General features: G+C 44.1%; 1 protein-coding gene and 1 non-coding gene across 3 annotated transcripts; both read right to left on the bottom strand.

Moving 5' to 3' along the window:
- Positions 1–14,817: 14,817 nt before the first annotated feature.
- Positions 14,818–54,239, bottom strand: Lonrf3 (LON peptidase N-terminal domain and ring finger 3). 2 transcript variants are annotated; one of them, XM_038316232.1, is made up of 12 exons: positions 53,250–54,239; positions 50,529–50,647; positions 47,336–47,458; positions 42,880–43,035; positions 40,729–40,972; positions 39,938–40,028; positions 31,583–31,697; positions 28,409–28,530; positions 26,091–26,249; positions 24,044–24,206; positions 23,015–23,164; positions 14,818–19,950 (listed from the first exon to the last, which is right to left on the bottom strand). In XM_038316232.1, exons 1-12 carry the CDS (start codon positions 54,052–54,054, stop codon positions 19,795–19,797), a joined length of 2,403 nt encoding a protein of 800 aa, XP_038172160.1. In that variant the 5' UTR covers positions 54,055–54,239; the 3' UTR covers positions 14,818–19,794. The 2 variants fall into 2 exon arrangements, with proteins under 2 accessions (XP_038172160.1, XP_038172161.1); XM_038316233.1 differs by lacking the exon at positions 42,880–43,035.
- On the bottom strand, positions 17,679–17,785 carry LOC119805616. Its single transcript, XR_005283935.1, has one exon. It is a non-coding gene; the product is annotated as a U6 spliceosomal RNA (small nuclear RNA).
- Positions 54,240–72,089: the final 17,850 nt, after the last annotated feature.

Genomic DNA, 72,089 nt, shown 5'->3' on the forward strand with positions numbered 1-72,089 from the left:
CATTATTTAAGATAACGCAAATGTCATGACCGTGGAAAGTAGCGTGCTGTCCTTGAAGATGCAAGGAAATTGTTGTCGGGATTCTTAAGGTTCTAGTTTGGATTTGGGGCACTAAATAGATATTATGGCCTTGGATAAGCAACAGAATCTTTCTGAATAGCAGTTTATTCCTGTATGTAAATGAAAACATTGGACTGCGGAAATTCTAAGAGCCCTTCCAAGTTTAAATAGCACCCCCAAACAATTCTGTAAATCCCTTATTGCAGAAAAGTCCACTTTCAAGGTGAGAAAACAAATGTGTTCATTGGATTTCACAAATTCAATAACTTTAGGTGACAGAACACACAGACATCTTAACTGCAAGGCATCCCAGTCTGGCCCACATCTGTAATCTGTTATTGGCATGCAGCCCAGCAGAAGTTCTGCAAAAAGCTGGGGGAAAAGGTAGCACAGACCTGAGTATGTCACCAGTGAGCTCCATGAGACCCACTGAAGCCACACCCTATGCTAGATGGTGTTTGCCTGCATCCATGTGATCGTCCTTTGACCACTGCATTGGGAACAATTATGACATTTTCACTAAGAGCCTTTGGCTTCGTGCATACAAACCACTACCAAAGCTTTGATTCTAGCTGTGGGTGTTTGTGTGTGTGTGTGTGTGCATGCACGTGGATGCACATGCTCTGGAGTCTGGCAGCCTTCCCATTTCCTATAACTACACTCTGGAAAGGAACGACTATGTGGCACAGTGGCCCTTATCAACTTCCAGAGATACTGAAAGCACACTCTGTGCTGAAAGCAGCTCTCTGAATCTATTGTGGGAAACTTTGGAAAATGACAGAGAGGCCTACTACAGACTTTGCATTCTTGGGAAGAAAAAGAAAAAATTAAGCATAAAGCAAAAGAAAAATATTGATGAGTGTGCTGTTTCTAGAGAAAAAGAAGATAGCAAATTAGTCTTTATTTTGAAAGCTACAGGATCAAGTATGTCAGGCACCAGGGAGACACTCAGTGTCCGAAGGTCAAGTTCTTCTGGTAGTGACAAGCAACTTCATCTTTTTACCTTGGCCAAACAAGCCATTCCATCAGCAAATTCCTGGTAAATGAATTTTTAAGACCCAAAGTCTAAGTTGGTAATTTATAATGGATGATAATCTCCCCCTGATTCCTATACAGCAATTATGGCCAGATGTTGAGATTTCACCAAGCAATCAAAGTTCTGGAATACGTTATTAATGATTCACATTCTTTGAGCCTTTACTATATGATAACAAGTAAGATATTCTTTTCTTTGCACTTGTGAGTTTGTGAACTACATATGCATGTTCATGTGTGTGGGCACACATGGGTATGTGTAAAAGTGTGTGTGTGTGTGTGTGTGTGTGTGCCAAAGGTTGATGTTGCATGTCTTTCTCAATTGTTCTCCACTTTATATATTGAGTTATGGCCTCTCACTTGGCCCCAGAGCCCACCGAATTGGATGGTCTGTCTAGGAATCTTTTCCCAGGGATGCGTAGTCTCTGCCTACCAAACATTTGATTTACAGTGGGGCATCACATCAACCTGGCATTTGCACAGGTGATGGAGATCTGAAGTCAGATCCTCAAGCTTACACAAGCAAGTGCTTGCCCACTGAACCATCTTGTGGTCTGTGGAAAAATTCTCGTACGACTTATTCCATCCAAATGCCCCAGTATTCTTGTGATATGCTATGAAGTACTATTTTATCTCACTTGTAGATGAGGAAATTAAGCCTCAGACAGAAGCAATCTACATATGGTAAGTGGCAAATCCATGACTCTAAATCCATAGAAGGCAATAATAATAATGATAATGATAATAATAATAACAGAAATCTCATTTCTTCCTCAATCAACTAGGAAGAATATGGGAAGTAGTCCCCTGAGCAGAAAGCTGCCTCTTCTACTGCTTGTGACTCAGCTGAAGCTGTGACTCATGGAGCACTGAATGTCACCCAGCAAGCTAGACTTACCCTGAACTTTAGTATTAGAGCCTGTGAGTGAGCACTGCAGCTTGGTGGCTGTCCCCAACTGACCCCTTTCCTCACCAGTCTCCTAAGGTTGTGCGTTCTTCAGTCCTTTGTTCCTACCGCCCTTTCTCACATGTGATCAAAAGGGCCAAGTAACGTCCTTCAGTGTGCTGTTTGGAGAATGTGGAGGAAAGAGAGGTTCGAAGACACCAAGGAGTTTACAGAATACATCATTTCCAGCGTCCAAGAATTGAGCATCATCCTAGATGTGTTTCGTAGCAGTTGCATAATTTATGAGGGTAGGGACTCTGGTCCCTGTGATAGGGCTGATGTTAAGCAGAAGACAGATTTTCCTCCCATGAGATGCTGAGAAAATAGAACACATCTCTGTCTCTCCTCTACTGTCTGAACTAGCCTGGAAACCAAGTTTCCTAAGTCAGAGCCTGTCTCTGCAGAAGGTACAAAATAAAATAGCTGCTTTATAACATGCTCTGAAATCCCCATAATGGGGTTAATGGGGCTGATTAATCTATTTCCATTTGGTTTGCAGAGGTGTTGTTGAAGGAAAGCCACCAATTCTCTTGTAGGAATAATGAGAATCTCTAGTTGCCTTAGTGGGTTAAGGGATGGGAAAAATGAGGACCTGAAGGAATGGAGTCCCTAAGCTCTAGTCTTCCCTTTCTCATCACTGAAGCAGAATAGCCAAGACAAACAACTTAAGCTTTGGAGGATGTCTTTTAGACCATAGAGTTTGGGGCATCAGTCCATCAAGGCCAGGAAGCAGCTGGGGTGGCTCCATGGAAACAGGATTTGTTTTTGTTTCAGTTTTTTTTTTTAGTTGAGGTCTCACTGTGTAGCCCTGTCTGGTCTAGAACTCACTCTGAGGCCAGGCTGGCCTCAAACTCACAGAGATCTGCCTCCCAAGTGCTGGGATTGTTTTTAAGATGTGAGCCACCACGTCTAGCACAATGGGAGCTTTTGACTCATCTTGGTAGACCAGGAATCAGGGACCCCTGTACAGAAGTGGGGTGGGAGCAGGCTATAACCCTTAAAGACCTATCTATGGTGACCCACCTCCACCCTCCATAACCTCTGCCTTGGGGGTCCCACAGCCTTCTAAACAGCACTACCAGCTAGAGCCCAGATGGTCAAATACATAAACCCATGGGGACATTCTACATTGTAACACAAGCATGAGATTTTGGCTCAGGTACCATGCTTCACTTGGTTTACCTGCATTTTTTTAATACTCATGTATCACTTACTCCCAAAGCTTAGTTGGCTTTGAAGGCATAAGAATGGACTCCCCCATTCCCCAACAAAGAGGCCTATGTCCTCTTGCCAAGGTAGCAGATCAGAAGAGGATCACCAGGTCTGGGTAGCACCCCAGTTTTCTAGCTTCAACATTCCTTTCTGTTTTCTCTTGTTTGGTCCTTTGACTTCTTGAGGCATCCACTGGCCCTCATCCTGGGAACACTGAGGTGAAGGTCCTCTTGACAGTAGGGTACCGTGATGCGGCCTTGGACCTTTGCCAGTCCTGCCTCTGTCTTCCTGGAGGGGTGGGCCGTGTGAGCTTCTTTTGTCTTGATTATGTAACCATTGGTCAGCCAGTTCCCATCATGCTCTTCTCTGTCCTAGTTGTACCTCTCAACTTAATGATTTCATAGGTTACATGAGGTATGGCTGCTAGGTTGCTATAGAAACCTTTGCTCTATTGACTCTTTTATCCCTCTAATGAAAAGTAAAATAATAATAATAAAAAAACTTAAACCAGCAATTCAACTAGGACTTGAGTACATTTTAAGTGTAATGTTCTTTTCCACTCTGAGGAATGTTTGAAAGCCTGTACTTCCAATTCAATTTGTTTTCTTGAGCTTTTTGCTGTGTTTTGTATTTTAATACTTCCAGCCAAATATTTTTAATTGATTTTTATTGAACTCTACATTTTTCTCTGCTCCCCTCCCTGCCTCTCCCCCTCCCCTCCAAGTCTTTTCCAAGGTCCCCATGCTCCCAATTTACTCAGATCTTGTCTTTTTCTACTACCCATGTAGATTATATCTATGTAAGTATCTCTTAGGGTCTTCATTGTTGTCTAGTTTCTCTGGAATTGTGATTTGTAGGCTGGTTTTCTTTGCTTTGTGTCTAAAAGCCACTTATGAGTGAGTACATATAATGATTGCCTTTCTTGGTCTGGCTTACCTCACTCAAAATGATGTTTTCTAGCTCTATCCATTTGCCTGCAAATTTCAAGATGTCATTATTTTTTTTTCTGTGTAGTACTCCATTGTGTAAATGTACCACATCTTTATCCATCTTTGGTTGAGGGGCATTTAGGTTTTTTTCCAAGTTCTGGCTATGACAAACAATGCTGCTATGAACATAGTTGAGCACATGTCCTTGTGGCACAATTGAGCATCCTTTGGATACATACCCAAAAGTGGTATTGCTGAATCTTGAGGTAGGTTGCTTGCTAATTTTCTGAGAAATCGCCACACTGACATCCAAAGGGTCTATACTAGCTTGCATTCCCACCAGCAATGCAGGAGTGTTCCCTTTTCCCTACATTCTCTCCAGCATAAGCTGTCATCAGTGTTTTTGATCTTGTCCATCCTTACAGGTGTAAGATGGAATCTCAGAGTTGTTTTGATTTGCATTTCTCTGATGACTAAGGATGTTGGGCATTTCCGTAAGTGTCTTTCAGCCATTTTAGATTTCTCTGTTGAGAGTTCTCTGTTTAGGTCTGTACTCCATTTTTTATTGGATTATTTGTTATTTTGATGACCAATTTCTTGAGGTTTTTTTTTTGTATATTTTGGAGATCAAAAAAGATCTGTCTGATGTCCACCCAAATATTTTAATTAAGTTCTCCAAAATAAAAACTTGGCATTCTCCTGTGTTAGTATGTGGCATTACTAAAGGACTTTCTTCATTGTTGTGCCTACATTTTCTAGTTGACAGAAAACACCAGAAACAATTGACAATGCATGCATAGGAGAGTTGGAAGTTGGCAGGTCTGAAGTCACATGTTAACAAGAATAGCCACTGGGTATGGTGCATGCCTGTAACGTCAGCCCTCTGGAGGTTGAGAGGCCGTGTGATCACAAGTCCAATGTCTGCCTGTGCTAAAAGGGAAGACCTTAGCTAAACACAGACAAATAAATAAACAAAACCAAAATGCAAACACACATGCATACATACATGCATCCAAACAAATCAGCTAAGAGCTAGAATCCAGGCCCAAGAGAGGAGGACTCAAAAATCCTGCACAATGAGGTTGCTAGGCAACTGAATGTAAGACCCCAAGTAAGTAACCAAGGAACAGCATAAATCTCTTCTGAGATAAGATTGGGCAGCAACCCCAGGAGTGGTAATATTGAGGAGCTGTTTGGGGGAATATATAGATATTATTATTTCTCTAAGTCTCTGAACACAATCTGTAAATGAAGATAATAAACCTGTCTTGCCAGGTTTAATGGCACAGAAATATAATCTAAACAGCTCTGGAAGTTAAGATAAGATCACAAGTTCAAGGCTTGCCTAAGCTACAAAGTCATTTCAAAGCTACTCTGGACTACATAATGAGTCCCTGTCTCAAAGCAACAAAAAGAAGTCAAAAGAGGGCTAGGCATGTAATTTGTGGTAGAAATGTTTGTTTAGCATGCAGGAGGCCCTAGGTTCAGTCTCCAGCCCCCGCTGACACATACCACTGTGTGGAGCACAGACTTCTATTTCTGTTCCTCTGTTAAATACCATCTAAATAGAAATCGTGTATTCTTTGTGTAAACTCAGCCTCAAGATAGTCCCCTGACTGCCTCAGTGCCTGTCTCCTATTCAACACTCTCTCTACTTCTCACTGGTAACCATGTGCCCCTTTGCTCCTCTCAACATTCTCCCCGTATACTCTAGAGCTTCCACTGTGTCTTTCATTTCAAGTAATAGAGAATCATAGTTCACAAAGAAATAAAGTGGAGTTATTATTATCTTCTAGTCTTTATGGCTAAACGTGAGACTAAGGGGACTAACATGGGTCAAGAGGGACCCATTTTAAGCAGCTTTCGTTCCCAACAGAGCTCACCCCAAGCACAATCATAGCTTACTTAGTTCTAAAGGCCCCATGTAAAGCCAAATATGTCACCTTTGCCTTAGTCAAAATGTTAGCCAAGGAGGAGGAAAAAAGAAGAACAAAAGGAATGTGGAAGTAAACATTTTAAAAGTATCAGCCTTATTCACCTGTCACCATTACCAGCATCTCGGATGTGTGCAGCACTGCTCAAAGTAACCTAAGTCATGGGAACCCTGAGGTCATCACACATCCTGCTCTGGATGCCTTGACTTATATTTTTAATGTGGTCACTGCTAAGATGTGGATGTCGACCTGCAGCAAAGCCGCTGGCGCTGGACCTTAGCACTAAGGGATTTAGGGAGAAAACAAATCCATTTAAAGTTTCTCAGTAGCTCAAGAGTCCCTAGAAGAGCTTGAAACCAATATCAAGTTCATGCAAGAAAAAGGGCCAACCCACTACAAAAGCTGCCCGAGTTCACTGTTTCCACTCTCACCTTGTCTCGGTTTCAAATCACCTGGGAGACGGAGGAAGCGCTATGCATGTTAAGGTTTCCATCAAGGATTAAGTGAGGCGGTTTAGTGCACTGTGAGTACTGGTGGCACTATGCTACGGACTGGGGAGGGGGCTGGATGGCATAAAGGTCTAAAAGGGGAAAGACATTCCTATTTATTTGCCTTCTGACTCAGCATGATACAAATTGAAGTGCTTGGCTATGCCTTCCCCAGTCTGATGGACTGAGACCTCTGAAACCGTGAGACAGAATAAGCCCTTCCTCCAGTAAGCTATTTCTGTAAGGCCTTTTGCTGGAAAGGTGAAATCCTAACTGAACCCTAGTCCATTCGTGACACTACTGCAGTATCCACCACTGGGCACTACCATGAGAGCCCACCTCGTCACTATTCTCAGGGTTGAACCACAAGCTTCATCTTGACACATGGGGGCAGGTGCTGCTGCTGCTGCTGCTGCTGCTGCTGCTGCTGCTGTGCTCCTAGAGAGGCTCTGCCTTCCACAATTATGCATCTGTAGAAACTTCCCCAAATTTTGAAAGAGGCTTCAAATTCAGAGAAGGATATTACGCTAGCCTTGTCATAACAAAATGCAACAGACTGAGTGGGTTTAATAACAAAAATTTATGTTCTCACATTTCTGAAAGAAGTACAAAATCATGACGCCAGAAGATTTGGGTTGTCATTGGGGTCTCTCTCTCTCTCTCTCTCTCTCTCTCTCTCTCTCTCTCTCTCTCTCTCTCTCTCTCTCTCTCTCTCTCTTTCTCTCTCATTTGCTGTGTACTTACTCTGCCCCTTATCTTCACAGAGGGACATTAGTTGGATTGAATTGAATTAATACACACCCTAATAGCTTTATTTTAACTTAATATATTCTAAGAATTTATCTTTGAATTGTCACATTCTAACATACTAGGGGTTAATGACTTCAACTTTGAATCTGAGGATGGTGATGCAATTCAGCCTATAACATGGGCCACTGTTTAGTTCCTTGAGATTTCTGCCCTGCCTTGGGCACTGCTGGTTTGAAATGGCTCATTACTTCATTCTCTCCCAGTCTGCAAAAGGCAAACTAAGCTATCCACTCTCCTACATCTTATCCATTACTAGTCACACTTACCCAGAATATTTTGTGCCTGAATTTAACAAGATTAAAACATGTAGAATTCTTAAACATCTAGATATGACAGCTTTTTATATGATCTTCTGGACTTCAAATTGATCCATCAAATGGTGGTTCTTTCCTGTGTAAGTGTCAACTCAAGACCCAAGGACCAAGTGACTATCTTGCTCCTCCAAACAAGTTTTGGATGAAATGATCCCGAATGTGGTCCCATACTACACTGCCTTTGAAAAGTTCACTGTGTATATTCACCACTTTTGATCTAGGAAGGCCAAGCTCTATATAGGTGCCATGTTTTAAAGATCAGAAATGCATTTTTCAATATCCTTCTAGGTTACTAAGGAATGTTAACTCAACAGCTCCTATTTTGCAAATTTCCTAAATTTCTTTTGGTTAACTGATATTAATTTTTCCCAGTAGATGGCCATTGGTAGAAGTGGCCCTTCTAACAATATATTAAGGTGGTTTTATTTATGTGCCCCCCACACATATGTATATGTATACATATACGTATACGTATATGTATATGTATATGTATATATATGTATATGTATATGTATATATTTACATATTCATTCTGTCCTTAGCCAAATAGAATATTCTCCCCTTTAGCCCTGCAGCTAAGAGACTGGAGAGTAGGGAAGAGATATAGTGCTATCCCTGGAGAAGGGAGCCACTGGAAGACAGAGGCATCAAGTGGATTTGTAACACGTATTCACATGAGTTCCTGAGTTGTGGGAGTGTTTTTGTTTTTAGAGTATTTTATATTTGAAGTGGTTTTACAGAGCAGAAATCTTTGAGGATCAGGTCGGTAATGCAAATGTACATTGTGACATCATAGAAAACTTTCGAATTAGAAGGCAAAGCCTGTTCAAGGGCAATGTGGGGAGCCCCAAGCAACAACGGTCAGAGAGCAAGTGGACGTGTAACATTCAGAGATTGCCTGTGGGAGGAGGGACAGAGAGCAGAGGCAAAGTGTGATGCTGAAGACGTAGTCTATGACTGTGCACCCAAACGGCTGAGTCCAGCTGTGGAAAGGCAAGGGTAGCAAACTCCAGACTAGAGAGAGGGGGGGTATAGGGAGAGAATATCCAATCACTTTATTCGAGGCTCTAGAGAAGGAAAGACTTCCCCAAGGGGCACAGATCAGAAGCCAGAGAGCAAATGGAGCAGGTTGCTGAGTGAATGCATGGCAGCGGAAGGAAGAACACTCTGCTGGATCTGCTCATTTATATGGCGTTGTTTCTCAAAGGCAGAACAATCTATAATCAATGTTTTTATACAAAATGGCCCCAGGAAGATTCAATGAATATTTTATAATTTGATTGTTGCTAAGATTCTATGATGTCACCAAATAGCCAGCATGCTTAGTAGACTAAACCAGAAAGGGGGGAGGGTCAGTCTCAAACTTGTCAGACTGGAATAGGTGATTCTCTAAAGACAAATCCGGATTTAGCATAAAATTTTGATATGAAAGACCCCAGAAGATTTCTGAAATCTCAGGTTAATACAATCTGAACTGACTCAAACAATTGTGCCTTAGATACTTCCTATTATGTGTGCAGAAAGACTTAAATGGAATAGATGAATGGGATCATTGATTGAAAGTTCTGTAAACTTCAGGTAAGATACACACAGAGTCTGGTGTGTGTGTGTGTGTGTGTGTGTGTGTGTGTGTGTGTGTCTTTTAAGAGAAAAGATACAGCCAGGCAGTGGTGGCACACACCTTTAATCCCAGCACTCAGGAGGCAGAGGCAGGCAGATCTCTGTGAGTTCGAGGCCACCCTGGGCTATGAGAGCTAGTTCCAGGACAGGCTCCAAAGATACAGAGAAATTCTGTCTTGAAGAAAAAACCCAAAAAGAGAGAGAACAGATATATGTGTTCCACAAGTGTGTGGTGCTATCTGCTTAGATACCAATAGGTCAGGATGATGGAAGAAAGTTAAACCATATACTGAGATGACAGAAAAGCACTTAAGAGGAGACTGCCATCTCCTGGAAGGATTTTGGACTGGGAGGGTCTTGTTTGTTATATTTTGTTTTGTTTTGCAGAGTAGAAATGGAACCCAGGATTTTGCACATGCTAGGTGAGCGCTCTACCTCTGAGATTCAACTTTAACTAGCCTAGGTGCTTTCACTTTAAGTTGGCTCCATTCAGACAAGGCTGGGACCATGCCTTATGCAGCAGAAAAAAAGTTCAGGAGGGGTTAATATGAGCTAATATGAAGTTAGGGTCCATTGAGTAATGGTGAGTTAGAGCATACCCAGGCAAGCTTCTTAGGAGAGACAGATGGTCATGCCTAATTGGCTTAAATAATAGCTATATAGATTTTTGGTTTGGGCTTCAGAAGGTACATTGGTTAAAGGATGCAATTATAACCAGACTAAAAGCTTAAAAATTAGGCAAAGTTTTGAAATTAAGTAAAAAATTTTTAGTCTACTTACTTTTTCCATAAAAAATGTTCTTTTGTAGATGAAATCCCGAGTTGGTTTATTAGGTGCAATTACATTATTAAGATTTATGGATGCTAGAGAAGTGCGGTTCAGGTCAAAACTCAAAGGTCATATGTGTTTTGCTTTGGCAGGGCTTGCTCAGTGTTTTGATCCTCTTGTTTGTGATATGGCCCAGAAAAAGGAGTGTCATGTCTGCAAGCGATTTTTACAGCAGTGTTAATCTGGTCAGTGGTGTTGAAATGCCTAAGAAACACAACCTAGATCCTACAGGGGAGGGACTTTGTCTTCTCAAGCCTCCTTATTTTTTCCATTTTCCATTTTCAACTGACTTTTGTAGTTAACACTTTAACAGTGGACTGCATTACTATATCTCTGCATGTACTGTTGTGCCTTGCTCATGTTGACTCATTACCATCTCTTGCCTTTCTGCCACATCTACCAGTCCCCTTTGCTCCAGCCACAGAGTCTCCTTTTGTGTTAGAGATTGAGTCCACATTTCAGGAAAGTGTGATACTTCTTTCTTCCTTCCTGTCTCAGTGAGACAGTTGCTGTGGGACCACTGCTGTGTTGAAACACCATGACCAAAAGCAACCTGGGGAGAACAGGGTTGCTTTCACTCCCAGTTTCATATGACTGTTCATCATCATAATGCCGAGGGCTGGAGCTCAAGCAGGGCACGAACCTGGAGGCAGGAACTGATGCAGAGGCCAAGACGGGCTGCTGAGTACTGATCTGCTTTTTCTTATCTAACTCACAATAGGCTGGGGCCCTCTACATCAATCACTAACTAAGAAAATACCCTACAAGTCTACCTACAGCCTGATCTTATGATGGAGGCATTTTCTCAACTGAGGCTCCTTTCTCGGATGACTCTAGCTTGTGTCAAGTTGACATGAAACTAACTAGCCAGCACACCTACCATTACACTCTCTTGTTCACCGCCCCTTTATATACCTCTTCTTCCCTCCTCATAGTTTTCCTACTCTCATGTCATATAGGTATATCTGTATAGATGCATAAATATTAAATATTAAATCTAGATCATTTTCTCTGTCTGTCCTTCCTTGCATGCTTCAATGTGTCAATAGACATCCCAGTAGCCCAAAAGGGCAGTGACCTTGCCTCTTCCTGTGATTATTACTTAGAACTATACTGAACCTCTAGCATCCAAAAGAAGCCAGATATTTATAGAATCATTGGATTTAGAGCAAATGAGCTATTTTGAGGACTTAATTTTGCTGAACTTTAAGCATTCAGACATTGTTGATACTTACTTCCAAGAAGCACTATTTGCAATGAGGTACAATTTGGGGGTGGGGACTGCACTTCAGTAGATGTAGGAATTTTTTCCAGTGCTCTTCAATGCACCAGTGTCATGTGCTAGGACATAACATGTGTATACGTGGAAGGGAAACGAAGGTGGCCAATTGGTGTGACTATAGGTCGGAATGGGACAACTGGTAAGCAAAACCCAAGGGTTCTCTCCTCCTAGCCTCCCTCAAGCTTTCCTGGGTATGAAGAAATCAAAATGTAAGAAGGTGGTGTCATGGATTTGGGGAGCCCATGAGTCTAAAAGGCACATTTCTCCACTTCCTCGACTTTCATTTGGTTACTGGGAGAACTTTCTAGGGAACCATATTTGGCCCTGGAAGACTCGAAGGAGCCAGAATGGATCCCAGAGGAGAGGAAGCAGAAACTGACAGCTTTGTTTTTACTCGAGGCTCTGGAGCAACTCCAGATAGGAACTGGCTTTCTTTAAAGATAGCCCAATCCAGTTCTCTAGAGAGCAAGTTATGCAGCCAGGCTGGGGGCAAGAACTGACTTGGAAAGAGAGCTTGTGACTTTGGCTTAAGTGTAGTGTGTCTCCTGTGAGTAGAGATGGTCAGATTGGACACAGAATTGCAGCACAGTTCAACATAGACAACCATTCCTTCTGGGCCTTAACTGGCCAAGAATTCTGATTTTTCTCGATTACTCCATGGGTCTTGTTAGAACAAACAAGCTTGGACTCAAGTAGATAGAGTTTTCCCATCATTTTATTTCATCATTTCTAAGATTGGATCTATGTTGCCCTGGCTAGCCTTGAACCTATGATCCACATATTTCAGGCCTCCTGAGTAAGTGATATTATAGGTGTGTGCCAACATGCTTGGCTTTTTATTTTATGTCATTCTGTACTTCGTATTTATTGTTTTTGAGAGACGGGTTCTCCTATTGTCCAAAGTGGCCTTGAACTCAAAAAAAGTCATCCTTTTTGGGCCTTTCTAGTGGGCATTACAGGGGTGTTACAGTGAACCTGGATTATTAATAATTTTTTCTTTACTGGTAACTGTAATTGAACCCATGGCCTTGTACATGCTAAACAAACAACCTGTCACTAAACTATATCCCAGTCTTTCAGTTCAGTTTTTTAGTCTTTCCTTCCTTCCTTCCTTCCTTCCTTCCTTCCTTCCTTCCTTCCTTCCTTCCTTCTTTCTTTCTTTCTTTCGTCTTGAGAATCCTAGGCTTGTCTTGAAATAGTTATGTAAGGGAAATGACCTTAAACTTTTAATCCACCTTCTACCACCTCTCAGGCGCGCCATGCCGAAGTTATGTAGTCCTGTTGAGTGAACCTAGGCCTTCGTACAGGTTAGGCAAGCACTCCACCAACTGAGATACATCCCTGGCTTCTGCCAGTTTTTAAACTGTTTCACTCTTGTGTCCTTTTTCCAATGGTAAAATAGAAGTTTCATAAATGCTGTTCTTGCACAACACACAAATCAGCACCGCAGAGAAGATGGGATGCATTGCTGTAGCTCTCTTGCTGGGGCCAGTTTGGTTAATATCACACAATGACCCAGTGAGTTTTGTTTTCCTGTCATTCAGTTGGTGCTGGGCTGAGGCTGGAGCTCAGTGGGACAGCACTTGTTTGGGGCTTGTGAGATTCTGGTTCTATCCTCAGTGCCATAAAACTGCTTCATGATTTGGCTTCACCTTTAAGCTATTCTCCCACCCTCCCCAAGACAGGGTTTCTCTGTGTAACAACCCTGGTTGTCCTGGAACTTGCTCTGTAGACCAGACTGGCCTCAAACTCACAGAGATCTGCCTGACCCTGCCTCTTGAGTGCTGGTATTAAAGGTGGACACTACTACCACTAAGTTTAAGCTATTCTTTTTAAAATGATTGCCTTATTACTTCAAAAAATATCAATTCAAATTCTCACTCCCCCCTCCCACTCCCTCCACACACCTTCCCACCCCTCCCTAAGCTATTTTTTAAAAAAATCATTTTTATCTATTTAGCTAGTGCATGTGTGTGTGCGCGTGCATGCGTGTGCGTGCTTGCGTGTGTGTGTGTGTGTGTGTGTGTGTGTGTGTGTATGTGTGTGTGTGTGTTTCCCATGTACATTCCAGGGGCTGAACTCAGGTCATCAGACTTGGCAGCAAAGTGCCTTCACCCCCTCCGCCATCTCCTCAGCTCCCTTTAAGCTCTACTTGGTAAACCACTCAATGAAGATTTAAAAAGCTTAAACGTAAAAAAAAAATTAAAAAGATAAAAGTTTATCAAACATATTAGCCATTGGATGATAAGGTAACAAAAAGTCTTGCCTTCTTCCATGGCAGCGCTAGTAATGAAACAGCAGGTGAGTGATCTGCATGACTCAACCACGATACAGGAATGTTTCCTTTACAAGGAAGCTAGACAGATAATTGGAAAATGCTTAAACCCTTAGCTGAGGGGCTACTGACTACTAGAGGGAAAATATGCCTTTTTCTTTGGATGTGTGGTCCCTGGTATGCTCCCCATGTCTCTACACATCCAGGCAGCACTCATTCCACTCAGAGGGTTAGAGATGCTCAAAAGATCCTTCGGTAAATGCAGAAGCGGGGATGGCTGGAAAGGGAGAAAGAAAAAAAACTTCAAAAATGTTGTTAAATATAGGCAAACCTTTCCAGTGCTTTTGTTTTGTATTTAAAAGACACTCAATTCATAGCCAGTGTTTCAGAACATATTAGTCATGACAATCTGTTCACACCTGCCTCGTTGCCATATATGTGTTTGCTGCTGGGGTGCAGACTTGGTGCCATGAAGAAATGTTTTCATTTGTATGGCTGTGGGTTGAATTAACGGACCTGGCTCACGCTAGGCAAGTGAACTACCACAGAGCCACACACCCAGTTCTTTAAAGGGTCTCGTCATCATAATATGTTACTGCCAATAGAAAGACAGGGTACATGCCTCTTTTCCAGGGCTGCTAAAAGCAGCCAGTCATTGCTCTCTCTTTATGATATTTCCATGGGAATGGGAATGGAAACCAGGGCCTTCTGTATGCTAGGCAAGTGTTCTGCCTGAGCTGTATCTCCAATCCTTTCTTGTGGTATTTATATATTATTTATTTATTTATGAAACAAGAACTCATGGAATTGTTCGGGTTGGCCTTGAACTCACTCTGTAACCCGTGCAGGCCTTGGCGTTGCAACCATTCTGCTCCGCCCTCCACTGCAGCTGGGATTACAGGCCTGCACAACTAAGGCCAGTTTTTAGTTCTTGAGACAGGGCTTACATTCCCTAGGTTGGCGATGAACTTGCAATCCCCATGCCTCAGCTTCCCGTGTAACAGGGACTGCACTCCTGGACCACCAGGCCCATTCGGGCCAATTAATTATTTTTCTAGGAGAGAATACACTTTGACACCGAGGCAACAGCAAACTTTTGTTTAATGAACAAACAATTTTCACACAAACTGGCTACATCACATTGCGATTACAACATAGATGAGCTGAAGCTATGTGCGGATTTAGAAGAAGGGAACCCCTAAAATGAAACTAGGCATATAGAGGTAGTTGAATAGCATCGGTGGGGAGGGAGCGTTATCTTAATTTCCCTTCAACTCTGTGCAAAAATAAAACGGTTGCCTAACAAACAAATGGTAACCAAACACACACACACACACACTTGCCACTGTTTAAGTGGCCTTATGTTTTAATCCCGGCATCGCAGAGAACTGCATACAATAATGAGACACGTTTATGTCACAACGGCCGATGGTGGCACGATGGTGGCTCTTCTTTGTATCTCACGGGTTGTCTTCGTCACCTGAACAACGGATGAAAGTCAGCGGACTTTTCAGATAATGCACACAAGGTACAGTGTTGCCGTGTAAACTTCTGTTAATCACATTTGTGGCTGCGAACAGTTTTTAAATGCTACAAGGTTGTGAAGCCAAAGCTTGAAAGAGACACCAGGAACAGCGGTTCCAGGCACTTCTCTCCGGAGGTTAACTTAACATGGTTGGGCACACCCACTTCTAAGTGAAAAGTTCTTCGTTTCACCTGTGGATGAGTAAAGTCCAGAGCATCGAGTAGTTAAGCAATGAATGGGCGGGTTCTACCATCTAAATGGAACTGGATGTATACACTGTGCATGGCTCCTTTCCCTTCCTGCTCTCTGTACATGAGAGATGCCAGAAAGCAAAGCCCATGCCCTGGTTGCTTTGCAGAGCTGTCTTCCATCCAGAATCAAAATCTCATTCCTTAGGCCCTAGAATGGGCTTCCCGCCTGCCCACGTCTACTTTGATGAATAGTAATGGACACACAGTCAACAAGCTTGCAACCCAAGGAATGAATCGACGGTTCAAATTCACAAGGCGGAAATGGAGTTGGCACAGGAAATGCAGGCCCAGGTGGGTTGCAGTCCATCAACAGGACAGGACCTGTTGGCTGTAAGAGACCTCTGGGTGCAGTGACCCAGGCACTGAGGCTTCTGTGGCTAGTCACAGGGGATTCTCTGAACCCAGGTCAGCTCCATAGGCAGAGGTGGCAGTGCCACATGTGCTGTAACTCAACTCTGCTATTGAGGCAGCATTGAACTTGAAGCAGCTGACCTTCAGGAAGGCAAGCTATTGGAATAGTTCTTTGTCCCCAAAAGTGAGGAGCAAACACCCTTTTCTTCAAAGTATCTACGGAAAAGTAGTTTCTTCATTTTTCTCTTTCTACATTTTGCTGGTTTTTAGCTAGCAGCAGTGGTACGGTACAAAGCAGAAAGGCATAAGGTCTGCTTGCTACCTAGTGTATGTGTGTGTATATGCACACACACATATACACACACACATACATACACACACACACATACATACATACATACATACATACATACATACACACACACACAAAGTAAATAATCTATAAAGGACTGGGTCAGCCACTCTAGAAAGGAATACTAACCCAAGAAAGTGGCACTGTCTACAAGGGGGGAATCTTGTCCTTCCAGCTGAGACTTAGAAGCAGAACCAGTCTGCAAGTGCTAAAGATGGTCAAGTTCAACTGATTACCCCACTCATGCACATCACGAAGAAAGTTAAAGCCTACTCTCCTGCTTCCCTCCATCCCTGAAACAAAAGCTGGCTGGAGAACAAACCCAACATGGATTCAGGCTGCTCAGAGGAATGTGTTATGCAGCCAGGCTAAGATTTCCATGTGCTCAGATTGGGTACCCTCTTGCCAATTGGTACCTCAACTTAACTTCCATTAAGGAGCCAAACTTCCTCTTTCCCTTAGACTAACAAGAGATGTGTTGGGCACGTCTCACTTTGAGCTCATAAGGTGTTTCGTGATTTGACTGCCATGTCTATTGAATAAAATGTGTAACAAACTGTTCAAAACATTGAAAGATCTGCCATGTGATAGGCAAAGAATCAAGCTTGGCCACTCATTGAATGAACATGCTACATAGGCATATTCTTTAAAATTGCTGAGCCTCTGTTTCCTTCTCCATATATGTTGCTTAACAATGCTGTCTAAAGGTTATTCCATGTATTCAGGTGAATGAGATCACTTCGTTTAGTACCTGGTACATGGTAGGTTCTCAACACACTATCGTAGAGCCTGTTATTTGGGAGAGCATAATGAAATACCATTAGCTATGTGCAAAACCTATAGATGGTGAAATCTAATTATTTATAGCTGAAATTCTCGACACATTTTGAAGAACAGGGAAGGATGGTGTGGCCATGCTCATGGAGCTAAAACTTAAGGCTTCCATTCTATCAGGAATTTTAGATCCCCCAAATATAGCATTGCTTTTTAGGCCTTATTAAGATGGGAGCTATTTTCTTGACATAGAAATTAGTCCCTACCGCTAATACTCGTTTGTTCTCCAGTCCTTTCGTTTTATCCACGTTTCTTCTATATCTACAGTACTGGAGCTAGAACCCAGTGACCCATGCAGATAAGGCAAACACAAGCAACTGAGCCATACCCCCAGCCTGGCTTTCCTAGTTTCACCCCCCAGTAGGAGTTTCTTGCAAACCATCAAGCTGTGGTCCAAGAATCAGGGGTTTGACCTTTCCCCACCGAGGTTAAAATGGCTGTAAATGCGTACAGCCGGTAAAGGCAGGGTTTCACGTAACTGTAGACTACTGATGACAGTGTCCGACATGGCTGGTGACAGAGTTTGTCTCTCATCATCAAGGCACTGCGCTAAGTAATTTCTGACATGTCTAACTTAATGTCCCTAAGAAACCTAAATGCTATTAACATCACCACCATTCCATCTTTTAATACAAAATACAGAACACTATCCAAATTTGCATGCTAGCCGAACAGAGGGGCTGTGATAATCTTCTCTGTGCCATTCCAATTTTAGTATATGTGCTGTTGAAGTGAGCTCCAGTACCATTTCATATACGAGGAAACTGGGGCTTAGTGCCAGTTAAATTAATGCCGAAGTACCACAAGTAGTACCTGGAGACGCTTTTGACCTTTTTCTCTGCTGTGTTTGCACTGCAGGATAGGAAACAATCATACTAGGACTTCGCCATGGCCATACACCTGGGTGTCAGGCAAAAGGGGAAAACATCTTCATTTCCTGCTCTCGGAGCCCTCTAGACTTAACTCAGATAGTGTCCACTCCTGCATTTCCATTCCATACACTTGCATTCACATACACTCGCCCAGATTATGCCAAACATCAAAGCTGAGCTGACGATGCTCTGACAGTACAGCCTAGATAAGCAAGTGCAGATGACCACTCATGTAGCTTCCGCTTATATGAGTCTTTTGGACAGCATCTGGAGACCTCCTCTCTCACACAGTCAAACCCCACCGGTGGCTACAGAAGATCCCAGACTGATCCTTGAATCTCTCTCTCTCTCTCTCTCTCTCTCTCTCTCTCTCTCTCTCTCTCTCTCTCTCTCTCTCTCTCTCTCTCTCTCTCTCTGTCCTGCCAACAAAATGGAGGGGCTACACGTGAATAACACAGCATAGCTGTCCAAAATCACCTGGGAGTAGTCGTTTGCACAAGAAACAAATGTGACAATTTCCTTTTCCTGGCTCTAATTTTCTTCTCTGCCATTAAAACACTTACACACTGTTTTTCAGCTTTCTCTAATACCAAAGGACTCAAACTAGCACTAAGCGAGCTAAACAATGCTACTTCTACCCTTTTCCCTTCTTTTCTCCCCATGAAAATTTTTTTCCCACTGAAATCTTTGGTCCATTGTTACCAAGAGGGAAGGCAGTGTTTACGTAAAATCGTAAATTCGTTCTCTGGTTCTTTTATAGAGATTTAAAAGTGGGCTCTAGCCTATATGATTTCTTTACGATTTGAAGATGGAGTAGCCCCTCGAGTATTCCAGCAGGTGCTGGTATGGGTCTTGATGCCATTTGCTCTGAAACACCCGGTAAATATCAATCTTATCCTTAACCAAACTGGGGAGAAATTAATACACTTGTCATCAGATTGCCTGAAGCAAATACCTCTCAAAGGTTGTAATAAAAGACACTTCTAATTTATCTCTCTGTTTTTGAATAACTCTCTCAGCCTTGCTCTGCACGACACCCACAAAATGTACCCTTTTACTGCACTCTCGCACACCCCACAACCTATGCCAAATCATGAAGGCGTAAGTCCCAAACAATCCCACACCACAAAATCAAGTATTTTCTATCACTTAACTCAAACTGAAAGAGTGGAATCTGTGAAGATAAACCACCTCAGAATCCTTCTGAAGTTCTTTGAGACTTAGCCGACTAGAATAGACAAGAACTATATAAAATAGCCTAAGACTTGGGATTACTCCGGCAAAAGGTAAAGAAAGAACATTGCACATGTTTAGTAATGTTACTTCCCTACATACAGTCAACCACTTCAATAAATAAAGCAATGGACTTCTCAGTAACGTACACTTAAATAGTTACAAACGTAAATGTAGAAAAAAGGATACAGTAGTGCAAAAAAATAAATTATTAAAACAAAAAGAAGTATGAACATTATTTTACACAATGCTCTATAAAACCTGAACCATTTGAAATGAGACCTCAAGTCAGTGACAGAATACAGTGACGCCTGCATCCGCTTCACATTCCAACCACACAGACACTAAGCTACGACAGACAAGTCCAGTCCTACTTTCAGAAAAACTGACGCTAAACATTAACTTTTGCTGGGCTCTTCCACACCTCTAGCTGTTAGTGTCAAAAAGCATCTGAAGACAGAAAGTCAAACAGGTCACATCCTTTCAGTCTTCCTACTCAACTTCGGTGTGGTCAAAGAGCAGAGCAACGTCTCTCCAGGATACTCTCTTTTGTTAACATGTTATTGAAATTAGACATTTTTATAAGAACATCACCCCGAGGCAGTGGAGAGGGTGGAAATGCTTCCTCCCCAGTCTGCTCCCCCTAATTTTGGTTTCTGGATATAAAGGCCAGGATTCGACGAATACCATTCAGTCTATCCTTTAGCGACTTCATTGCTAGGAAGGGGAGCTGAGCTCTGCTTTCCAGGGGAAGAACCGCTAATGTCCACCAGCACCAGGCTGGACCGTTCGGACTAACCTGCAACAAAGAAACACAGTTCATTGATCCTACTACCGTGCAGTCCACATACACAGGCCCTCACGCATCAAGTAAACACCCCACATGGACCCACTTATGTGTGTGGCCGAGATTGCTGAGAGCTTCCATCACTTCATTTGCTCCTCGTTCATTTCAGCTGAGCCCATAGCCACATGGTGGCAGCGGCTAGGGGACACTATTGTTTCCTAATCTCCCTTGTGGCTAAGTGAGGCCCTAGACAAGACTGTGGCTAAAGAGAAGTGGTAAGTGTAAGTTCTGAGTCGTGCTCTGGGAAAAAAGCATGCGGCCTCTGACTACCTTTGTCTCCCCGTTTCTTTCTTTTTTTTCATTTTCTTTTTTAAACTTTTGTTATTTTATGTGTATGGGGTTTTGTCTGCATGCATGTCTGTGCACCACAGAGGCTGGAAGAGGGCACCTGATTCCCTTGGGCTGGTGGCTGTGAGCCCCTGTGTGGGTGCTAGGAATTAAACCTGGGTCATCAAGAAGAACAGCCGGTGCTCTTAACCTCTGAGGCATCTCTCCAGCCTCCAGCCTCTCCCCTTTTCTCTAGCAAGACTGAAGACATGGTGATGACCAGTCTTTTTCAGTCACGAAAAGAGAACTTTCTAGAGATGGCACAGCCCTGTGATGGGAGAGCCTGGGTCCTGGATGCTCTCTTGAAATAGAACTGCCTTAGTCCTCCAGGACTGGGGCCTTGTCTCTCATTGGAGCTGTTGTCTTCTTTAGTACTTGTTAAACCAAGCAAACCAGCATCTTACCACATACTCTGTGCTCCCTACGCAGCGTGCTTTTACAAGCTCTGGAGTACCAACTATTTTCTCTCTTTGACTCCGAAGACCCTGGTTAGGTTCTTTGGACTGATCCATTTAAAATTCAGGCCTTTAATCCTAGGGTTCTTTGGGCTTGGCATGATGGCTTAACACCCATCATTTTCTTACTTTGGTGGAAGGCTGTAGTCTAAATATACCATGTCACAAACAGAACCGTAGCTACCTTCTCCCCTGAAACCAAGGGCTATGATTTCCAGTTTCAAAGAATAGCAAGCAAACATTTCAATTAGAAAATACATTCCTGTTAACCTTCGGGGTTTCCTCCAAATAAAGACATGTCTCATCCCTTACCAATCCTTCAGCGACATTCTCTTTGTCATCAGCTTCCTGAGCACACATTTTAGACATTTATTACTAAGCCTCAAATGAGTTTTCTTCCCACAACTTTCAAAACAAGTCAGCTTTCGGCTTGTAGAGAAGTGCATGCTAGTCTCACTCCCTCCGTATGAGGTTATTTGACTCCAAAATGCTTTGTGGGTTTCTCCCTGAACGCTCGGTTTTTCTGTACCTCTAGCTTCATCAGGACACCCCCATCTGTCTCTCCTCTGTCTCTGTCTTTGTGTGTGTGTGTGTGTGTGTGTGTGTGTGTGTGTGTGTGTATACCTCACTGTAGTGTGCAATGTATTTTCTCTTACAACCACTTTTGGATACCAGATTGCTATTCTGAGCTTTCTTTCCCAGGATCACCAGCAGAGACTTAAGCTGATGCTAATACCATGGCTTTTTCTAAGAAACCTCCCACCGAGGCGCGAAATTCTTATTCGTGGAACTGCTTGGGGTTGCAGGATTAGATACAGCAAACTGGATGAGTTTTTGCTGCTGCCGCCACCACCAAGGCAACATGATAACAGAACTAATAAGAAAGGAAATGATTCGGACTCGCCATGTCATTATGGCCTTATGAATCACACCGAGGCACCTGTGCTTTCTCCTGTGGTAGATGTGCTTAGCACTGTTTTTCTGTATCTTTTGCCCGCCTGGCAGAGAATGTTCCCCAGCAGGTAAGGAGGAACATTAAGCTTGAACATGACCTTGTTCTGAGTTACGCTGACTTCTTAAATCACCATAGCCAAGAGCTGGGTCACCAGAAATCACTTGGTGCCCTTGCTCTCTTTAGAACATGCGAGGGATGCCGATATACGGAGGGAGAAGAGCCACTTTGTGGGCTGCAAGAAGCAAGCCACTTCAGCCCATTAGGGAACAGACATGTGTTTTGAGGTCTCAGAATGTGAAGGAAAAGGATGAAAGTCAGACTCTTAATGATCCCCTCTGATTTTAGAGAAAAGTTGAGAAAAGGGAAAGAGATTTACCCAAGGCCACACTGTCAGAAAGGTAGGCAGAAAGGTCAGAGTATGTATATATAATCAGATTTTTCTGTCATGATAGACTCAGGAAGCATACGTTAGAAAAGAAATCAGAGAGGTTCCAGGAGTGATTCTGTGGGGCAGCCAGCTTGGCCTAGGGGGAAAGGCAGCATTAAAGAGAATAGCTCAGGTTAGGCCATCTCTTCTCCAAACTGGAAGTCCCCAAAAACACTGCTTGATTGAAACAAGGCAGGCAAATTGTGGTGAAACCGAACTCTGCCCACATTCCTAGTGAACTCTGGAACTGCAGCCTGAGTTTGTAGAGACCTGGGCCTCAAGGAAGAAGAGCAATCCAGTAGAACCTAATGAACTACGTCCTGGGGACCAGCTTTCTCGGGACCTGCTCGAGCTAGGAACAATGACAAGGGTCTAGACTTGCAGGGTTACATATCGATGGGCTGGCTATGAAAGATTCTGCAGCTGGACTCTTGTAGCATAGGTGATCTTACTTCCTAGCTCTTGCAGGACTGGAAAAGGGGACATGAAGCCAGCTGGAGGTACAACCTTAGTTTTCATCTCTCTTACTCCCTGGCTGTTGCATGTGTCCCTGTCACCTAACATTACCATGGCTGTGTGTCTGGACTCCCACTGATGGTTCTCCTGTTGGTGGTGTCGCTGCTCCCTTCCTCTCACCTCACCTATGTCTCAATATTTGTCTTAGTTCCAAGTTCCTACTACTTACCTTTATTAAGCCAATTCTGACTCGGGATCCTTTTGGTCCTACCTGTGATGCTCACTACCTAGCCACACAAGACTATATTGGATGCCAACCCCACGCCCATCTAGTCACAAAGCCTGGAATGTCCCACCTGGTTGTGCAACCTGTTCTGAACAGATATTTTTGTATACCTGCGGATCTTCATCTTTCTCTGGCATTGGACCAAAATGATTTAGTATCCGATTCTTGAGTGATGGTTTGAGCGAATGAAACCACGAGGAAGCTTGCTCATACACACAGTTATGCAGCCCCATGAGTTCGGCACGGTCTTCTCCCTGAACCTACAAATATCAAAATGCAAGTGAGGCAGTCTCTGCCTTCTCCACCCACCTCACAGGTGCTTTCGGACACCCGGCCCTCTTTTGAGATTCTGACCTGCCTTTCCTTTCCCCTTCTGGCTCTCTCCTGGGTCAGATGTGGAACACCCAGCAGCCAGGTGCTGGATGGGGTACGAATATGGTAGAGAGAGCAGGAAGATGAAAGGGTTAATTGAGAAAAATGCCCGAAACAGCAGGCAGAGAGATAAGCAGCGGGAAGCTTGAGCTAGCCCAGGTGAAGACATATGAGTAAAGCGCACTGTGCTGCTTTATGCCTCTACCCCTTCCATCTGTATGTCCTTTTCTTCCCTTCTCACTGGGAAGGTAGATACGACTGTATCTGTGCCTCAGTACATCTTCAAGGCCAAATGAATTTATCCATTCATCAATCTACAATCTAAGTTATATAAAGGAGCATGGGATTAGTGACCTCTTCATCTACCCCTTAGCTCAGGGTATATGACATTGTGCTTTTACTTTTGAGGACGCTAAACGACTCTGATGTAGGAACACAGTTCTTAGGCAGGTTGCACATTTTAAAAATGAATTTCTATTTGAATCTACAATCATCTCAAAATAAATGCACTGGAAAATATAAATCAATCGGTAGTTAAAATGCTTATGTGTACACCCCATTCTAAACCGAGCCCCCAGAGGGAGGGAAAGGGTGGGAGGGCTTTGGATGCAGGTGGGCAGCTATCCAGTAGCATTCATCTAGGACCAATTTGGTGAGAAATCCCAAGGCCCCAATCCAATTCCTAGAAACCCCTTCGCAATCATCTTTGTATACTAAGCTACAATAATAATTTGGCTTTTAGGTTTCTTGGCCCTGGCTGCCCTTACCTTTTGATCTTCAATGTATTCAATATCAGCTGTGTTGTAGCCATCCCGCTGGCCCTGTTGAAGCACCTTGAAGCGCCTCTTGCCTATGCTGTCAACCACCGAACGGCCATCAGCAAAGAATTGGACATTTCTGATTTCTAAGATGCAGCCGTATTCTGCAAACCTGTTTATTGAGAATCAAGTCAAGAGAGTAGATTGTTGATGAGTTCTTCTATCCTTGGCCTAGACCACCATGCCTAGCACCTGGGATGTTTGCTAGAGGACTCCTTTGCCCTGATCTACAACTACAGCTATACGTCAGACAGCACCTGTGAGGAGAAAAATCTGAACAGAATGGTAAACTGGCTCTCATTTGTGGATCACATACTATGTGCAGTGCTTGGGTTTCAATATTTGTCCCTCTCAAAAGCTTGTGTTGAAATTTAATTGCCATTTGAACACTATTAAGAGGCAGGACCTTTAAGAAGTGATCAGGCCTTGAAGGGATTGCACACAAGATCTTATCACATCCTGGACATGAGAGCATATAATGATAGGCCTAGCCACAAAACAGGCTGTTGGCAGGTGAACCACAAATTTGAGGCTGGCTGAGGCAACTTAGTCCTACCTGGTCTTCAATGAAATAAATAGGCTTAGGATATAGTTCAATGGTACAATACCTTCTGTGGGAGTTTGAACGCAATGATGGCCCTCCTAAGCTCATATGGAATGGCACTAATGGGAAGCATGGCTTTGTTGGAGTAGGTATGGCCTTGTTGGAGGAAGTGTGGCAATGTGGAGGTGGGTCTTGAGGTCTCCTATGCTGAGGATATTACCTAGTGTCTGAGTCTACTTCCTGTTGCCTTCTGATCAAGATGTCTGCCTGTCATGCCCTTTCATGACCATAACGGACTGAACCTCTGAACTGTACGTGAGCCACCCCAATCAAATGTTTTCCTTTATAAGGGTTGCCATGGTCATGGTGTCTCTGCACAGTGACAAGAAACCCTGACTAAGACACCTGCCTAGGCTCTGGATTCAGAAAAAAAAAGATTACTGTTATCAGATGCTGGCACATTGGCTGTAGACATCACAACCTTGATAACTGTAGGCCTGTGGTACCTCACACCTGTAATCCTAAAGCTGGGGAGGCTGAAGCAGGATTGCCATGAGTTTGAGGCAAGTCTGGGCTATACAGTGAGTTCCAGGTCACCTTAGGTTACAGTATGAAACCCTGTCTCAATAAAAACCCTATTGCTTATAAATTACTTACTACACAGCATTATATTACAGTGTCCCCAATGGACTTATTTGGATAGGAACCTTGTTTAATGCTTGGAGCCCATCAGCTCTCCCAATAAGCAAGACCAGCTAGGTCTTAACTTATGTCCACTTAACACACAAAGAAACTGGAGACAGAAAGGCTAAATGATCCACTTATGTCCAGCTAGGTCTTAACTATGTCCACTTAACACACAAAGAAACTGGAGACAGAAAGGCTAAATGATTTGCCCAACATCAAAGGTAACTCCAAGGCTATCACTCAAATATTAAAGTGGGTGGCTTAGCTCTAGGGCTTAACACTCTTTCCAAGACAATTTTGTTTGTGTGTTTCTGAGTTTTGCTTGTTTTTGAGACAGGCTCTCGCGTATTGTGGGCTGTCCCCAGGCTTGGCATGTAGTCAAGGATGACCTTAAACTTTGTTTTATCTTGTCTCCGACTTAGTCCTATTGGGATTGTGGGTGTGCACCATTCCAGGTTTATGTAATGAGGAGGGTCGAGTCCCAGGCTTTGTGACTGACAGGCAAGCTGAGCTACAGCCCTAGCCCACAAGACAAGTCTTGCAATATGTGGAACCTGTTTAATGAAAGATGACTTCTAGGGTTACTTAAAATCGAACTCATACTATAAAGTAGGTATCAGAGGGAACATGATCCTCACAGATGTTTGGGTGTTCTGAGCTGGCTAACCTCACAAACTTGGTTGATCCCACGACAAGAAGCCCTCCGAAGTAAAACAGAAATCCCTTTCTACCTAACTTCCCTGTTCCCTAGGTCTCCTCACTTACCCTTTGACAGGATCTCCAAGGCACATGCCAAACTGTTTTGTGCCTGTCTCAATACATCTCCGAATCATCAGGCGATAACAAGGCTCAAAGATGTGCAGGGGACAAGGGACAGTGGGATAGGCCATGGTGCAAACGAAAATAGGCACGTTCTTATTTAAGCTGTTGGGAAGAGAAGGTGAGATGGATCTTAAACCAATGGAGCAGAGAACAGACAGGTTGGTCAATGTCACAGTATGTTTCCTTGGAGTAAGACAAGGAGTCATCAAAGTTTAATGGCTGATAGAGAAACATTGAAGTGCACTTGATTCTGTAAGCCAAGTTCCATGATCCAAGTATGAAAGCCTAAACTGGCATTGCACATATTCTAAGTTTGTTGATTGGCTCTCTATTACCACAATACTGTATTATAATACTAATGCAGTAGTACAGTATACTAATACATAATATAATACTAATATAATATATAATAATGTATTATAATACTAATACCATAATACTATGCTGCTCCTACCTTTCTTCCCTTCCTCCCTCCTTCCCTCCCTCTCTCTCATTTGGACCACTTTAGGCATTTGCTTTGAGGCATGAAGAGCACAGACGTTATAAATGCACCCAGCTTTCCAGATGGGCAGTACTGCAAAGTCCTTACATGCGTCTCAAGTTTGCCAAGTCTCTCAGAAACCACTGAGAACGGACCCAGCTAGGAGGAGTAGCCAGCAAGAGCCCACCAAGACAAATGTAGCCCAGTGATGCTCAAATGCTCATGGACATAAGAATAATTGGGGGCCCTTAAGTCTAGATTACTGGGACAATACAGCTTCAGAGGTACTGGTGCATTCCCTCTGGAATTGCGATGCAGGAATCTGCCTTTCAATAAATACCCTTGAAAATTCAGACACATGGCTCTATGGGGAATCCCCAACTGGGCCAGCTCTTCGTAGATCCTGGTCCCCTGAAGCATCTAGTAAAACCAGAGCAGGGACACTACATCTAAAGGAGCCAAGCAATGTAAGACCATCTGTATAAATCCTAAAAGATGTCTTTAAACAGAAAGCCCCTCAGTATGTACCACTATTTATTAGGACAACTTTGAGTGATAGTTGAGAAGAGGACTCAGAGAGGTTAAAACAACCATTCTCAACCCCTGGGTCAATGACCCCTTTGGGGGTCAAATAGCCCTTTCACAGTGGTTGCATATCTGATATTCTGCGTAGCAGGTATTTGCATTCTGATTCATAACAGCAGCAAAATTGCAGTTACGAAGTAGCAATGAAAATATTTTTATGGTTGGGGCTCACCATGTCATGAGGAACTGTATTAGAAGGTCACGGCGTTAGGAAGGTTGAGAACCACTGGGGGTTAAAGGCTAAGTGAAGGATCAGGAAAAAGATAAAACTGTACAGAGCAGTTTCAATATAAAAGACTTTTAGTCCCCGAGAAAAACATGTGAAGTGAAGGCACATCCAGACAAATGGGATGCACAGTTCGAAAACGGTCTTTTCCCAGAGGGCATAAAAACAGCCGTGATTTTTCCCTCAGGAAGCTGTGTACCATCAGAGTGCTGTGAGAACTCTTAGGGAGGGCCGGGAGGAGGGCAGCAGCCAGAGGTGCAGGACTTAGCTGTTATTTCCTGCTTTTTTGCTAAGTGTATGGCACTCAGAGCCCTTGAAGATCCAATTATGTCTCCATTCCAAGCCTTCCCATCTCACGCTGTGCGGCAGAGGAAATGCACAGCGAGTATGGACACTATTGCCTGTTATTAAGTGCTGGCGGTGCAGCAACTGATTTGGGTCTTCAGAATAAGTCCATAACACAAGAGCTAGCCACTTCAAGTCACTGGCAAGGGAACCGAATCCCAGAAAGGTTAAATGGCATGTCCATGACCACAAAACACACTCACTGACAGAACTGGGCCTTAACCCCAGGTGTGGCTCCCACCACTGTTTACCCACCCATTACCCGCTTAAGGACTTGAAGGCATCTTCCAGTTGTCTCATGAGGTCTGCTAATAAAGCGGCTCGTTAACTCAGTCCAGCCCATAAACACGCACTTCCTTGTGCTGGGATGTGTCAGGTGGCTCTGTGTTTTGCCTGCTGAGCTTCTTAGGAGACATACCCGTAAATGTTTAACAACTGCTTCTGAGAGGGATGGAGGGGGACAATTTGTAGCATTTGTTGACTTCCATGATGCAAATACTCTGCCCATGGTCATGTCAAGCTAGTAACGACACAACATCATTGAACAAGAAGCTGCTAAGAAATGTGTCAGTTTTTGTGAGTGGACGCGCGTGAAACGGAAGCCAGAAACATGCATGAACATACTTAGAAAGTTCTTCCATTTCCTCTTCATAAAGGAGCTTTCGTTCCCTGAGTTCTTCTGGCAGGAATTTAGCTATTAATTCCTCCATGATTACGTTCTTGCTATACTTTCTTGATGGCAAGCACTAGAAATGGAACAAGGAAATGAGATATTATACAGTCCATAGGGAAAAAAAAAACCACAGAGAATCGTGTGTAGCCCAGATGCAGTGATGTAGCCCAGACAGTAGTCAAATCGTGCATGTGTTGCCATTTGGACCCATAATTTGAGAGCTAATCCAGCCACAATATACATATCGTTTGCGTTTTGATTTTCCTAAAAAAAATATTCAATTGAACATTTATAATTAAAAATGTTTTAGCAAAGAAAAATGTTGCATTAAGCTTTTGAAAAAAATCTCACAGATGCCGTAAAGTTTTGGATTTGAGAGGTTCCTGTCTGAACTAAAGAGGGTGGATCATGCCTCCTTTTCATTGTATTTTTGTGTTTACGAACTCTATCTTGGAAGTGCTGAAACACAAAGGACCCAGAGAATCAGACGGCTGTGTTCATGTACCCTTTGCTGCCCTGCCCACCTCCATTCCAATCGAATGCCTGGCTCCTAGATATTGCCAAGTCTCCATGTCTTAACTTTAGTTAAAATAGAAACGACACCTACACTAATGGCCAAATACAGGTGGTTGTCTAGTTGCCAGTTTATGTCACCATCTAAGGTATCACTGAAACTCCGAATCAGACTTAGGTTAGAATGTCACTAGCTTGCTCTTCCCAAACATCCCTACCATATGTATACGCAGAGATCTAAATGCAGTATGTATTTAATAATATGGCCCAAACATTGAGTGGTAAAATATCTTCTAATAAAGCAATAAAACCTTAGAGGAGAACCTATTACTTCCACTTTCCTACAGCAATACAATATATTTGCAATTGTATTCTAAATACTTATCCTTACACTGGCAGGCAAGTGCAGCTCTCACCCCTCACTGAAGAAGCTTCTTTTTGTAGCAGACAAAGACTAGTACAGAAAGTCACAACTGGTCAAAATGTAGATAACAATCCACTGTGGGGTGCTCATCCCCAATTGAACAACTACAACACAATCCCTACATGTAAGGCTCAGGACATTACAGAAGAGGGGGCAGAACGGCGGTGAGAGCCAGAGGACCAGGATGTGTGCTTCCTTCTCTATACGCCTGGAAAGTTGTACCCATGAACTCTGAACAATACAGTTCTCTAAACAAGACCTGAGCAAATGACATCACCAGAAAACCTAGTATTTGTGTAATGAGGAAATCCCATGAAGCTCCTTCTAGATGAGACGCTCCAGGCAACTCAAGGCTGCTGGCAGGGGAAGGATCAGTCTTCCCCAGGGAGAAGGCCCCTAATTTGTCATTTAATATCAGTGATCAGCCCTAAGAGCGCATGCGTATGAGCAACACTAACTGGACTCGGAAAGTCGTAGTTATATATTTACATGCACACATATATGAAACACTAGTTAAAGAATATGAGGTCACAAAATTGAGAGGGAGTGTGTGTGTGTGTGGGGGGGGAAACATAGGCAGGATTGGATGGAAGGAGAGAGGAAAAAAGGAAGTAAATACAGCACTCGTGAAATTCTCAACTAATAATAAATTAAAAATTAATATCTGCAGAGAATTGATTGCTGTGGGACTCAGCAGAGGGAGCTCCCGACAATTAATTTTGTTTCTTCCCCAGGTGTCTCTATTCAACAACTAACATGGTTGGAATATTTATCACTTTGTTAAATGCTGTAAGTATGACCCTGGATGAATACAGAGCTAGATGAGAATATCTTCTAGCCTCTGAGTCTGAGATCCCACGGCTTCCGCCTTCTGGATGCCTTATCAGGTACGGTCATTGTATGGCAACAGGAAAAAAAAACCCATGATGTCCAGTCCCAGGTTTTAGGGGAAAGCAGTGCCTCAAGAGGGAGGCAGTCTAAGTGGGAAAGTGATCCCTCTGCTGACACTGAAACAAAACTCCAGGAAGCGGACACTCTAAAATGTAACAGTGCTTTTCTCTAGAGTCTGAGCATATGGTAGATGTGTCTCCTTCTGTTGGTGTGAACTTTGTGGTGTTAACTAACACAGCATGGATATCTTATTTAAATAGCAGAACCGTGGGAATTGTATCTACAATCAGGTTGCGAATCCCACATCTTTATCTCAGTGTAGCTATTCCGTTAGCGGTTTCCCAGTCTCCTTAAGGCTACCCTGGACGATGGCTTCGCTCTAGCTCCTTTTCGTCAATGTCAGAGGTAAGAGAGGCTCAGCATGCACTTCTGTGGGCCTATAAGAACCTATAAATAGTCACTTTTCTTCCTGACACAAGGTCTATCATGGGTGACTCGGGTAGACATTGAACTCACAATGCCACTGTCTCAGCTTCCCAAATCCTGGAACTACCAGCCTGCATTGCCATTCTCTACAGATAACGCAGACCCTGCGGCCTCTTTTCAGGGATGATAAGGAGAAAGCAATAGTAATACTGTTTGTAAGATGAGATCCTCGAGTCTCTGAAGGAAGTAAAGCAAGATACATCTCTTTCTTTTGCTATAGGAAAGCCCATAAGGCCCACATGAAAATATGTGCTTGCATCATTAATTTTGATGAAGCTCAAGTCCTCAAAGCTTTGCAAGCATTCAAGCATCTGCTGATGAAGAGCGGTGGCTCCAGAGGAGTTGCAGAAAGACCACACTGACATCTGAGAGGGTTCTCTGCGCGGGTGGTGGTTGGGGCCTTAAGCAGCTGACCTCTTTAAGCATAAATAAACATCACTGTATGCCGAAGTCAGAGCTATCTAGTTCAAGGATAGTGGAAGCAAAACGCACTCAAGATTATTGTTTATGCAGTGCCACAAAGGGACCAGAACCAAGATTTGTGTTTATTGTCTTTTTCATGTTTTTGCTTCTAACACAAATGAACTTCATTACTGACAGTTATTGAAAAGCTAGATGTTGCCTCATTTTCCTGAAGGACTTTGTGGGGAGAGGAAGGATGTTTAGGAGACAGCAGAAATAAACAGATGGTAAGCGGGGGGCAGGAGGGGGAGATATTTTGGCCAAGTGCAGTACAGTGGTTTAGGATCCAGTTGAGCACTGAGTTAGTACAAAATAAGCTAACACAACCCAGGAGGAAAGAGCGGTTTACCTGGTAAAGAGAGTCTTTGCACAGCGGACACTTCGGATTATGATCTAGGCATCTCTCAAGACATTTCAAGCAAAAGGTATGCCCACAAGGTGTTGTGATTGGCTCATAGAATAATCTGAAATTTAGAAAATGAAATAGAAGAACTTTTAATGAGATTTCAAAAAAAGGATGGGGCATTCATGGTTAAGGGTTTACAGAACTCTTCATCCAAACCTGTGGGAGGACACTCTGTGTATCTCAACACCAGCACGGTCACATCTCAGGAAAGCATTTTCCTTTTCATTCCTGAACTATATGTAGAAAGATGCAGAGCTTCATATTTAGGGCATAACCAAATCATTCTGTAACATTAGTTCTAGCCTTTTCCTGTCTGGTCTAAGAAAAATTCAGATTAGTGCTCAGAGTGTCTGAACAGATTCCATTATTAAGAAAGTATTTTGCCAACCTGTTGACCTGAGTATACTGTAAGCACACAGATATGCACGGAGAGATAGCCACCTGTATACACACACATAGACCCTGTATATCATATTACTATGAGGAAAAACTCAATTTGTTTGCTAACCTTTAATCTCTTCATTTAAGTGACATTTGGTGCCTGAAGGCTCTTACAACTGTAACAAACATGTGCCTGCCTTTTGTGTGGATAGACAATTTTCCTAGCAGTAGTAAGTAATATGCTAACGCATTTACTCCTATCAATAGATATGTAAAATATGTGCATATATCTATTTACATTCTTACAAATAAATGTACATTTATATGTACCATATTTCCAAGAGATCTTACTTTAATTAGTTTCAGAAGGGAGGATTTGTTTTGTTTTGGTTTTTGGTTTTTTGAGACAGGGTTTCTCTGTAGCTTTGGAGCCTGTCCTGGAACTAGCTCTTATAAACCAGGTTGGCCTCGAACTCACAGAGATTCACCTGCCTCTGTTACCCGAGGGCTGGGATTAAAGGCCTGCACCACCAACACCCGACATGAGGATGTTTTTAAATCAATCTGGGGAAACTGCGGACCATTAATAAAAAGTATTCTACACATTCAGAGATGCATAGATTTACTTTGTGTAAAGAGATGTTCACCTGAAGCAGGACCAAGAGTCAGGGGACAGCTGGTGGTGACTATTAAGAAGTAGAGCTCAGCTGGACGATGGTGGCGCACACCTTTAATCCCAGCATTCAGAAGGCAGAGGAAGGTGGATCTCTGTGAGTTTGAGTCCAGCGTGATCTATAGAACAGGTTCCAGGACTGCTAGAGCTGTTACACAGAGAAACCCTGTCTCAAAAGCAAACAACAACAACAACAAAAAAAAAAAAACAAAAGAAGAAGAGAAGGAGGAGGAGGAGGAGGAAGAAGAGGAGGAGGAGGAGGAGGAAGAGGAGGAGGAGGAAGTGGCTTACACACTGAGCAAGATGATGAGCACAGAAAGAAAGGAGACAAATCTTGGCCAGCTTCTTTTGACTTCCCAAGAGTGTTCAATTTAGAGCAAGAGGTTGTGAGCCTCATGGTATATGGCATCACACATATTTAATTAGAGGTCAATAGAAGAGGTCAATGATTTGAGAAGGAGCAAGAGGACACAGGAGGAGTTGGAGGGGGAAAGGGAGAGCTGAAAACAATGTAAATATGGGACTCAGATATGATAGTCTAAAAATATCAATTAAAAAAGAACTGTAAACATTTGGGACACCTCAATATATCCCAATGAGTTATTTTATTGGTTGATTTGTTTGAGGAAAAACTTGGCAAGCAGCTTTCTAAATGCAATAAGGAAATGCAAAGGGCTGAGAGCCAAGACACATCTGAAGAACAAGGATGTGGGAGGACTTGCTTTACCAAGCATCAGAACCTATTATAAAGCTACGATGGTTAAAACAGTGTGTACCAGCACGAGGACAAATAGATCCATGGAACAGAATAGAAAGCTCAGGAATAGAACCAGGCATGGATTCTTGACTTATGACAAATGTGACATTTTCAAACAGGGCCACGGGAGGGTTTGAAAGCATAAACAGGCTCTATAAATGCTAGAGTAGCTATCTGGGCAGGGACATGAAGGTGGGCCATCTTTTATACCCTACACAAAAACCAATTCCAGGTGATGTGGTAAAAAAACACAAATCTGAAAAGAAAAACAACTTCCAGAACGTAAAATCGGAGAACATCTTGATGAAACAGAGATGAAAGTAGAGAAAAGTCAAAGAAACACTGAATGTAAGCGAGAAGATCGTTAATTTCAACTGCACTAAGATTAAGAATTTTTAAGTTCATCTAAAAGCATAACGAAAAGGGCAAGCAGGCAAGGCACCTAGTAGGGGAGAGTGCTTGCCATGCCCAGGTAAGAAAAAGGTTGTATCTAAAATATACCTAGAACTTGTAAGAAAAACACACCCAAAGCAGTAGGGAAAAACCAATAACCTAGTAGAAAACCGGCAACCACTGGCACACAAAAAAACAGTGGCCATCCGTGATATTTCCAAACTAGAGCCAGCCCAGCTAAGTACCCATCTAGAATAGAATGAGGAGACTGTGGTACACTCACACAATGAAATACCATGTGCTAATGAAAATGAACAAACCACTTACCTGTTGATACAGACTTTAAAAGAAGCAACCAGACTGAAGAAATACACTAAAATTCAATCTAAGTTTTACAGTTTAGGCCAAATCAGATTATACCATTTACAGCTGCAAATACACATGGCGAAATTATAAGAAGGAACAAACTAGAACTCAAGAGAGTAGCTTGGAGGTTGCAGTAGTTACTTTTATATTGCTGCGAGAGAATGCCCTGACCAAGGCAACCTATAGACGAGACAGTTTATATGAGGCTTATGGTTCCAAGGAGGTTAGGGTCCTGACAGGACAGCAGGTGACAGACAAAGTGGCTGGAGCTGGAAACTGGAACCGGATAGCTCATCCCTAGAACCACCAACAGGCAACAGAGAGGGTGATCTGGGGATGGTAGGTTTTGAAAACTCAGTGCCTGTCCCCAGGGATGCACCTCCTCCAGCAAGACCACACATAGTAAGCCTCTCCAAACAGGACCAGCGGCTGTAGACCATACAAATGTCTGAAACCACCGTAGGAGTTGTGGTTACGTATGGTCCTTCGAGAAAAGGCATATGGACACTTTCTGTGGTCCTGCTGAGGTCTTACTCTTCTTGCGCCAAGTGCTTACATGAGTCTTTGCAATGTTTTCTTCAGGGCATATATATTTTGCAATACAACATGGGTTTCTGAAGTATGATTTCAGGGCTGATTCAGGAACCACTGAGTTGATCAAACCACCACAACTGCCGGGTGGTGGTGGCGCACGCCTTTAATCCCAGCACTCGGGAGGCAGAGGCAGGCGGATCTCTGTGAGTTCGAGACCAGCCTGGTCTACAAGAGCTAGTTCCAGGACAGGCTCTAAAAAAGCTGCAGAGAAACCCTGTCTCAAAAAACCAAAAAAAAAAAAGGAAAAAAAACCCACCACAACTGCCGAAACAATTATTTCTTGAATACTCGAATTCTGTGAATTTAACTGTTTTAGGGTGTGTGTGTGTGTGTGTGTGTGTGTGTGTGTGTGTGTGTGTGTGTGTGTGTGTAAAAAACCCAAGGACTTGTAAGGGGAGTGTTCTATTACCAAACAACATCTCCAAATCTTTGTTTGTTTGGGCATTTTTGTTTATTTCTTTGTTTGCATTTTTTTTTATTTTTGAGACAGGATTTCTCTATGTAGCCCTGGTTGTCCTGAACTCACTTTGTAGATCAGGCTGGCCTTGAACTCACAGGGGTCTGCCTGCCTCTGCCTCCCCAGTGCTGGGATGAAAGATGTGCACCACCACTACCCGTTCTTGTTCTATAGCACCAATTAGCCTAAGAGCACTGGCAAGCCTCTTGCCTCAGTTTCTTGCTCGCTGGGATTAGAAATATGTGCTGCCTCCCCTAGATTCCTGACCCTTGCTGTTTCTCAGGGGCGGGTTCTCACTCTGTAGTTCAGGCTGGCCTGTAACTCCTAATTCACCTGCTTCAAACTTCTGAGTATTGGTATTATAGGCATATACCACCAGACTCATCATATCTGAATACTTTTAGATATTATTGATTATACATATGAGGATGATTGATAAATTTTATCTACTGCTAATATACAAAACTATTTTTTTCTTGAGAGCTTGATGATGGAGACTACTGCTCTTTTAAGGACATAAATATACTTATCCTGCTGTATTTGTGGCTGTATACAATACTATTTTTCATTAAAATTAACTTTATATATTAATAAGTGGCAATTATGATAAACTATTTTACTACTGAGGAAATTAAAATGCAAGCAGATGAGATAACATGCCCAAGGTTACACAGCTAGCTGGTAGACAGAAAGCTTGGGATGTATAATCAAATCTGACTTCACAACTAATCTTCCTCTTTCGGTCTACAAGACAGCCAGGGCTACATGAGTCCTTATATTCAACTGCATTCCAGCCATTCAGCTGACATCTGCCCGCACGAGTGCACTTCCACAAACACTTTGCTTCTTCCCTTTCTGCCACTCTCCCTTCTCCCTCTGCTCTCCAGAGAGAGACACACAAAGCGTCTTACCTGTGAAGAGAGAGGTATATACTGCGACGTCTGTCCTTTTTCCACTTAAGATAAGGATTTTGAAAACACTTCAGGGAGACAGCTTTAAATCAGAGCAGGGCTGGCTTGTCTCACAAGAAAGCATTTCACATTATCAGAGCGATGTGGTAAACAATAGTAAGAAAAAAAAATGCCTTCCCTTAGATGTCAGTCCAGATAAAATGTCTGGCTTATCTGGAAAGAGCTATCTTTCCCTACCAGTGACAGCGTTGCACTGTGTTCTTTTGCTATCAGGTTACAGCAAAGAGAGAAAAAGAAGCGGGAGGGAAAGAGAGAAGGAAAAGGAACTACCTTAATACCCAGTGACTTAGGGAGCTATAACAAGATTATATATAAACCTGATCCTTTTGCTTATCGCCAGTGTCGCTGTGCCACCAGAGAACTAGTTCAGATAGCAAACAGTCTCATTTCATATCTCAAAATACAGAATTATCCTGAAGGTATTGCTTTACAGAGGCCCAGAGATGAGCCCCAATGGCTAGAGCGATGCATGCCAGGTAAACCTCAAGGAGAATTTCATGCCTCTAATGATTGCAGGGCAGGGTTCTGAGATGTTGGGGTCATTAGGAGCAGACTTCCCTTAATGGAGTCCTTCCAATTCAGCAGTGGAGACTTGAAGACAGAAAAAGGGTTTCATTTATGTACTCTCCAATTACTCTTTTAAATTACTTTAAAAAAAAATAGGGCCTCCTGTAACAAAGAATGGCCTTGAAGTCACTATGTAGTCAAAAAATAACCTTCCTACATGGATGCCCCAAGTGCTGGGATTGCAATGTGTGCCGGCTGTTACCCCTGGCTTCCAGTCACACTTTCTGCCCTTTCCCTGGGAAACTTACAACCCAATCTATTTCCTCTCTCGAATCAAAATGTATAAATTCATGCTTTGTCTAACTTTTCTTCACCAGGGCTTAGATTTCAGTCTAGAATCTTGTACAGGTAGAACAAATGTCTAATTCACACCCGAGCAGCTTGAAATTACCTGTGATTTTAGACCCGTGACAGTTAATACCCATTGCCAACCTGACAGATCTAGATTCACCAAAGAGAGAATTCTCCGGGACACTTGTGCGAGACTGTCTAGGTTAGTCTGAGGTGGAAAGACCCATCTTAACTGTGGGCAGTGCCATGCATGGCATGGGCTGGGATCTTGACTGAAAAGGAGCCAGTGAGCTAAGCATTAACACTCCTCAAGGCCTGGTTCCTGTGTATTGGGAACTCAATGTGAGCCAGAGGCAGGGCTCCGGATCTTCCAGCCACACTTTGCCCACCTGCTGTTAGGCCTGCCTCACCAGGAGAGAACCATCCTGCCAAAGGCAAGCCAGGAGAAACACTTCCTCCCTGAAATTGCTTCTGGTCTAATATTTAGTCAGAGCAACAAGAAAAGTAGCCAAATACAAAGCCTCTCCTCCAAAGACACACCAGGGCCAAAACAAAACCCACCAATAATCGTGACAAAAATACCAATGGATACAAGTGGGAAAAGGAACTTTTGAAGCCGAAAAAAATACAGGCAAGGGCATCCACACTAAAGAAATTCCGTCGGTATCTGATGTGGAACTTCCAGACCAAGAATGTTGGAAGGGAAGGGGCATGTTTCTTCCCAACCGCTGAAGTGTTAAGAGCTTCAAATCAAAAAGCCCTTTAGGCTAGCCAGGTTTCTTACACCACAAGACAGCGAGAGTCTAGCTATAATTTAGTAGCCTACATAACAGCTAGCTACTCTGGGCGAAGACAGAACAAGGGGTCAGGAAGAGGGACACAGTGGCTTTTAAGCTTAGGGGGTGTGAACTAGACGGGGTGCTTATCCTCTGTGTGTTTATTTCTTGAACCAAATTCCTAACTCTTCTACAAAGTCCCTAGTGATTAGGGACAAAGAAGATGAAAGAGGAAAAGAAAAGGAAGACGAACAAAAGAATTTCAACCTCAGGATTTTTATTCCACAGGGAAAACACAAACAGGATGAATCTGTATGTTTGATTGTGGGTCGCCAGGGTTTTGGCAGGAGTGTTAAGGAGGGTTAAGCAGAACAAAGACCTGCTCTTTCTGAGGAAGCTAAATCAAATTTACTTCACAGTGCCTATCGTGGGCTTTAGAGCCACTGATGTGGTGGTTACCGAGCCCCTTCTCGGCTTGAAAGCAGGTTTTTTGCTGTCTCCTACCTTGGAGACACTTGCTGCTCTGTTGTGAGGGGCGGGATGAAGTGGTGTAAAGGATCCACTTCTACATTCATCACACTCCTGTCTACACCACCTAAACGGACTCCTGACAGTGTGTTTGCAGCTTAGTTTGATGACTGGCTGAGACCTGTCTATGCTTACGAACAAATCTTGCTACTACAGATTTTTTTTGTGTATTATTATTTGACTATTATTGTTGTGATACTGATTACTAAATCCAGAACCTCATGAATGGTAGCCAAGTGCTCTGCCACTGAGCCACTCCGCTAGACCCAAGTATATTTTCTCTAAGAAAAGTCTATGTTTCACTTAATAGTTACCTTATCCTTAATCAGATGATTAAAAAAGTCATTCAGAATATAAATTCACATGACCAATAGGAGAGGAATAAGCTCGCAAGGGACAGGCAAACATTAGTTCAAGTGTCTCAGTTCCTTCTTAATACTTTTGGAGAAATTCACCATATTTGAGAATCTAATGAATGCTATATGCTTTCTCTTAGAAATATGCACACACACACACACACACACACACACACACTTTTGCTTATTACTTCAGTGAATTCATGGATCTATTTGAATATACACAAAGAGCTTCCTCAGAGGTCTATGGATCTAACATGAAAGACCTCTGGATAAGAAGAAAAAAGTTAATTTTTTTGAGTACTTCCTGTATTCCAGATACTACTCTTAGGCATTAAATAGTTTTCTTAATCAGTCATCACAACTCTGGAGTTCATTCCCTATTTTCTACTTTACTAAAGAAAAGAGTGGCAGAAAATGTCATTTTCTCTAGACAGAGTCTGTAGGTGGGAAGAGCTAGGGTCCCAACAGTGGCTTCAGAGCCCTTTCTCTCAGCTACGAAATGAAATAAACTATTACATTTCAAGGTGGTCACCAGACCACAATCATAGAATCTTTCTCTTTGTCCCTGAAGTGTGTCATATGGACAATCTGCTCTTTAGAGACCTGAGGAAGTATAGATAACAAACTAGTTGGAAGGAAAATGCTTGACCAAGAATCATATGTACTGTTCTTTAGACCGCATAAAACACACACCAATGTAGGCTTCTATTTGATTTCCAAAGAAAATGCTTATGGCATTGATATTAACCCTTGAGCCTTGAGTCCTTAATGCAGTAGTTTAGATTCAGGGTCACAAGTTCAAATACCTCGAAGGCTCGAGCAATAATGTGAGACAGGCTGGGATAAGGTAATGGGACCATGGCCAGCTGGAAAGTGTATGCCCTGTTTCTGTACAGTCATACTTAACAACATCAGATCTAATGAGGACCAAATAAACATGTTCCACTTGTGGCCCCTCAGTTTTTGACCTTTTTTGCTTTGTCACTCCCCAGATCTTTTGAAATCATGATTTAAGGATGTAAAGAACACCATTTGTAAGCTGGGGACACCAGCGGTCTTGTGACAATGTGATTTCCATCTCATCTGTGCCATGATTTTACATACTAACTAACTCAATAGTTACTAGAGGGAAAGGCCCAGACACCAAAGAGAAGGAACTAGCAGGCAGTAAGTGATGGCCCATACCTCATACACAGTGAGCATTCAAGGTCAGACGCATCAAAGGATGCAAACGGAATACTGAGATCTGGTTTGGCCACATTATCAGCAGGATGATCTGTGATTTAGAAAACAGCAAGTCAGAGCTGGATCAATTTGGTTTTACAGACAAGTACTTCTGAGTGGGAAAAAAAAGTTTTCAAACTTCTCCCAGAGTTTTAATTTGGTGGCTGCCTAAGCAATTGCCAATGGCATTCCCTAAAGTAGGCTTCCAGGGGATGTTTGAGCAGTCTCCATAGACAGAAGGCCAAGGCTAGAGCTCCCGGGGAGCATTCAAATTTATTAGCAGCACTGGCAACTCCATGGAGTGAGCCACTTAATCTTGGAAAGATAGGGAGCCTGCTTCTCAGAACACAACTAAGTGAGACATGACCACACCTTTCCTATCCTACATTCCCAGAACAGGAATGAGGGCAGGAAATGGTTGGCCTGGAAGAAAGTGACATGATGGGAAGCATGGGATGGTGTTACTTGATGGGGTGCCTAACCCCTCCATCCCCCCCACCCACCCCCGGCCCGGGATTGTCTTGACTATGGATGCTAATTATCATCTGGCACTTTCCTGTGTGGTAGCTACCCTGCACACTCAGAGAAACCTCACAGCAACCCCTGGGATTTAACAGATGGTGAGTGCAAGAGCTAGGTCACAAACTCAGAGCCAGAGGACGCCCCCCCCCTCCAAAACAGAGGGTAACTACATATGTCAGTGAGCCCAGTCATCTACATTAAGCTACTTTCTCCCTGGGTGGAATTAGTACCTTGTTTGGAGACTTTATTAGGCACATCCGGGTCTTCTTGGTTTTCATTATTTTGGCAACGGTTCCTTTTCTTTTCCTTGCATTTGCCGGTCCTGATGGAGGCAGCATCGTGCTCCTTTTCTTTCTGATCCTTCCCACTGTCCTCTTGACTATCCACTTTTCCTTGAGCTGAGTTCTTCAGGCTGCTGCTGTCTCCCCGAGGTGCTGCTTCCTGACTTGAACAATGTGGAAGCTCTGGACTTTCCTAGATGAAGCAAAGCCGGATATCAGAATCGACTAGAGACCAATATCGTTCTCCAATATTGTCCCCTGAGGGGCCAAAAAGGAAGCAACATAATCCTGCTCTTCACTCCTGAGCACTCAGGGGATACATAACTCAATGGAGGGCCAGTCATGGGGCTTACTGCTCACACCCAATCTATGTCAAAGACTTCCCTTGCTTAAATAGAGTTAGGGACTTCCCTAGGCACGGGTAATAGGCACATGGGAGGAGAAGCTCCCTGGGCAGGGGAGAAGGGGGACTGTAAGGGAAGGCACCACTCTTCCCTCCTATCCAAACCACTCCCCAGTGGTCTGTAAGGAAAGCAAAGCATTCTGTGAGGGTATCCTGTTACTGGATGCTTCCTCTCACAGTCGCTGTCATTCATAGCCATTCTGCAAGGGACTTTAGGAAAGGCTTTGGGGCCAGCTCCGTACAGGCCTTCCAAAGCAGCCCATGCTCCAGAGTTGTATGCTAGTTTTATTAAAGAAGCAGGGAACAATCCATTCCTTTTCCTCAATTTTGGGTGAAAAGTCTGAAAAAGAGACATAATAGTTTGGCATAATAACTGGTCTCTAGCCTTTTAGAGAATTTTGTCCTCTAGGAGGGTATTGGGAAGCAACTAGAAGTAATTCCAAAGATGTGTTTATGCACAGTGCTCTGGAGAAGCTCTCTTCTGCAATCTAAATCAATATTTGACAGCAAAAGGCTCACCTTCCTTGTTTCTCCTCTACCCTTGCCAGTAATTCTAGTGGACACAGGCGGGAAGAAACGAAGTGGTGTAGAGGGAAGGAGAGGACGTGCCTTTTTCTCATCCTACATCCCTGAATGTTCAGGGGTTTTCAAGGGCTAAATTAAATAACACTACAGTCTTGACTTTCCATGAGCCCAAAGCACTGTCCACATAAGACCCCAAGGCCTTGCAAAACAGCATTTGGGTGGACATACACTTGCTGCTCCCCCAGTCTGCTCACATTGGAAAGCCAGAAGCTCTGTTTCCTTCATTTCAGACTAAGGGGCAAGTAGAATATGCCCCACTGCAGACCCTGGGTCTTAGCGTTAGCTGCCTTAGTTATCTACTAATGACCACTGGGGGCTCTCTGATTTCCGGAGATATTCCACGTTCTGCCTTTACCAAGAAAAACCAGTTGCCTTGCATTTTATTTCTTCTCTAGAGCAGGGACAAAAACTGGGAAGACGTGAACATTCAGGGCTTACATACAAGTGAGGAACTTCAGGCACAAATGGAGAAGAAACTGCTTCCCAAAGGTGCCCAGCAATTCATTGTTAAACCTTGCTTAAAGTCTGGTCCTTTTGAGCTCCAACTTCTGCCCACTTACCCTGTGCTAGAAACCCTCTGCGTTTTGTCCCCTGGTTTTCAAAGAAAACTACAAATACTTGTCTTCACTCTCAAGTCAACTCTCGCACCTCTACTTTGCTAGACATGTGCATGAGAAGCCTACTTATGTGGAAGGCATAGTGCAAGAACAATAAATTCCCTCCATTTGCTCCCCAAATGGAGTCACCCTTGCACAAAGCTCTCACTGGTGCTCAAAGGCCATCATCAGCTTGAATGTGCCCCAAAGCTGAAACTAATAAGCACACCCCAATTACGGGGTTCCAAGGGAAGTGGGCCAATTTCTTTATACTTCTATCAATTCTTTCTATTTCCAGATCTGACCAAGACTACAAATTAAATTAACCAATAAATAAACTTTTGGACCATGCCTGAAATTCCCAGTTGTAGCTTTAAGCAAAGGACACAGCCATTATCGACTTCATCTTTCTTTTTCCCTCAGGAACCAAAGTAGGGGAGGTAGGGCTCACTTCTTGTGTGCACACAAAAGAGCCAAACGAAGCATCATGAGCGAACTGGGTGAGGTGAGTTTTACCTGTGACAACTTTGGTAGATTATGGCTGGTGCCTTCAGTAGCCATTGACTCTACGTGTTCCTTTAATCTAGGGTGAGGTGCCAACAGCTTCAGGATATCGGGAGAATGTTCCTGAGACTCCCCCGGGACTGATGGTGAAAAGAAACTAAAGAGAAGCTGTGACATAAAACAGAAGGACTTCACTACTCAAGTTTCTACAGGTGCTAGACTAAGGTGAAGGGGGAGGGGTGGGGGACCAGAGAGCACAGCTTGCAAGGCAAAACTCCATTGAGGAAGCCTTGGAGCAGTGTCCCTAGACACACTTAAGGAGAGGTTGTTGCAACAAAACACATCAGAATCATCTAGGAGCGGGGGACAGGGATAGAAAAATCACTTAGTCATTAAGAGCACATACTGTTTTTGTATGAAGATCCGAGTCCGATTCCCAGCACACATGTAACGTGGCTCACGATCACCTGTAAGTCCAGCTCCAGGGATGGCTGACACCTCTGACACCCAGAGGTGTCAGTACTCATGTGCAAAGACACACAGATTCAAACACATACACATATTAAAAAGTAAAATACATGTATTTTTATCCAAAGAGTCATCTAGGAATTTATGAAAATGTTGGTTCCTGGGTCCAGCTCCAGTCTCCCAAGGTCTGAAATATGACCCAGAGAAGGCAAGACAGATGCCTTTGTTACTTAACCAAGGTTAAGAGCCACCTCTATGGTGCCACCATTTTGCAGAAGTACCTGCAATGGAGTTTGAAAATCTGTCTGAATCACAGGAAACATAGGAGTTAAGTCAGAAGAGATACCTGTACTGGTTAGAGGTTTTTTTTGTTTTTTTGTTTTTTGGGTTTTTGTTTTGTCAAGTTGATAAAAACTAGATCATCCTGGAAAGGGGGTGATTAAATTGAGAAAATGCCTACATCAGATTGGCCTGTAGGCAAGTTTGTGTGGGTATTTTCTTGTTTAATGGTTAATATAAGAGGACAAGCACACTGTGGGGAGTGCCACCCCTGGGCAGGTGCTCCCAGTATGTATGAGAAAGGTAGCTGCATGTGACCCTGAGACACAAGCCAGTAAGCAGATTCCTCCACGGCTTCTGCATGAGTTCCTACCTCCGAGTTTCTGCCGTGAGTTCCTGCCCTGACTTTCCTCAGTGACAGACTGTAACCCAGAATGTGTAAAGAAAGAAAACCCTCTCTTTCCTAGGCTCCTTTGGGTCATGGAGTTTACCACAGCAATAGCAAAGCAAACTAGGACACCTTAGCTGAAGAATACAGAGTCAAGCCCGCAGCAGCTTCGTGAGAAGTCCACAAATCTACACTGGGTTCCTTGTTGCTGTTTTTCTCCGTCTATCTGTTTTGAGTCCCCCATCATCACACCTGGATTTTTTTAATCCCTTCAGAGCTGGCACCTCTATGACCTGAGCAATTAAATGTTAGGAAAGCAGAGCTCAGACTTCCTCTCTCCTTTCAGCCTCTTCCTCTTCCTGGTCATCTCTGTATAAAGTGTCAGGTTCGCCTCCAATCGGATATACCGATGAGGGAGAAGGGAGTAGAAGGAAAGGGTTTAGGAGGCAAAGGTATCCATTTGAGTGTAGGCTGTGCCATTAGTTGTTCACATTCTTGCTTCAGTTCTCCCCTGGGCCAATCAGGGGTCAAGGGCTGTATGTAAGTATGTATGCATCTATCTATATCTATCTATCTACCTGTGCGTGTGTGTGCATGTGTGTGTGTGTGTGTGTGTGTGTGTGTGTGTGTGTGAGAGAGAGAGAGAGAGAGAGAGAGAGAGAGAGAGAGAGAGAGAGAGAGAGCAAAAGGCAAAAGAGAGGGCATGTCAATGGGCTTCTCAAACGCACTCAAATGTTTCTCACCTAGTCAACCCTGACATGTTTGGAGACCCACTAGAGAATGCCTGACACTGTAGTTCAGTCTACATAGTCGGGAGCATTACTACATCAAGAGAACTTGAAAAAAAACTAAACACAAAGTTTGGTTTGTTCTCTTGCCTGTCCTTCGCAGTTTCTTTGTGATGCTCCTTTCTGCATCAGCGCTTTCCCTGCACAGCCTTTAAAGTTCAGCTCCAGAGCTGCATCGCCTCAGTCCTCACATCTCTCTGATGGCACCCGTCCTTTCACGTTCTCCGCAGACCACAGTACTGAACCTTAAATTATTTCCTCTCACTCAGCACTGAAATCTGTCACGAAATAAGTCTTTCTCTCCAGCCAGAGATAAATGCCTAATAAATCCACATCACCCGTATGGAAATGAGGAAGGTGTTTCTACATGCAAGGATAAAATCTAGCACTCAGGTGCCTCAACTCCTCAGAGAGATGTTTCTGTTTCCCTCCACTGTTGAAACCCCTACTTTCCAGGCATAAGCTGACAAAGGTGGAGAGGCACACAATGCCCAGGGTCATAAATGTAATCTCTCAGAGCTAACTCATCCCTAGGAATCAATGTTGGCTCACAGAAACCCTACTCAGGGACCCAAAAGGGTATATCCACTTCTGAGACAGTCTCCCTGAAGGGGGCCATATAGGTCCCAGGTAAAAAGTTGAAAAGACAGAAGGTAGTGTGAGGAAAAGGTAGGCCAGGAGTCAGAATCAAAAGAAACAAGGCAGGAATAATACAACCATGCCCTTCTTAGCATTACTACCTAAGATCTCTGAACAGAGCTTCTCAATGGTTCTGGAAAACACAAGTTAGGGTCAGCTTTCAGTGAGAATAATCGTTCCACATGAATGAAAGTCAATTCTGATATAATTTCTGAAATAATGATATAATAACCCAACTGGGTTAAGACTCTGTAGTTTAAAATCAAGCATAGGGCTGTGGGTTCTAAGGAGGCTTATCAATGTCTAGCGCATCTGGACCATTTGCAAATGTTTAGCCCCAAAACTGGAATAATCCAGTGAACACACAGTTGAAGCCACTCACTGTATTTAAATGGCTGTTATAGTTCCATGACTCTCAGTAGAAAATTGCCTCCAAATTTTTACATTAATTTCAGAATTTTATAACCATTAATTTAAGCATACATTCACTTATATTGCCTGGCAGTCATATTCACCAACAAAATATTACAAGTTCCACGAGGAACTTAGGCCTTCTTGTGTCTCTAGAGTTTCCCACAATGCCTTGTCTTTCATCGGGCAGGTATCGAAATGACAACAGGCCATCCTTAAAAGCAAACTGAAGAGAGAAGTTAGTTCAACTGATGATATCAGAACCTTTTGGGCCACCTGAGGAATGAACAAAAGAAAGTCACTGAGCCTTAGAGTCCTCGTCTATTTGTCTCATCTGTAACATGGTGAAAAATAACAGCAAGGCTATGGGCATGAAATGTAACCTTCTACAGAGAGTACCAACCAAGTGGCTTACATAGGCAATGCTCAGGTCATGTTATACCATGAACAGACTACACTTAAGTTTTAGGAAAGGCCCATAGATTGCTAAATAATTCTACCTGAGCCATGCCCCTTTCAATTAAACCTTATCCACATACACAAACCAGGCCAATTTTTTTTTCTAGACAGGGAATTCTATGCCAGAGTCAGAAAATCCAGAGTCTAGCCTCTGCCAACTTTATCAGTTTTGCTAAAATATTCCGTTCTAGACTCTTCTGAAACCAGTTCTGTCTCTTGCTCACTTTCTTCCGCCCTTTCCCTGTCAAACCATTATAAATGGATAGGAGGGCTTGTGGCCTGGTGTTGAATGGTGTATAGGAACAGGAAACCAAATACAACCACTGAATGTCAGCATCTCAATTCCAGACACCAGAAGAATGTATTAGGATAAATGACAAAGTCCATCAAATGAGGATGCTTGACCATTCAGCAAAGATCTTGGTATTTTTCATGGTATTTCTTTTACCGCCACAATCTCCTGGGCCCAAGAACTGGCAGGACTAATCGGATTGTTTCATAATGGACTCTGCCTTGAATTTCTGAGATACTGGTTTGAGTTTGCTAGCAGAGGAGGTGAAGTTTTGAGTTCTGTATGTGGCAGGCAATGTGGAGATCATCAGTGTCCTTTCCCCGGAGCTGACCTCCATGTGTGACTGGTGAGACGTGTGAGTCAGGCAAAGCAAAGGCATACAGCTGCAAGCAGTCCCCACCCCCTGGCTCCTGATCTCTCATTGACAAGCAGACTATCCTCAGTGACCCTTCACCCCCCAGGTTAGCTTACTTGGTTCAGTGTGGTTTCTATCCCACTGACTCCAAGGCAAAGCATTCATCACTGACTCCTACAAAAACAGTAGGACCTGCCAATTTGATAGTACATACCAGAGTGGCAGTGCTTCTGGGCAATCAGTTGGCATCTCTCTCATGACCCTTAAACCCACAGAACCACCCACTCAGGATCACAGATACTGAGGAGGGTCGCATCTTCATCCTTCTCCCTAGGAAAACAAGGTGGCTGGGGTCCACTAGGCAGCTGTCCCTGAGTTAGTCAACTCACCCTCTGAGCTTCAGTTCTGGCTCTCTTGTTCTTTCCATCAAGGGATACACAGTAGAGAAATTCTCTGAGTGCTTCCTCCACCTTGCCTAGGGTGGCTAAAGCTTGTGCTTTTCTGAAGTGGGCCTGGAAGAAAACGTTAGCAGTCAATCACATCTTAATAACCATCTTAATGTAGCTACTATCAACAGCGATTGCTGTGTGCTTACTGAGTAGTCCCTATCTGGGTGGAGTGTTGTCAAAAGATTTGGATTTTCGTACCTGTAACAATGGAAAACTATTCTGAATCCCATTTTAAAGGCAATGAAAGGGGGATCCCGAGAAATAACTTAATCAAAGTACAACAGTCAGAAAGCTGTAAAGTTCAAGTTTAAACCTGAGACTGCCTATATACAAAGCCAAGATTCTTAGCTCCTAGGCTTACTACCTCCTCTCACCCCACAACTGAGCATCACAAACATGTCAGAGCCTCCATTTAACTTCAGACTATAATAGCTCAGTTTTGATGTTCATCCAGAGATGATGTGCCTCTCTTTGAACTGGTCTGTAAGACAGTGGTGGCTCCCGTGAGCCTATCACTTTTACAGAGACCTGAGAGAAAGACCATGGCCTCTCTAGCAGCAATCTCAAACTGAAAGTGTGGTCTGAGAACTTCCAGAGCTCTCTTCACTCTCAAAGGCAGACCGCCTTCCAGAAGACCAGTCACTGAGCCACTGCTTTTGTTTCTTGAAACGTAGCTGTCTTTTCCTTTGTTGCTGCACACTTTATAGATATAAGGATGTTTCATGGCCTCAGGATTTAAACCCAAGTGCTCCGGACTAAATTCTGCATAAGGACCTGAGCAGCAATCCTGAGAAGGGCAAGAAAGAAAGAAAAAAAAACAGAGTAAAGGGGCTGCCCCCTCTTAGTGCCTAGTATGAATATCCCTTGTCAGGCATCCCTCTGCCTTCTAACGTGTAGCTGTATGGTGTCAGGACCTGGCTAGAATCTACTTTCTTGAGCAGTGGCCACAGCTACAAACCTCTTGGGGACCTCTATCCATGCCCTCAATTCTTTCTGGACCCTAATCTTGGCTGCCACACTCCCTTCTTGCTCCTGCCAAAAGTGCCCTTTTGGAGAAAGGCTAGCAGGTCATTGCAGAGCAGCTTCAGTGCTGGGAACCTGCAGAGGCCTCTGGATGACTAGTAACCAACCCAGTAGCAACTCACACTGCCCACTTTCTCAGGGTGGCCAGCTCATCCTGACAGCTGTACTGCCGGCAAGATGCACTGAATGACACAGAGCCCTGGAGGGATGGATGAAATTGGGCTGTCTACTGGACTTAAGGCATTTCACCCAGAAATAGTGGGAAATACAAAAATCAGAGCATTCGACCCTTTCAATCCCCAAGACAACCGAGTCCTCTGAGTTTTCCCTTCCTCTTCCTCCCAGCTGTGGGGAAACGAAACCCCTGCCAAGTACTTATACCAGTTCTTCCTTCACTGTAGAAAGCCCTTTTCTCAATATGTCTACAACATGTTTCACAGGCCTCTTCCCATCGTGGTATCTCGATTTCGTTTTCCGGTAGAAAAGGCTGCAGGAGGAGCCCCCCTTACCCTAAGGCAGCTCCCTGGCTTTCATGTTAGACAGCCAGTCCCCATGGCAACTTAAGGCACTGGTGACTTGTATTAAGCTGTAAATGTCTTCCTTGGGAAAGAGAACACAATGATCCATTACCATCCACAAAAACTCTCTTGTGAAAGACCAGTGAGATTCACTCTGCTATTACAGGCTCGCTGTCATACTGCAGGCTGGCCTCAAACTCCTGATCCTGCTTGGATTATAGGTGCATGCCACCACACCCATCTTCACAAGGCCTTCTCTGAAGTTCCTAGGTCTGTAAAACTTTCAATGATCCGATGTTTTCATAGGTTCAACAACAAAATTCATGAGGCAGCAACATCTGAACTAAACTGATGTAAACGATTTTGTAGTATTTATCCTATTCAGTGTGATTTTGCATGTAAAGTGCTGGAGAGAGTATGTTTAATTAGACCCACTGGGAGGATATCTGGAGATTATTGAAGGTGGTGCCTAATCCAAGGTCAGAGAAACATTCTGCATTCAGAGGATACCTGTTCCTGTGACCTTCAGATAGGCACAGTGGCCCTGGTCTTGGAAATACTGCTTTTCCCACCCTCAGGCTGTGTACAGATCTCCTTAAACCAATATCCTGTAAAGTTTGTAGCTTGCAGAATTTGCTGTTCTCACCTTTGATTCTTACACAGACCTGCAAAACGATCATGGCCCGTAGCACTGGCATCACATAGCAAATAAGAACAGGTGAGTGTCAGAGAGTACAGCCATTTCCCCATGGCCACACTCTGCAAACATTGAGCCCCAGACCCAGGTCTAATCTTCTAAACAAAATATAGGCATGTGGAAGAGCTTGGTCCTGAGGCCAGGCAAAGATGCAGGAAGTAGTACTTTGTATTCAGGTATCCCCTGTCTTGAAGTCTACCTTGTCTTTCTTCTCAGCTCCCCTTTGTGACATAGATTTTTTTGGGGGGTGGTATACATGGTGACATATCAAATGACTGTATTAATGATTCAAAATGGCACAACTATTGTATGAATTTGACGATCATTTTAAAGAAAGCTGTTTAAGCTCCCAAGAAGCCTGGCTATCAGGAGACATTCTTAAGGAGCAGGACAGCAATATCTTTCTCAGATTCCTCTCCCTATTTTCCCTAAAAAATTATGAGTGATGATGATGGTGGCGGTGACAGCAAACACTTATACAATGTTACATGCATCGTTCCGAGCATCTTCTCTACATGATCTTGTATAATCCCCACGACAACCCCTTTTAGTAGTTGCCTTGAATATAAGCATGTTATAAATGAGCACATTAGACACAGAGAAATTAAGTGATTTTCCTAAGACTGTACAGTTAAGAAAAGTTGTGGAGCTGAGACACGAAGTCAGGCTGTGTGGCTACTGATTCCATACTTGGAAAAAAATGAAGACAAGGCTATCCTTAAAGTCACCAATTGAAGGTGGACTTACTAAGATTCCTTGCAGACTTATACTTTCCTTTACCAATGGATGCCCTGCACTGCCCAGGCTCTAATATCTCCTGGCCCAGAGGGCCAGCCTTCTTGCCCATCCCTGGCTGCAGACAGCCCCTTTCCCATCCCTCCTGTCCCACACTCACCTTAAAACCCATTGGCCGAAGGTTACATGCTATTTCTGCATCATGCAGTGCATCCTCATGAGACTCCAAGGTGAAATAAATTTGAGACCGATTGCTATAAAGCAAATGGTCATTTGGAGCTGCCGAAATGAGAAAAAAAGCCCTCATTAATGGCCCCCAGCACAAGCATATGATAAGTCCTGTATGAGGATGGATCCTAAGCTCTTTCCACTGGACCCAAAGGCTTAAATGTAATTTCCAGTCCTAATATCGGCCTGACTTTTACACCCTAGCTTCTCCGTGCAAAGGAGTAATGTTGTCCTCCTTTTGCAAGCTGGCGCTAGGTGGTGTGGTGTCCATGATACATTAGAAACTTTTCCCTAAAGGAAACCCTGGTGCTTTTCTGCCAGATGAAAGATGCAGGCTGCTAGAGTCCAGCAGCCTGGCTTCCGCGTGAGCCAGTATCAAATGAGAATGAAGCCAGGGAAGAGAGGCAGCCAGACCTCTAACAAGACAAGTCCGCGTTAGTATTCTAGACGGGGATTACCTGTGGCATTAAGCACCATATGGCCAGGACATATGAAGCTTTCCTGGAGGAAACAGATATGCATTTACCAGGTCCATCCTCCCATTGATGGCAGAATGAAAAAGCACCTTGACAAGGCTTTTAGGAGTCTCACCCTCACCATCCCCAAATCACTAGAGCTCAGGCCAGGCCAGGTCTCCAACCCACCCATTCTTTAGATAGGAAAAACAAGGCCAAGGAGATGACGTGAAAGGCCTAGAAGTCACACGGCTGGTTAATCTTTTGAGACCTGGGTGAAGGGAAGTTCCTTTCTCTGAGTGTGGGCCCAGCATTTCGAATAATAAGACACTAGCCATTTCCAGGATCTATTTCATACCGTCGGTTGAAGAGGTCCCATTTCCTCTTAGCAGGGTTACGGTACTATTGCCATTTATTGTCCCTGACTGCTCTGAAGAGTGTAGGAAAGATGCTCCCAGGGAAAGTGGTGATGGTGGTGATAGAAGAGGACCCTGAGAAAGGGCTTTCCTGGCCAGCCTTTGGGGGAATGAATGAAAGAACCAGAGCCACCCTTGCAATTCCATCAGTAAGTGGCCAGAGCCTGTTTCATTCACATTGCTGCATTCTTCCTCAAGTTCGGGTCTTTGATGTCTACCTCTACCCCGTCCGTCCCTCAGGAGTATTCTCAGAGATGACCTGGGTGCATAGAGTTTGCAGTCTTCTCTGACACTTTTCTGAACAGCACATCGGCAGCTCAAAACCTGATTTGTACAGACACACACAGGATGTGTTTTGTGAGTCCCTCAATCATGGGGTCCGTCAGTCCTGGTTTTGCTCCTGCCAACACTACCTGTTGCTAGCTTGAGCGGGATTCAACATGTGGAGGCTCCATCCCATCCTTCCTCCATCTATCAGAGATGGTCTAGGGGGCCCTAGGATCCCACAGCCCTGTCTGCTTAGCCCCACTGCCTCCTCCCCAGCATGCAGGACACCGCGCCCAGCCTGCCTGCAGAGGGGCTGGCACCAGCTTGTGGTTCCAAGTCACTTCCTAGGTCTGAGTAGGAGGAGGCTGGTGGAGCAAACAGGTCCCCGGGAGAACTCCCGTGGTCCACTCCAGGAGAGATGTGGGGCTGCCCGGGTTGCCCTTGAAGTTACAAAGCCCACCCTTCCTCTACAGGCAACTTTTGGAGAACATAGACAGAGGTATGCCCCCTTTGTAGACAGTCCCTTGTTTGCTTGGGAATTCCAAGAAGTTGCCTGGTCCTGCCGCCCGTTGGGTTAGAGGGGTCGAAGGGTTCTATGTCAGGGCACAGGCTGTCTGAAAGCGGCGGGTAGAGGGGGTGGAACAAGTGCATCTATTTCAGCCAAGGATCGTGTGATAGGAAGCGGTGACAATGAGTCACAGGGCAGCGGGGAGCGAGCCCCCCTTCTGCCCCCCGCACACGCTCGCGGGATGGTTTCCGAGGCGAGCGTGGCCCACTTCGGTTACCTCAGCGTTACACAATCCCCGCCTGCCCGCCCGCCCGCCAGCGCGGAGGAGGGGCCGCCGGCCCGGGCAGCTCGAGGTCCTTATGCAACCAGTGCTCTCCTGACCTAATTCCAGGCCGGACCCACCCCACGGGGAGCCGCGGCCCCGGAAGGGACAACTCCCAGAGACGGGAGCCGCGGACTCGGGCGCCGGCGGGCCACCTCTGGCTGGCAAAAGCCGGGAGGACCGCGCGGGAGTTTGAGAAATAGTGCCAAGTTCCTCTCCTGGCAGGGAAGGTAGCGGCAGGTGTAAGAAGGAGCGCTGAAGTGTCCAGGAAAGATAGAGAAATAGGGACGGTGACACCGAGCAAGGCAGAAAAAAGTGACAAAGATGAGAAGAAACGCGCAAAAAGAGAGGAATGGGACGAAACAGAGAGAAACTGGGGCCGGGAGGCATAGAAGCACAAAAGCAAACAGGAGATACGGAAACGAACAACAACTAAAAGAGCAATAGCACTAGAGAGACAAAGGAACAGCCAAAGAAAGCTAAAGTAGGGAAGACAAACTCCTAGAAAGGTCCCGCCTCCTCCTCGTGGGCCACGGGCGATTCTCTCCCTTCCCCCACCTCGGCTCGCCGCGCGCGCGCCCAACTCTGCCCTGGTCCATCCCCCATCTCGCAGCCGGGTTCATTCTCCCGCCCCCTCGTGTCGTGACCAAGCCCTCGTGGCCCCGTGGCGGCGCGGAGGACTCACCCAGCCGAACTGCCTCGTTGTATTTGAGCAGAGCCGCCTCCACCTGGCGCTCGCGGTACAGCCGGTTGCCCTCGTGCCGGAGTTGCGACGCCCGTGCCGGGCCCGGGAACAACTTGCCCAGAAGGCCGCTGAGTACCACGTTGACTCGCAGTTTCAGGGGCGCCGGCTGCGCAGCCAGCCGCAACCCGAGTCCCCTTCCACCGATCACCATAACAGACGAGAGCTTGACCCCGCAGAGCGCGCACCGCCGATCGGCGGCCCGCCCACGTTCCAAACACAGTTTACAAAAGGTGTGGCCGCACCACAAGGACACGGGGTCCGAGAGAAATCCGTGACACTTCCGGCACTTAAAGCCATCCCATACCTCGGGGACCACGGCCGCGGCCGCCCTTGCCTTTTCCACGGCCGCTGCGCAGCAGCTCGAGCTGCAGGTCTGGTCGAAGAGAGCTGGCGCCCCGGGCTCCTTTTGCGGGAAGCTCTGAGCCAAGCAGCGCACCAGCTGCTCCAGCTGCTCGGCCACTAGCTGCTGCCTCTCCGAGAGCTGCTTGTATACCTCGAAGGCTTCCCGAAGGCGCCCTTTGGATGCCAAGGCGTCCGCTTGTTTGAGCAGGACTTTGCACTCTGCCGGCGTCGAGGTCCCCGGTGTCGGTGTTTGCTCCAGCTCTTGCATCGGGGGAGGTTCAGAGCCCTCGGGAGATGCCTCTGGGTGGGCCATGGAGTCTCCTCGGGCCACTGATGCCGCCCGCTCTTCCGGCTCCGCCAGTTCTAAGTTGTTGCTACCGAGCTCGGCGGGCAAGCTCAACATTTGCGCGGTCTGAAATGAATCCGTAGAGAGAGGGACCTGCGGAGGTTGCCGGTGCGTGCGTGGAGTAGAGGCGTCTAGGAACAGGAAACTAGCAGAAGAAGCGGCGGACGGAAGCGAGCTGCGCTGCCGTGAACGCGGGATCGCAGTGCGCCCGGCTCTACCTCGCCTCCCGGAGCTTCATGCCGGCTGCCCGCGCCGCCTAATAACTGTCTTGTCTCAGCAAAGTGTTATATAAAACGTCACCACGTGACTCCACCCCCATGCTGCTCATTGGCCGGCAGCGGGGAAATTGTTACAAAACCAGACAGTTTTGTAACAGTGTTGTGCTTGCTTCTTTTGGCTTCGTGTTTCTTGGCTTCTTTTTTGAGGTTGTTTGTGTTTACTCTTTATTTTCCACTCGAGACCTGGATCTTTTCTGGACCAGGGAGAGGAATGCAACCTCTTCTTTCACGCTTTTCCATCTCTAAACTCTATCCCATCTCACCTCCAAAGTAGCCAGCAAACAGGTCCTCTCTGCCAGCCGCTTGCTAGAGTCCCCTGCCCGGGAGAGGCCAGTCCCAATAGGCTCCAGACACAGGATCTGCTGCAATGCCAGGCTCCCCTCCAGGGGGCAATGGTTGCCGTATGCAAACGCAATGGGTAGCTGAGGGGGCACCCAAGAAGCCCTCACCCTTTGTTCCCTAGAACAGCCCTAAGTGCTTCGACTGAAGCTCCTGAATTTCCTGGGGGAATCTCCCCAACGAGACTTAGAGCAGTTTCGGGAGAGCGCTCTCCGTTTGGCACATAGGCTGCGAATTCCAAACAACGGGTCCAGTGGTTCAAAAAAGTTGGGCAGACCGTGCTGGGCAGCAATGGGAGCACGAAGACCAGGATTGCTGACTCGGACCCTGGGGAGGTGCCCCTTCGACGGCCCTCCTCATCTTCTCCTTAACTCCAGAACCAGTGCTGGAGTGAGCAGTGGGCATCCAGTTGGTGCTTCGCGGATGCCAGGACCCAGGCACCAGATAGGCCAAGCTGAGTTTGGTGAGTTTGGTGGACACTCAGGGGTGTGAGAGAGTAGCAGGCAGAATATAGGGCCCCAACGCAGAGCAAATCCAGAAGGAAGTCAGAGAATTCAGGCACAGCCCAGCTACTGAACAGCCTCCAGTTTCCAAACTAGTGGCAGAGGTAGGTGCCTCACCATAGGGGTTGCACCGTTGGGCTAGGTTGGACACTAGTAGTAGTGCCGGACTTGGGCAGATAGGGGCGGGATCTCGACCAAACAAACTTTTAAAAAATGCCAGATGGGTTACACAGCACCCAGAGGTTTACTGCCAGCCCCTGTATTTCAGACAAGAGCCATGCACAAAATGAACAGCCAGGTTTCCATACAGAAATGAATATCATACTTCAGGGACAGCTGTGCTGCTCCAAACAGGGAGGCAGAGTCCAGGCTTCCTCTCAAATGGCCTCACCTCTGCCAGTGCCTAGAAGTCCTTGAACAGTGATCAAAGGGTCCCAGCAGAGTGCCACCAAGTCGGCTCCTGCTGTGACCATTTAGCTGGGGGACTTTGGGCAATATCATCTAAACCAGTTATTTTCACTTCTAAACAAACAACTGTCTGAGATGGCTTTTAGCTTGGATGAAATCTTGTGTCAGAACTGGGATGTCAGACCCCCTCCGGGCACTGAGGTCCTTAATCCAGCCATAAACTAACAAACACCAAGGTCCAGAGAAGAAGTAGAGATACTGGGCAGCACTCTCCAGATCCCCTCTCTCTCGTCAGAGAGGACAGTAGGCTCAGGGCAGAGAAGGAAGGCAGTTTATAGACTAAAAGGAAGCAAGAAATGAACGTGGGCTCGGCATCCAACCAGGAACGCAGGATCAGCATAGGAAAACTTGGTCTAGTCTTAGCTTTGTCATGATTGGCTGTCAAGCAGACCCTGTACTAAGGTTTCCCCCAGCCCCAACCTTGAGTGTTCTTGATCCTAAAACCAGATTTCAAGTGTTAACTACTGAATCCCAAATAACTATTCCAAAAGCCATGGCAGGAGGCAGAGGGGATGCTTGGAACTGGGGACGATCCAGCGGCAGCAAATGCTGTCCTCTATGAGAGTCCAGCCTGAGCTAGATTTCGAAGACAAGAGACTGACCAGGAGATGGAGGAGGTGGAGCCAAGTCAGTAGGGAAGAAGCTGCTGCTTCTGGTGGCTTGTTGTCTGAACTGGGGCACTCCTGAACGGAGTGAAACCCCTTAGTTTACTGTCAAATGGAACTCCCAGAACTAGTTTTATACCCACCACTTCTGGCATATAACCAAGTTATATGTATAAGTGTCCTCCTATAATGAAGGACAATCTGTAGGGCACAAAGAGATTCATATGAAAGGGCCATGACACCAGTAACAATGAAACCTCTTAATTGAAAAGCATTATCCTTCTGACCTTTCTAAAACATCACCACAGATTGTTTTCCAAAGAGAGAGATGGGGGTGCGCCTTGATTCTCAGACCACTCTGTCAAGTAAGCTCCTTGACTTTATCTCTCCTTGACCTATTGGTGATGGGGAAAGAGGGATGTCAAACATGCTGGGCAGAGGGTCACAGTCCTCCAAATGGAGAAGGATGTGCTCTCCACGAAGGTCTTCTGGTCACCTGCATGTACACGACGCTGAGCATGAATTGCGTTTGAAATATTTCTGATTGTCAGGGCAATGCAGGGTGCCCCCAGGGCAATGCAGGGTGCGCTGGGGCAAAGGGCAGCTGCACCTAGTTGGTCACTGCCCATACCAGGCTCCACAGAAGATCTTTACACTGTAATCCACTGTAGTAGACTATATCCAACAAGCATTCTACTGAGTGCTGGGAAAACTAGCAGAGCAGTTTTCTTTCCTTCTTTTATTTAAGTTAAACAAACACTAGTCTCATATACATTTGTGGATCAAGTTTCCTACTGAAAGAAGCCTCTTCCATGCTCTTAGGAATAACTGGGGGACCCCTAGAGTGAGGGTGGGAGGAGGGAATTTGCAGTATTTTCTTTTCAGATACCCATGTCCCCACTGAAAGATAATATTCTATGTATTTTGTTAAGATTGCCCATGGCCAGAATGAACTGGGGGAGAGAACAAGAATTGAACCACTTCTCATTTCTACTGGATACAAGAAAAGTTTTCCGGTTACACTCCGAGGAGCCTTCTGGATCCCAGAGGAGAGAGTACACAGAACTGGACCCTAGCTTTCCTCAGTCGAGACAGTATCCTATCTACCTCATTCATTTCGTGAGCTTAAGGTACAATGCCATTAAAAGTGTCTCTTTAAGACAAAAACATGGAGAGTTATGGATTCATTCACTTTCAGATAATATTTATATTGAGTATTCACCTATGTCACACACCCCATTCTAGGCACTGGAGATTTCTGTAAGCAACCCTTAGCTCTCATGTGTTTCCTTATGGACAGTAGCACATCCTCCCCCCATGTCTGTGTGCTGACTTTCTGAGTAAACGAGATTCTCCAGGAAGCAAAGAGAAAGAAAAAGTAAGTCTGGTGCCTTGCGTTGCTCTTGTCCTCCTCAGAGCACATCTCTTGAACAGCTTTATCAAACATACTAACGAGTGTTTTAGTCCAGGCTAGAAACACCCAGAGGAGTAAGCAGAAATGCAGCTGGAAGGCAACAGCTCATTCATAAAAAGAACAGAACAGGCATATAGATAGTGAATGTTTGACATTCCTGGGATGGAAGAGTCCAGTCAAAGCCAAGGACATGAATGAGAAGTGAGCAACATTCTCCTCTCCATACACACAAGGCATAGAACCTTGACCCAAGCACATGCTTTCCTCTCTGCCCGAGTTTCTCATGTCAGAACCTGGAATTGGTTGGCACTGTTTAAAGACATTCACACCTTCACACGAGAGAAAGACTTCCCGCTGCTCTGCAGAATAGCCCAAGTCCAGCACTAAGATAAAGCCTACATATCAGCCCTGGCTTCATATATGAGGAAATTCAATATCAGAGAAAGCTAGTGACTTACTTACTACAAGTCCCAATGGGACTTTAGGACACAGTCAGTATTGGAAGCCTGGGCTTCTGTCTCCATGCGTATTTTCCCATGTGATCATTTTGCTTCCAAAGGACACAGAGCATCTGCCCAAATAAGTAATAAATTATGTCAGATTTCCCATCTACAAGACTTCCACTAGTTCAATTAATGTGCACTGAACATGCGCTGTGTGTTAACAAAGCTGACATTTGGGTACAATAATAATAGGCTATGATGAATACACTACCTACTCTCTGGGAGCTCCCTGAGGATACGAGAAGCAAAGATTTGAAGCAATGACATGAAGACAACAGGTAGCATGTGAAAAATGCCCAGACTGCAGGAACAGTGTGCTTATGGGAATGCTCAAAGATTATGTACAGACTGCGTGCGGCACTTCCTGTCTCACGAAGAAGGTGCCTGTTAGCGAAGTGACAGCTGCTTTGAACCGCTGCTTCTCAACTCAAGGGGTCTCCCTTGGTGTTGGGGCTGTGTTTCCTGGGGGGAAGGGGAAAATTCCAAGTTGAGCTGGCCAAGCCCCAGGGTATCGTTTTGTGGCACTGAGGATTGAACCCAGGGCCCTACGCATGTTTGGCAGGTGGTGTACCATGGTGCTGAACTCCTAGCCCAGGAATTTGTGGTTTTAGAAGGTCTCCAGGAAACTGTGATGCTCCAAGTGGTCTAATGTTCACCTTTGAAAAAGCTGAGTGGTATAGTATTCCCCTCTGTTTGCTGGGAATATGTTTCTTACCATTGGTTAATAAAGAGGCTGCTTTGGCCTATGACAGGGCAGAATAGAGCTAAACAGGAAAACTAAACTGAATGCAGGCATAAAGAAGGCAGAGTCAGGCAGACACCATGTAGCTGACCAAAGAAAGAGAAAGACACTGGAACCTTACTGGTAAGCCACAGCCTCATGGTGATACACAGATTAATAGAAATGAGTTAATTCAAGATGTAAGAGCTAGCTAAGAATACACCAAACAGTGTTGTAATTAATATAGTTTCTGTGTGATTATTCGGGTCTGGGAGGCCAGGAACAAAAGAGCACTCTCTGTTTACAGATGAGACAGGTTTTTCTTTCCCTATTTCATCCTCAGTATTCCCAAAGGACCCCTGGGATATCGAGAGTTTTTTGCTACTGCACAGCCCATCCAATGCAAGTGCCCTATCCCCCATCCCCTCGCTGCTGGCATGGCCATTCTACTGTCAGTCTGGTTAGTTCACTATGATAGTAGCTCAAACAAGAGGAATCCTACGATTTTCTCTTTTTATGTCTGAATTATTCCAGTCTAGCACTGTGCTGTTGGTCGTACCCATATGATGGGGACCTTTAGCCAATCACATTCCGTTTAGGGTGTGTCCCCCTGGGGCCACAGAAAAACAGATGAAACATCCAGGTGCACTTGCCTCTGCCTCTTTAGTTCCCTGCACTTCTGTATCGCTGGAACCCTGGTTTTGTAAGTTTTCCTTTCTTCCGTTTAGTAAAGCTGAATATTTTATATTAAGCTAGGCTGGTTGATTCTAATTACCGATCGACCATGCCCCGTCACCCATATCATGGTATATGACAGAATGTCCTAACGTTAAAATGATGAATGATGCTCCACTGACTATCTACACATTTATCTATTCCTCTATTAATGAACACTGAGACTGCACTGCCTTGGAGCAATTGTATATCGAACATCTGTGAACTGAGGTAAACAAATACCCCTTGGTGATCCTGTGATTACCTCTGTGAATGAACGATATACCTAGAAGAGGAGTTGCTGGCTCACATGGTGGGTACTCCTATTTTTGAAGGAATCCCCATACAGTTTTGCACAACAACTGAACCATTTTACATTCCGCGAATGATGCACAAGGTTCTAACTTCCCCACTTCATTGCCAACACATTTTAAAAATAGAAGCCGCCATAGTGGGGATGAAGTGTTATCTCATTATAGTTTGAATTAGCATTTTGTGATGATCAATGATGTTCAACGCACTTCCATATGCCTTTTGGACACTTGTATATCTTCTTTACAGAAATAGCTAGCCAAGTGTCTGTATTCACTTTTAATATCATGTTGGACTTGTTTCAAATCGCTGAGTACTGGTAGTTCTGCTGCTTGTCAGTAACCCAGCAAATGCACAAGCGACAAATGTTTTTCTCATCTCGTGGATTACCTTTTCACTCTGTTGGCAGTTTTCTCATTCGAGAAGTTTGTCAGGATTAGGATTTTGAACTTGTAATCTCTGCTTCCAAAATCTGGCTATGAAGCTAGGCATGCTAGACATTGTGGGATGCATTTGCAATCAGAATCCTGGAGACTGGGTGCAAGGACCAATGCCAGTTCAAAAACCAGCCTGGCCTGCAGGGCAGATCTCGTCTCAAAAACAACAATAAAAATCTAGCTATGAGACACTGGGTAAGATTCTCAATGTTTTTGAACCTACGTTTGTGGGCTTAGCTCTTTTTGTTTTGTTGTCTTCTTTTCATCTGAAAAATTAAGATATGTATGAGAGAACCTAGTTTCTAAGATTGATCTGAGGAGTAAGTGGCATCATCACATCAAATCTTACCTTAGTCTAGCCCACTTTATATGTTCAATAACTGGAAGGCCTTCTTTTAGTATCAGCTTGAAGAAAGAACGAGAACGACATAACTGAAATGTGGTATTAGTTCCTATCAAAAAGCTTTGTCCAACAAGATTAAATAACCAAGTTGAACATGGTAGTATTATGCAACACTTAATACTAGTATAGCAGGTTACAGTGTCAAAAAACACTTCAACGTGTATCATTCATTCAACAGGCCCTGCTGGGAACATAATCATGAGTAAGATGCAGTCCCGGGGAGCTGAGTGGGAGACATAAACCAGGGAAAGGGCAGTTTCAATCAGGCTGATGAGCACTAAGAAGACAGAAGCACAAAGGGGAGGAAACACGGAGGAAAGCAATTCAGATCGGGGGAGGACCTCCTGGGAAGATAATAAGGGCACAGAATTCTGCACAATTCAATAGCGAAGAGAAAGAAAAGGGCAAGCTGGAAGGACTGAGTGTTCTAGGTACAGCAAAAACTAGCACAAAGGCTAGAGGTGAAAGAGACTGCCTTGAGAAAGAACTTTCAGTTTGCTATGACTGCAGTCTTTTTTTTTTTTTTTTTTTTTTTTTCGAGACAGGGTTTCTCTGTAGCTTTGGAGCCTGTCCTGGAACTAGCTCTTGTAGACCAGGCTGGTCTCGAACTCACAGAGATCCGCCTGCCTCTGCCTCCCGAGTGCTGGGATTAAAGGCGTAAAGGCGTGCGCCACCACCGCCCGGCTTATGACTGCAGTCTTAAGGAAGGAGTGGTGTGGGAGAAGCTGGAGAGTGCAGCACTCGTCAGTCATGGAAAGTTTTTTAGACTTGAGAAAGGGGCTGAAATATTTTCTTTTTCTTTCAAACATAGCAGTAGCTCAGGCTGACCCTCCAACTCTTGGCAATTCCCCAAGAGCCTACATGAGCTACTACACTCAACTATAAGAGTTGGAATCTTTATCTTGGGAATAGCAGACAGCTGGCCAAAGGATTAGAAATATATATATATATATATATATATATATATATATATATATCCTCTAGAAATATCTCTTTGGCCACAGAGGAGAGGCTAGAATATAGCTGAGAAAAGAAAGAAGCACAGTATTTGAGAGCAGAGATGGGGACTGAATGGACAACCTCGGTCAACACTTTGCCAGTTAGAGACTTAGGTGTTAGTGCAGTTTCCTTCAAGCTAGGCAGTGGGATTTGAGAACAGCTAGGAAGCTTGTGCAAGGTCTTTCTGTCATATGGACTCTGGCATTCCACACTGACATCTCACTCATTCATGAGATAGATGAAGCTGGGAGACAAGCTTCTACATCTGCGTGAGTAAATCCCTTTATGGTCCCCAAGCCCTGCTTCCCTAGTGGCTGTTGTGCAATAGTTAAGTCATTTCAGAAGCCATTTATCGGTTTTCAGTTGGGCATCAATGCATTATGGCTTCAAATCCTTAACCTTCAGATCTTTCCCCTTCCATCTGCCTGAGTGTTAAGTGAGTAAGAAGCCTACAAGGGAACCTTTCCATCCCAGGGAGGTTCAGATAAAAAAAAAGTTAGAAAAGGCCAGAAAGAGAAGAATTATGTCATCTGCAGGAAGATGGATGTAACTAGAAATAATTGTAGTGTGTGCTATTGGACGCAGACAAATACATTTTCACCAATTTGTATATCCTGAATTTTTAACATCACTCATGTATATAGAACCTGCAAAAAGAAATGCAGGTGCTTAGGGGAAATGACTAGGAATAATAGGAGGGGGGAGAAAGGAGAAAGGGAGAAGAGAATATAGTCAAAGTACTTGATGTACAAAAAGGTTTTTATGAAATCCATCATCATGAACAATAAATAGACGCCGACACAAAAGATCACTTGATTGTAGCCAAAAGGCCAAGAAGTGATAATGAGAATTTTATATTAAAGAACTCAGTGTCACTCGCAAATAGCTGTGAGACATAGCTAGTGACATTTGTCTTATAAATTTCTATCTGAAAATCAAGGGAGAGAATAGACGAAAAATGCACTCAAATTCAATAACTTTATGAATACCTCTTAAAAATAAATGTTCTTTCAAACTAAGTAAATACTCACCTATCAGCATGCCTAGCAAATGGGTTTTCTGATCCAATGCCCTTGGAATTAAGAGGAATTTTCTCCAAAACTTTACTATTTGTTCACTTGGGAATATGTCCCTGTCCTGGAATTGCTGAGCATGGTGTTATCAAACCCAAACTGTCAACCCAAGATACATAGGTATGTTTCTATCTGGGACACTTGTATTAAGAAGATTTTATTTTGGCAAGGATGGAAAATTCACTGAGAGAAGAAAAATGAACAAGAAGGCGAAGTTACAGCTTCCAGAACATCCACCTAATGTACCTACCCTGAGGCATCAAGATGATGGAGCATCGTCTGCGTGAATGGCAAGGCCCTGCCCATGCAGAGGGAGATGATGGTAGCATTCTTGTTTTGCAGCTAGGAAAGACTGTGAGTGAAAAGGAGATTGGGGTGAGACAAGGCACAGGGGGCTACAAGCTGCTGGGGGAGCAGTCCCCACTCAACAGAAAGAACCGAGCAGCCAAATGCAACTACATTCCCAGCACTGCAGTTGGTGTCGGTCACAAAGCCTATGACGGTGGAGGTCCTTGGAATATGAGAGTCAAGGTTGGGTTTGGTTGTAAGAGGCCATCGTTTCTTAACCCTGCTTCCCTTCCAAGGTTTGCATGAGCAGCAGGATAGGCTGAGTTTTGGAACCCTGGGCGCCTCCTCCATAGAATGGGAGGTGTTTCTTTTTGAGGAGCACCTACAGTACCCTCTCTCTGCAGCACGGTAACTAGGAAGTCAGTGAAAGGCCAAGGGGCTTCCTGCCACATGTGCAAAGTGGAGGCAGGGTCACATATCAAATATAACAGCCTCTTTTTTTTTCAGCATCCCAGGGCAATCATAACTAGCCACAAGGGCGGTGATCTCGTTTGATACCCATGAAGGCATCTAAAGAAATTAAAGAAGCGGCGTGGGAGGGCCTGTGTGCACAGTTAGGCCCAGTGCAGGTGGAAGAGAAACCCCGCTAAGGGTGGTAGGGTTTCCAAAGCCCCAGATTTATTCGAGGAACACTTTTCAAATACTCATCCCGTGCAGAATCCCATGGCAGATGCCACAGGTGATAAACCTTGATCAAGTTTTGGGCATGACCTCTCAAAAGGCTGTGCTTTCCAAGAAAAGCTGAACACTGACCTAAGCACATCTTTCTTAATTCAACATAGCGTGAAGGAGTGAGCACAAGCAGAAAAGAAGTCTCCCAAACATGGTTCGTTTGCAGGCAGGATATAAAGGGGAGGCTTTAATTGATTTTTTTCCCAGGAATATATCCTGTCTTTCCTGGCTGTATATGAAAAATCCTTCAGGTGGTATACTCTGGAGTCTCCCTCTGCTGCCCACTCCCCATCTGAAGGTCTGTATTTGGCCATTTCTGTGAGTGGTAGAGGGAGAGGGATGGGAAAGAATGCCCTTCCCTAAGGAGATCTGGTATCATATCCATTAGTTGACATCATGGAGATTGGGAAGTACGGCAAGCCTTAAGTCTTAGGCACCAGTGCGTTCTCGGTCCACAGCAAAACTCCAGGCATACAGTAAGTGCTCAAAACATGCTCACTGCATGACTGAATTGCTAGTGTCTGAAATGTCTGCCCCACGGCTTCAAGTGGACAATCAAACTTTCGCTGACCTGGAAAGAAGCTTGCTTTCTTAGAAAAAGCAAGGTCCCCAGGAGGCTTCAGTTGGGTGGCAGGTTAAGGTTTCCCATTCTTCACTCTTTTTTTAAATCACTACACAACTTCCACCAGATTTTCTGCATTTTATCAAGGACAACACCTCCATCCCTCTCCTACAACCAAAGACCCTTCAAGGACCTGTGCATGCCTTACTATGGGTATGTGGAGATGGTGGCCTGCCTTACTTCCTCCCTCACAGAACACTGCTTTTCTTTCAAAGCCCCACATGCTTCCTCCCCTGAGGAGCCCTTCCTGAGAGAAACCTACATGCCATGATTCCTTCTGATTCCCTTAGCTGCACCGCCGAGTGACTCATGATCTTGCAGACAAATATGCTTGAGTCATTCCAGTCAGATACGGTCTCATGTAGAGTTCTCTCCCAAACAGACTCTGAAGTCTGTTTGGTTGTCATAGATGGTGCCACTTGCTTCTTTACCCTCAGGAATAAGGCCCTGCCACATAGGCGAGCAGATTGAGATGACAAGAGAACAGATCAGAACCATTCAGAGACTCCCAAGTCAAAGATATTTACTTAGTGGAATCCAGAATACTTACCTTTCTGAAGTCCGTTTGCCCCAGAAGATGCTAGACAGGTAATAAATAACTTGTGGGTCAGCGAGATGGCTTAGCCAGTGAAGGTACTTGCCACCAAGCCTGATGACCTGAGCTTCAACCCCTAGAACCCCACACAGTGAGAGGAAAGAACTGACTTCTGTGAGCTGTCATCTGTCTTCCACATCTGTGCAGTGACATGTAAGTACCCACACATACATATGTGTGCTTGCACAAGCACACTTGCAAACAAAAACAATAAATTACATGCCTTTTAAAAGAAGGCACTTGTTTTTATTTCAAACTACAAATGGGCAATTTCCCACCACTTTCCCGAGTTTTGCCAGCAACCTGTGTAAGTTTTCTATAAGCACTTGGCTGCCTTAGGTCTCAACTTTTTCAATTTAAAAATTAGGGAAACTTCTACTTCTAGCTAAGAGAGAGTAAAAGGGGTTTGGTCTACCTTCCTCCATGAAAACAATCAAGTAAAGTAAAAAAAAAGAAAAAGAAAAATGGTACAAATCAAGGATTCTCCAGACACTAGTGAAGCAGAAGGATTGTGACTCTCAGTCTGGCCTGAGCTATATGATGACATGTCTCAAAATAAGTAAGAAATAAATAGATACAAAATAATCAACTGTTTTCAACTCTAACCACCGTATGTGTTGTGGACTCAAGTAGATTACCTGAACCCCGTCCTCACTCTCTTCCATTCAGGTTTCCCAAGTCCTTTGGATGCTTGCTAGGAATACTCACATCCTCCCCACCCATCTCCCTTTCTTTGGGACTCATCTGATCCCCACATCACTTGTTACTGGGGGCCTTGTAGCCACCACTCATAATGAAGACCTAAGTATGTTACCCACACTCTTCCTCTTGGTTCCCCATTATTTGGGTCACCCAAGTTCCTTATCATCTTGCCAGGGATAGCTTCCCCTTCTCACCCTGTCTACCCACCTCTAGGACTCCCTATACTCCCCCCCCCCCGTGTTCACCAGGGACCTTTCTGCCATCACATATTACCAAGACTCACAGAACCGTACCTCTTCCTGACTGAGACATGCCAGTGGGCCTGTCCTACAGGGCCTTGAGTACACACCACCTGGGGAAGCTGGCTCCAGGCTCCTTAATCAAACCGCTGAAGGCACTCAACTGTGGCAGAGAAACAGAAGACCTGAATAGAGGCTATATTCCCAATTACTAGACAAACAGAGGAAATTGAGGTCACAACCCTGCTATGATTTTATGAATTAGGCCCATCCCGAACACTGTAAACGTCTCTGATAAAGGAAGCAAAACACAACCAACGAACTAACTCAAGATGGCAAAACCCAGCACAAGGAGAAAAAAGTGAAAAAAAACCAAACTAATGTCACCTACAAAAATTGCACGTCTCATAGTAATGGCCTGTAAGGAAAATGATCTGAAAGAAGTTACAAAGAATTCGAAAGAGTGATTGCAACTGTGGTCAAACAGTTCAAAGAAGAAAGTCTCCACAACATATCATAGTTAAAGCATTAAAAACACAGAAGAAGGAAGGGTATTGAAAGCTGCATGGTAGAAAGGTCAAGTCACGTATGAAAAAGGGCCTCTTAGAATAATACCTGATTACTCAACTGAAATCTTTAAAGCCAGAAGGGTCCAAAAAAATATACTCCAAGCCCCCAAAGACTACAACTGTCAAACCAGGCTATTAATCTCAGCAAAACTATTTATTAAAATCAAAGGGTAAATAAAAACTTTCCATGATAAAAGCGATTTAAAAATGTTTGACTAAAATTTAGCTTTCTTAAATAGGAACCAAACAATGAAAACACCAATAAATGTGCTATCATGGAAAGGGGAACTCTCCCAGGATTTCATGCCTAGACAAGGCACTACAGGCAACTAAGGAACGCTGAGAGTGGAGAAAAGGAGTCTTCCCCAGGGAAGAGCACACCAATTGGCTGTCTGGTACCAAGTGGTCAAACCTGAAGTCATATACATACTATTGACATAAAACAGATTCATTCTATTCATTCTATTGTATTTATATATTTATACATCTATACACATATGTCATAATAATAATTGGAGAAAAATAGGCCATGAATTTGAGAGCGGGTGAAGGAGTACATAGAAGGGGCTGGAGGAAGAGAACAGAAGGGGAGAACGCTTCAATTATATTGATTAAAAATATATTTTACACTGTGATCCAAGTAGCTTCATCCCAGAGATGCAAGGATGGTTCAACATGTGTAAGTCAATAAACATAATTCACCATGTGAAAAGACTTAAGGACAGAAACCATCATTAGATGCAGAAAAAAAACCTTAAAATCCAACACCTCTTCATGATAAAAGTCTTGGAGAGATTAGGGATATAAGTGGCATACCTCAACATAACAAAGGCGATTTACAGAAAGCCTGTAGCCAACATCAAATTAAATGGAAACAAAGCAATTCCCTAAAATCAGGAACAATACAAGGTTGTCCACTCTTTTCCTAACTATTCAATGTAGTACTTGAAGTCTTAGCTAGAGCAATAAGGCAACTGAAGGAGATACAAATTGGAAAGGAAGAAATCAAAGTATCATGATTTGCAGATGATACATAAGTGAAATAGACTGAGGAAAAAAATCAGAGGAATAATTCCATTCACAATAGCTTCAAAAATATCTTGGAATAAATCTAACAAAGGAACTAAAAGACTTGTGAAATGAAAACTTTTAGGCATCAAAAAAGGAAATTGAAGAATATGGAAATAGTTCCCGTACTCATAGACTGGAAGGATAAATATTGTGAAAATGGCTATCCAATCAAAATCAATCTACGTATTCATCCCATCAAAAATTCCAACACAATTTTTTCACAGAAATTGAAAAATAATCTTAAATTTCATATGGAAACACAGAAGATTTGGGATATCCAAAATAATCCTAAACCATTAAAAAGCAGTTGAAATCATTTCAGATTTCAAGTTACACTACAGAGATACAGTAATAAAAACAGAATGTTATTGACACAAAAACTAGATTTGTTGATCAATGGAATCAAAAGGGAATATGCTTGAACTCATTGGTGCAGAAAAGAACTTTCCGAACAGGACCCCAACAGTTCAGGCATTAAAGACCAACAATTAATAAATGGAATCCCATGAAAGAAAAAAGTTTCTGTATATCAAAGGATACAATAATTTGTATGTAGAGGCAGCCTACAGAATGGGGAAAAAAAACTTCACTAGTTATACATCTAACAGAGCGTTACTACTTAAAATACACTAAGAACTAAATATCAAGAAAAAAATTTAAAAAGTGGAAACAGAGTTTTCAAGGGACAAAATACAAATGGCTGAGAAACGGTTGTTTTGCTTTGTTTTGTTTTTAATGCTCCACATCTCTAGCAATCAGGGAAATGCAAAGTAAGACTACATCTTACCCAAGTCAAAACGGCTGAGATCCAAAAAACCAGATGACGACAAATGCTGGCAGAGATGTGGGGAAAGAGGAACACTTACTCACTGCTGGTGGGAGTGCAAACTGGTGCAGCCACTTTGGAAATCAGTGTGGAGGTTCCTCAAAAAGCTAGAAATAGATGGACCACACGATCCAGCTCTACCACCCTTGGGCACATACCCAAAGGACTCTGTATCCTACTAGAGAGATACTTGCACCCCAATCTACTGTTTGTGGCTTTTTGGTCTCTACAGATTTTCCACCCCTGGAATCTCAAAAAAAAATAGACTAATGTAGCAGATGGTCTTTATATTCAGTATAACATTTTTGAGGTCTATCCATGTTAGGGCATGTACTTACTTTATTCCTTCTTATGGTCAAATAATATTTCACTCTAAGAATAAAGCATAATTTGTCTATATAGTCATTAGTGGATGGATATTTAGGCTGTGTCTACTCTTTGGTTATTATCGTCAGCAATGGGCTTCGAAACTAAGACCTTGTGCATTCTAGGCAAATAGACCACCACTTAACTATATCTCCAAACTCCCATCCTTCAAATTTGAGACAAAGTTTTTTTGAGTGACCCAGGCTGCTTCTCAAATCACTCTGGATGCCAGACTGTGACCTTGGATCGCTCTGCCTCTGTCTCTGAAGCAGCTGCAAGTTTGAGCCTGAGTGATTAGCTCGGGCTCATGTTGACTATTTTCACAAGTTCACTGTCTATCTTAGGGTTTTATTGCTGTGAAAAGCCATCATGAGCACGGCCACTCTTATAAAGGAAAACATTTAGTTGGGGGCTGGCTTACAGTTCAGAGGTTCAGTCCATTATCATTATGGCAGGAAGCATGGCAGCATGCAGGCAGACATGGTGCTGGAGAAGGACCCCTCAGTTATGCATCTTGATCCTCAGGCAGCAGAGAGTGAACATAGACACACTTCCTCCCAACAATGCCTCACCTACTCTAACAAGGCCACACCTCCTAATAGAGCCACTCCCTATGAACCTATGGGAACCTATCACTTCAAGTCTCCACACTATCTGTTTGTATGATGATCCTGAAGGAATGTCTATTCAGATTCCAGGACCACTTTTATTATTGAATCCGTAGTGACCTTTATATAGTTAGTTAACACTCTCTTACATTAAGGATAAGTTGACATTTTTCTCCCATTCTAGGAGCTGTGACTTCACTTTGGTCGTGGTGTTATTTCCAGTAGGATCTCAAGGCAGGAGCCTGCTGGCAGAAACAGAAACAGAAACAATAAAGGAACATGCTTGTAGCTTGCTCTCCATAGTTGGTTCTGCTTTTTTTTTAAAACATTTATTTATTTATTATATATACAATATTCTGTCTGTGTGTATGCCTGCAGGCCAGAAGAGGGCACCAGACTCTGTTATAGATGGTTGTGAGCCACCATGGGGTTGCTGGGAATTGAACTCAGGACCTTTGGAAGAGCAGCCAGTGCTCTTAACCTCTGAACCATCTCTCCAGCCCCCTGCTTTCTTTTTTTTTTAATTTATTTTTTTAAAATTTTATTTAACATTCCATCTACAGTTCTCCCCCATCCCTCTTCCTGCCCTCTGTCTTCCCCCCACCTCAGCTCAACTCTTTCCACTCCTCCCAATGGGTAAGGGCTCCCATGGGGTGTTAACAAAGTCTGGCATATTAAGTTGGGGAAGGAGCAAGCCCCTCCCCCTGCATTAAGGCTGAGCATGGCCTCCCATCATAGGGAATGGGTTCTAACAAGCTAGCTCAGGGATAGATTCTGGTCCTACTGCCAGGGGCCTCTCAGATAGTGCAAGATTCACCACTGTCTCCCACAGTTTGGTCCCATGGTGAGTCCACAGCTGTCAATCTAGAGTTCATGAGTTCCCACAGGCTTGGCTCAGCTGTCTCTGTAGATTTCTCTCTCATGATCTTGGCCTCTCTTGCTCATACATTCCCTCCTCCCTCTCTTTGACTGGTCTCCAGAGCTCAGCCTGGTGCTTGGTTATGGATCTCTGTATCTGGTTCCCTCAGTTGCTGGGTGAATCAGCCTGGTTTCCTATGTCACCCAGGAACACCTTCCCAGGGGTGGCAAAACTGGCAGTAGGCTGTTCATTCCCACATCAATCACTAATAAGGTAATGCCATACAGAATTCCTTATAGGCCAGTCTTAGGGAGGCAGTTCTTCAAGTATAGATCCTTCTTCCCAGATAACTCCAGCTTGTGTCAAACTGACAAAACCTAGCTGGCACATTTTTCTATGTGGTGGAAGACAGATTCTGACTTGTTCCTTTTAGCATGTAGCTATCCAATTTTCTCAGGCTGGTTGTTTTCTCCCCAGTGAATGGTCTTGACATCCTTGTCAACAATTACTCGGAGCTATGTAGATCTCAGTTCTGTTTTGTTGAGTCGTAGAGCTCTCCTTCTTGAAACAGAGTTTTGTGTCATTAAAATCGAAAGAAACGTGCACAGGCAAAGAATATAGTACACCCAAAAGAGTGGGTATGGGCTCCCCAAAGAAGAGCTGCATTTCCAGTGTGCTAGTGGTGATGAGATATAGGATTAGGGAAAATCTTTCAAATTTCATTGCTGAAGTGATTTTTAATTAATCAAAATTCTTATTGTGATGTTAATTATGTTAATTATGGCATTGTCACAAATGGATATAGTATATTTGGTCACATTTACTCTTACCTTCTTTTGTCTCCTTCCCACTCCCACTGAAGCCCTTCCTCTTCACAACCAGTCCTTCTTACTTGCATGTCTTTTTTACTTATTTTTTTCTTGGTGACCCAATGGATTTAATTAGAGTGTGAGTAATTTATCAGTGGCTATACCGCTAAAGAAAATTCTCTCTTTCTGGCCAGCTGTTCCTTAAGGAAGGGTGGCCTCTTCCCTTAACGATGATTTAAGCCCGGAGAGGTAAGTTCCCAAGTGTAGCTAACGATTACATTATTCCTAGATGGCAGGCTTCTACAACACTCCTCACCTTGCTTTTGCTTGTACAGTCTCTCTGTCCCCTCATCCGCGACATTCCTTGAACCTTATGGTTGATGCTAATCCATGCCCTGTTTATGGTGGAGCATGCACCAGTCGCTTATTCTCATCACTTTGATCAGTTAATGAATCACTGCAGTAACTGACACCCACAATAGAAAAGAAGCTTCTCTGATCACAGGTGACAACACTCATCTATGCACATCACTTATTGAGAAAGTAGTTTGACAAGCATACCACAATTGGTGCCACAGTAGTGGCCACTTCCCCATTAGGACTTAGGACCTCCTCAGCCACAGGTTTTCTTTGACCAGGTTTACAGTATTAGTAATGAACTCCCTCATGAGGAGCGGGTCTCAAATCCACAGGAAGTGTCAGCCATGCCACGGTTTCATCAATAGGCATATCTTTCCTGTCAGGACAGTGTTATATATAGCTCAGGATCCACAGTTGGTGGGGACTGGTGATGTCTTTTATCCCCTAGCAGCTATGCAACCAAAACGTGTAGTGTCTTCAGCAAAAACAGTCTTACCGCCAATTTGTGTTGGGCAGCCAGGAGCAGTGGAAATAGCTTGTGTTGACTTGGGGGTCTCAGGAGCCTCCTTGACTACCAACTCACACGGAGACAGTCAAAGCTCAGCGCTGGGACTTTCGTTTACCAACCTGTGGCATCTAGGTGCTTTCTTTCTCAGGTAAAGTGCACGTATGTAAGA

Source organism: Arvicola amphibius, chromosome X (assembly GCF_903992535.2).
Source record: "Arvicola amphibius chromosome X, mArvAmp1.2, whole genome shotgun sequence".
Classification (NCBI taxonomy): Eukaryota; Metazoa; Chordata; class Mammalia; order Rodentia; family Cricetidae; genus Arvicola; species Arvicola amphibius.

What these genes read in the sequence shown, in the direction of transcription:
- Lonrf3 (XM_038316232.1), bottom strand. Translation starts at nt 54,054, where the DNA reads ATGTTGAGCTTGCCCGCCGAGCTCGGTAGCAACAACTTAGAACTGGCG. An exon ending in TTCGGCCAATGGGTTTTAAG is followed by an intron (nt 47,459 to 50,528) that starts GTGAGTGTGGGA and finishes GTTTTCTTCCAG; the next exon opens with GCCCACTTCAGAAAAGCACA. An exon ending in GCAAAGACTCTCTTTACCAG is followed by an intron (nt 28,531 to 31,582) that starts GTAAACCGCTCT and finishes TTCCATTTCTAG; the next exon opens with TGCTTGCCATCAAGAAAGTA.